This window comes from Gopherus flavomarginatus, chromosome 7 (genome assembly GCF_025201925.1).
Source record: "Gopherus flavomarginatus isolate rGopFla2 chromosome 7, rGopFla2.mat.asm, whole genome shotgun sequence".
Classification (NCBI taxonomy): Eukaryota; Metazoa; Chordata; order Testudines; family Testudinidae; genus Gopherus; species Gopherus flavomarginatus.
In genome coordinates, this window is record NC_066623.1 from 78,822,438 (window position 1) to 78,885,393 (window position 62,956).

The following is a 62,956-nucleotide window of genomic DNA, read 5'->3' on the forward strand; positions in this document are numbered from 1 at the left end:
TCAAAGCCATACAACATAAAGGCCTTTGTACATATTTTTGCCAATAGATTTTGCCATTTATACAAGTAACAAGCACTCCACCCAGTACCCTGAATGACCCTCTTGATGACTGATGTGGCCAGCTCATCTTGATTCTGAGGTAAGCTTGTGAAATCCTTTTATGGAGCACTTCATACCAACTATTTATCTAATACACCAAGTCAATGGCTCAAACTTTGATGTGATCTGCACTATGAGAGAAAGATTTTTTGTGGACACCTCCCTTCCCATTCATGAGTACACAATGTAACCACAGTAATTACATACTGAAAAATGGTATTAGGAAAATAACTAATGTATCTTTTAATTAGAGTTAGCAGCTGGAAACAAAGTTGGAGACCTAACACTAAAGTGACCAGCTAGCAGCTACCACCAAGTATGCTGTTGACCCGCCGTGGTTCACAAACCAGGGGTTTGGGAACCATTGCAATAACTCTGGAAAATACATTTCATTACCACATTGGCCGTAACAATATAATAGTATTGTTTGCACAGCCTACATCTAAGGATGTTTGGCACTTTTATTATATTTCCCTTTATTTTCAAAGGATCAAACAATGGTGACATATGCAGTCCAGACCATGAGTAGGTGTGGCTCAGCATGGGTTATTGCAACCATTCATTCAAACAGAGTACCACAGCTGGATGGAAAAAAAACAATAACAGCAACTATAACTATAGCCATAAGTCTGAGACGAGGGGCATGACAAATACAGTAAATCTATACCGTGCAAATGTGGGCCAGATTACTGGATATGTAGAAAAATCATGATCTGTACTTCTCCCAAAACAGCAACAGAGTTCTCAAAGAAAAAACTGAATGTAATTCTGTGTTTCATGTAAGAAAGAAGTGGGTGAAAATGTGTATGTCCCATAATATAGCATTCCTCAGAACTCAGCTTTGGGATCAGCTGCATTCAATTCAGGTTTGGGTTAGTGGAAAGGCATCTTACTTCTTGGATTTTAGGCCTCTGTCACCTTCATAGTTCTGTTCCTTTCCCTTGATTGTAGGCATAAAGCAACATCATTTGGGATCATTTAAAAATTCATGTTTTCTTGGCATAGAAATTAGAAATACGGTGCTTTTGATTTTAAAGAATTACACATTATAAACTTGTTCTTTAGATATTTGCATACCACCACAAACCTACTATTTGGCTAAAAAAAAAAATATTGTGGTAGAGACACAAAATGGGGAAGGTAATTTCTTTCATTGGACCAGCTTCTGTTGGTGAGAGAGAGAGAGAAGTTTTTGAGCTTACACAGAGCTCTTCTTCGTACCTCACCCACCTTGTCTCTCTAATATCCTGGAACCAATATGGCTACAACATCACTGCATAAAACAGTTTTATGCAGTGATATTGCTTTATCATCTCAGTAGTGACAAAAGGGATAATATATTATTGTATTAAAGCTGCAATCCTGTAAATTCCATAAAGTCTTTTTTTCATCCAGAGGCCTACAGCACGATAATCAATGGGTTCTTCTAAGTCTAGGGGAACATTGTGTCATTCTTTTGATAACTGTTTTTAATATCTTAAGTGTTATAAACATATTTCACCCAAAATTCAAAAGTACCCATCATGGGCCAAATCCCATTGAAGTTCAGCGGGACCATTCATATGAGGCAGGCGAGCATAATTTAGGCCTTATATACATTCTGTCCAGTAGATGACTATACAATATGGCTCTACACAACTGAAGGTTATGGACTAGTTAGCCTGTTTTGAGACCTGCTTTATTATTCATCATATGTAAATTGCATTATAAAAACAACAATCAAATATAATTAGTAAAAAAGAAGCTTATATAGAGTACATCATGGGTTCTGGGACCTTTACAATTTTCAAAACATATCTGCATTTTCAAGTTTCATTGTGTAATCTCATGTTCCTATTTTCAGACTATAAAAGAAAGTTTTGAGTATTTGAAAACAGGGAATTATGTTAGAAATACCCATTAAATCTGAACAAGCATGAATACAGCCAGGCACTGTCTATAGGTCAGATCCTGGACCATGTAGGTCAGAGGGAGTTTTTTTGGTTGACATCAATGGGAACAGAAGCCTACAGTAGACTGGAAATATGTGTGCACGGGAGCTGGAAGGCATAAATTTCAGTTCGAGGAGACTTAGCTAAGCTAGCTTTAAGTAAGTTAGCATGCTAAAAAAGAGAAGTATGGCTCCTGTGACATGAGACTGGCACGTGCTAGCTGCCCCAAGTATGATCCTGTCCAAGACCATATGCATGCAAAGCCGGCTTTATGACTCGCGGTACCTGATTGCAATACTCGGCAGTGGTCCAGGGCTTTGGCAGCACTAAAGGACCCCCCACCACCAAAGTCCCACAGAAGACCCCTGGAGCAGGGCTCCCTTCGGTGCAGGGCCCAATTCCAGGGAATCGGTGGGACTGGCGTAAAGTCGGCCCTGTATGTATGTACTCAGTGCGGCTATCTTGTTCTGCTGCTTGTGCTGCCATGACGACGCTTCTGTTTTTCTGAGTGCTAACTTGATCGGAGACAGCACAGGTCTATCTTGTGCTGGAATTACACCTTCCAGCTCCTGTGCAGACACACTCTGTGGCCCTGACCTTGTACTGGGAACCTTGTCGATAGACCCCTGAGCCTGCACTGAGCCTCACTGAAATCCTGAAGTCAACAGGACTCTGGTGGACACAGAGATTTGCCTGTGCAGTTCTCAGTCTAAATTAGTCATATGAAAATCAGATCCTCAACTTTTTCTCTACACAAACAAATCCTTTCTTGTTAAGGATGGAAACATCGACAAAGGTTAGAAAGGAGTGTAATACAAACCAACTGTGAACACCTAGCATTTATATACTGCCTTCTTACCTTTCAAATCAGAAATAATTAATTATTTGCATCATATTATACTGTGTAGAACATCTCCAATAAGCAGCTAATGAAATTTCATTTATAAAAATTATTTTCAATTATTGCGTAGAAAATGATAATGTGTCAATTAGGGAACCTAAAATATTATTTATAAACAAACAAAAATTAAAAACTTGCTAAAATATCTATTCAGTGTTCATTGTTTCTTTGTATTTACTCTAGAAGCGTCTCAAGATAGGAATAATCTTCATTCCTCCAAGATAAATTCCGTCCATTTTAGGATTTTCCAATTCCCACAAGCAGTGCTATTAAAAATGCCAGGTTTCCACATATATATATTAAAAATAGAACCATTTCATTTTTTATCTAGAAAGGATAAAAACATTAAAAGAGAGTTATTAAAAGAAATATAAAATTAAATTCTATTTGTACATCAGTTTTAGTAACAGTCCAAGTACGTACTAAGCAGCAGTATCAGTTTTCTATTTGTTGATAATTAAATAGAATTGATACAAGTTCAATACGCACTTGGCAACACTAGAAGGAATTTAGAGGAGTCACTCTGAAGAAGACAGGGAAAAGAGAAAAGAGCAGAAGCAGTATGTCTAATTGAAAATGTTTGAGGGTGTTAAGTACAAGTAACCAGACTGTAATTATCCAAATTAGAATTTGAACAGGGTACTGGGGTTAGAAACTCTACACTTGCAAAAAGTTTCAGGCAACGTTTTGGGATCACATCACAGTTTGCCTCTCATCTGAAAGAGAGCACCTCCAGCAACAGTGTTCCCAGCTCTCATCATTGTCACTTATTCAGTGCCACTTCACTGCCATCAATTGAAAACTCAACCCAAAGAGAAAGTTAAGAGGTGACCTGATCACAGTCTATAAGTGCCTACATGAAGAAGATTTACGATAGCAGAGTGCTCTTTAGTCTAGTAGACAAGATATAACAAGATGCAATGGTTGAAATGTAAAGCTTGACACATTAAGACTGAAAATAAGCTGCAAATTTGTAAAAGTGATTGTAATTAATCAATGGAACAACTTACCAAGTGATGTGAAGGATTCTACATCACTTGAAGTCTTTAAATCAAGATTGGAGGTCTTCTGAAAATATGCACTAAGGGCCTGATGTAGGAGGCTAAACTAGGTGATCATAATTCAGGCCTTAAAAAAATAAATCTATGAATTAATCTTCCTGCAGTACCCTGGGTTTTATGTGGTGGTTTCCCATTTGAGTATTGACTCAGCCTTACTCCAGTTAACTCAAGAGACCTGACAAGATCACATCCCAAAGTGACACAAAACGTATTTTCAGAAGTATGAAAAATAAAACATTTTACACCTCATTAATGTTTTAAAATGTGTGATATCAACATTACCTTTCTATGTGAATCTTCATATTTCTCTGAAAAATATAACCAAGAAAATTATGAGTCTTCATTTTGCTTCTTGCCTTTGCTAAAAGAAAAACATTTCTTCATATGAACTTTTACCTTTCTTTTTCAACCAAGCATTTACATCAAGCATTATGTACACTAATGCCTCCCATCCTACAAATCCTCCCATAGTTTTGACCATCCATCGGCTGGGAGAGGGGTCAAGCATCTGCAGTCCCAGAAATATGACAGCAACTAAAGAGCAACAAAACAAAGCAACACACACTTGATATAAAACCATTGATCATTATGGATTCCATTCACAATTTCAATAGACATTTTCATTTTTTAAGTGTGATTGTTTAATCTGGAAATACTATTCAGAAGCTTGGAAAGCAGCATTAATAATGGTGATGTAATCCACTAGTAGTGTATTTTACAGATCCTCTGCGCCCAATCTACAGAGGATATGAATCAGGTACAGCTCAAGCTGTGGAAACTCCTGCCCCCGCCCCCCATTTAATTCCCTGTGTGTCAGCCAAGATGATATGCGGTGAAAGCAGATAGTTAGCTCCTGACTTCAGTGCTTTGATCCTATGGGGACTGGGTAAGTGAAAGCCACAAGTGGAGTGGCAGGGCACTGCACTTGGAAGAAAGAGAGAAGAGCTGATAGGAGTCTCTTCTTCATTCAGGAAAGCACTGAACCGCTTGCTAAAGACCATCCCTATTCAGGATATGTACTTAACTTTAAAGGCTTGATTGAAACTTAAACATGTGCTTAAAGTTAAGTTTGTGCTTAAGTGCTTTCCTGAATCAGGGCCGGACAGCAAAGGAGTTGTGGATTCTGTTCTCTTAAAGCAGCACCAGCAGTGGGAGCAGCAGTACCTGGAGTCCTCCCCCCAAGGACATCAGCAGTAGAGGCGACTCCTCTCTTAGACTGCATCTGTCTGGCCAAGTTGGCACTTTTGGCTTGACAATTTGGATATGGTGCCACCAGCATTGCTGATGTCAGCAGAAAACAAAAGCTGACTGGCTTGGGAAGAAGAACCAGAGATGAAGAGAGGAACAAAAATGGAAACTGACCAAAAAGAAATGCTGTCTCAGCAAGCCTGCACTCACCACCCTAGTCCATGTGTTTGGATGCCTAAAGCACTTGCAGTTATGCTCAAGCCCCTTAAGTGCTCTCAGTGCAGCATGTGAAGCCTGGGCATGGGGAGTTGGATGAGTGCTTATTCACCATTTCAGGAGTGCCCAGAGGCCCCCCTGCCAGACACAGATAATAATGACTCTTCTATCTCCAGTTTATGGCATTCCCTACCACTCCTGACTCCCCATAATGGCCCTGTGAGGATGACATCTACTGGTTACTGTTGGAGTACGTCTATACTACGGGATAATTCCGATTTTACATAAACCGGTTTTATAAAACAGATTGTATAAAGTCGAGTGCACGTGGCCATACTAAGCACATTAATTCGACGGTGTGCGTCCATGGTCTGAGGCTAGCGTCAATTTCCGGAGTGTTGCACTGTGGGTAGCTAGTCCGTAGCTATCCCATAGTTCCCGCAGTCTCCCCCACCCCTTAGAATTCTGGGTTGAGAGCCCAGTGGCTGACGGGGCAAAAATCATTGTCGCGGGTGGTTCTGGGTAAATGTCGTCACTCATTCCTTCCTCCGGAAAAGCAACGGTAGACAATCATTTCGCGGCCTTTTTCCCTGGATTGGTCTGGCAGACGCCATAGCATGGCAACCATGGAGCCCGTTCAGCTTTTTTAAAAAATTTTTTACAGTCACCATATGTGTACTGGATGCCGCGGACAGAGGCGATACTCCAGCACTACACAGCAGCATTCATTTGCTTTTGCATGATAGTAGAGATGGTTACCAGTCATTCTGTACTGTCTGCTGCCAGGGTAATTTGGCAATGAGATGACGGTTATCTGTCCTTCTGTGCTGTCTGCTGCTATCATGGGTGCCTCTGGCTGGGGGCGCAAAAGCAAAACTGGGAATGACTCCCCAAGTCAATCCCTCCTTTATGGTTTCTAAAAATAAAGTCAGTCCTGCCTAGAATTTGGTGCAAGTGTACTAGAGAACCAGTGTATCAGAGAGTACAGCTGCTCCATGTCAGATCCCGCAGGAATGATGAGTTACATGCCATTCACGGGGGGTGCCCCTGCAACAACTCCACTCGTTGCTCCCCTCCTCCCCCAACCTTCCTGGGCTACCGTGTCAGTGTCCCCCCCATTTGTGTCATGACGTTATAAAGAATGCAGGAATAAGAAACAGTGACTTGTTAGTGAGATAAAATGAGGGGGAGGCAGCCTCCCCGTGCTATGACAGTCCAGGCAGGACATTAAGCGGTGCAGAGAGGAGCCCAGCATCCCGCTGCTATGATAGTCCAAGCAGTACAGAATCTTTTCTTTACACAGGAAAGGGAGGGGGCTGATGGAGCTCAGCCCCCCATGGCTATGATGAAGACGGTTACCAGCTGTTCTGTACCATCTACTGGGAATGACCAGGAACCATTCCTATTTTTACCCAGGCACCCCTGAGGCCAGCCAGAGGTATTCAGCAGTTATCAAGCATGTACCGTCTGCCACCAGGGAGGGGAGAGGAGCGGATACTACTCTTCACTGCTGCAGCATCGCGTCTACCACCAGCATTCAGTAGACAGAGTGACATTGAAAAAAGTCAAGAAACGATTTCTTTCCATTTTCTTTCACGTGGGGGGGGAGGGAGTAAATTGACGAGCTATTCCCTGAACCACGCCGGACAATGTGTTTGAACCTACAGGCATTGGGAGCTCAGCCAAGAATGCAAATACTTTTCGGAGACTGCTGTGGACTGTGGGATAGCGGAAGTCCTCAGTACCCCCTCCCTCCCTCCATGAACATCCGTTTGAGTCTCTGGCTTCCCGTTACGCTTGTCACGCAGCACTGTGTAGCCTGGAGATTTTTTTTTCAAACGCTTTGGCATTTCATCTTCTGTAATGGAGCTCTGATAGAACAGATTTGTTTCCCCATACAGCGATCAGATTCAGTATCTCCCATACGGTCCATGCTGGAGCTCTTCTTGGATTTGGGACTGCATTGCCACCTGTGCTGATTAGAGCTCCACGCTGGGCAAACAGGAAATGAAAATCAAAATTTCGCGGGGCTTTTCCTGTTTACCTGGCCACTGCATCGGAGTTGAGATTGCTGTTCAGAGTGGTCACAGTGCACTGTGGGATGTCACCCGGAGGCCAATACCGTCGATTTGCGGCCACTCTAACCCTAATCCGATATGGTAATACCGATTTTAGCGCTACTCCTCTCGTTGGGGAGGAGTACAGAAACCGATATAAAGAGCCCTTTATATCAATATAAAGGGCCTCGTAGTGTGGATGGGTACAGCATTAAATCGGTTTAACGCTGCTAAAATCGGTTTAAACGCGTAGTGTAGACCAGGCCTTAGAAAAGTAACCACTTCCATATTTAAAAGCATCAATATGCTCCAGTTTCATGCCAGTGCAAATTTTGGTAAAACACAAGTTCAATTAATGTTCTAAAAACGTTTAAGGTGTTATAGTTTCTTTACTTTTGCTGTGCTTTTTGTGCTTAAAAATGCATGACTCAAGTTGAATCGGTGCATTGTTGCCTGTACATTCAAAATATAATTAAGGCAAATAAAATAGAGAATGTTAAGAATTAACTTTAGATGACACAAGAACCCACATTAATTATAATCCATAATTATAATCATCATCATATTTTTCACTATTATTGCACTTTACATCGGAAGACCTTTCAATGCTAATTACATTTATATACTTGTGAAGGAAGGGTTTGATATAGAACTTATTGTCTTTCAATTGACCTCAGTGGACTCTGAATCTGGCTCTTTGTAACATTTAAAGAAATTTGCAATGGGGCAATTACGAACAGAGAAATTAAGATGTTTGCTCAAGGTAACACAGCAGATTGGTGGGAGAGCTGGGAATAGAATGCAGAAATCATTGAAGTTCTAGTTTAAGTTCTTCATGTCCCCATTCTCCTCTCCAGACAGGATTCTTTGGTCAGACTGCATCTCCCCTGATGCACCAGAATCTCTCATCTGGATGCATCAGTGGAGTCCCATGTCTGTGGTGTACCAAGAGAGATGTAGTCAAGTTTGGGAGCTTGGCTGAAAGAGGAAAATAGAGACATTAGGTAACTGAACTACAACTCTGATGAGAACTGCGGTAGCATTTCTCAATTGAATTATTTCATATTTTAGCAAAACTGACAACTGAAAACTTTCAAAGTGTTTAAATGAAAAAATTTCTGTAGCAAGCAGATACTTTTCACAAAAAAGTAGTTTAATCAAAAAACCAATTTTCTGTCAAACACAGTTTTGATGAATTTTTTTCAACCAGTCCTTATCCTGACTCCCAGACCTGCCTCCTCTGAAAAATTGATCAATAAGATGAATAATATTAAAAATGGAATTGTAAACTCAGTTCAGTAGTTCTAATCTGAATATATGGGCACTCCAAAGGGGAATCTGTAGTAGTTATAAGAACATTATTTAAATATTAAAACAACAACTTACCAGCCAAGACTTTTATGACAAAAGCATTTAGAGCATGAAACCAGTTAAAAATAAATCTCCTGTTGGTACAATAGAAATGATGTGTTAAATATTATTGTTCTTTTATGTGACAGTAGTGTGATGTAGTAAAATTTTACTTCACAATGAAAAACACAGACAGTGAATAATATGCCAAACTAGTTTTTCAAAACTCTTAAGAGATAATAAATCCCTCAGGGAAACACTGTAGGTTCTTAAGGGTGTTAGATGCCTTTAGATCATTTTTCAACTGAATGCCAGGAAAGAAATGGCAGGTGGCTCTCATAGGAGGGATTTCCCTGTAGAGAATTGCAAAACACTCCCCAAATTTCAAGAGTGTCTCTGAATATGGAGTTTTGGCTCTGACTCATCTGTAGTAAAAACATGTATTATTAAGAGTGAACTGGAAGAGACCACATGCAATGGAGTGAGATGTCAATTTTTTGTAAGTGAAAATACAAGACCTGATGAATCTGAACTATCATTCCAATTTGTGGTTTGAAGTGAACGAGACAATCAACACACTTGAGTCAACATCTTTTATGGATAATAAATAAGGTGCTGCAGATCCTAAAACTGAGAAGGCTCACAGAGCTCTTTGGTCTAAATGAAAACTAATATGACCTTGTATCCAAAGGTAGGTACACCCATGACTACTTTAGCTACCACCCATTAGCATTGCTTAAAACAGTGACTTCAAAATCTTGGGTAAGCCGCTTTCCTAACATCCAGAAGCAATCATCAGTCATGCAATAGCTTGTTAATTCTGCATAGGTTGGATTTATCAGAAGAAGGCCATGGGCAGATCATGTGCACCAGTTTGTTGAAGTACACCACTTGTTCTAGGGAGATGCCACTGTAGTAGCAATCTGAGTTTAGGGGTTATGTTGCCATAGCTCTTATCTTATCATGTAGAAGGGTAAGGGAGAGTCAGACCCACCTTAATCCTCTGTTATATTGAGACTCAGGCCACACTGGAGTGGGGGGGGCAGGGCGAGCCTTCTGATATTGATAAGAAAGCAGGCATGGAGGAGCGGAATGGTACACAGAATAGGACAAGCCACACTCAGCAGATGGTGTGGTGGAGAGGAAGATCATCCTCAAATAGGGGGAAGTATCTTATTGCCCCCACAGACCATGGGCAGAGCAGGGAAGGATATTTTTAATTGGACTGGTTTTCTTTCCCTTCTTCTTAATATAGAAAGAAGGCTGGTAAGACTTAGTATTTGTTTCTGCTGCTTGGCTTTTAGGGTTATTTTGTTTGTTTACCATGTGCTAAGTCTAGCTTGCCTCCCTAGTTTGCCGGAGGAGCTCCAGGCTGTATATGCAGGGCCGGCTCCAGGCACCAGCATTCCAAGCTGGTGCTTAGGGCGGCAATCTTCAAGGGGCGGCAGTTCCTGTTGTTTTTCCCCCAAGCAGCACGCTGAATTGCCGCCGTGGACAGTGGGGGCAGTCAGTGTGCCCTTAGGGTGGCACGTTCGTTTCCACGGTGGCGGCAATTTGGCAGCAGCTTCTATATTTAGCTGTCTGCGGCAGCTTCCGCTAAACATAGAAGCTGCCATTGAATTGCTGCCGCTGCAGAAATATGCCAGCCGCTCTAAAGGCGCATGGACTGCCCCTGCCACCCGTGGCGGCAATTCGGTGCGCTGCTTGGGGAGGCGAAAACTGTAGAGCCGGTCCTGTGTATATGGAAAGGGTTGGGTTGTTGCATCTTTAACAAAGTCTCTCTTTCTCCAGAATAGTAAATTAGTCATTGAGTTCTGTAGGTCTTCATAAAATCAAACAATAAGAGTTTTAAATAGTCTCAATGAAAATCCCTTCCTTCTCTCATTGACTCTTGTGATAGCACCATTCCACTAGTTCTCCATTCAGTATTCCAGCATAGACAGGATCTGAATTTCTAATAGCAAGAGTAACAGAAAACACCCACCAAACCCCAAGCATACAAAATTCTTATGTAGGCCACCTTTAAAAGTGGGGGGAAGCCATAGTGGCTACACTTATTTCTATTTTGTTGCAAAGAAACCCTGCATAAATCCCAGAAGAGAGCAGCTGGATTCAAAGGATTGTCTCCGCATGCCGTTGCACATTTCTTTGCTCCAGCTAACTTCTAGCAAATCATCACTTCATGATTTGGCTTAAAAATCCTACATACAATATGTGCTCCAACTTGATAGATCTACAGTATAACAACTTTGTAAGTCTTTTTAATAAATGACTCAGGTTTAAAAGTCCATTCTGTTGGATCACTTAGATGTACATACCTTTTACTTTGAGGAGAAGGCCGAAAAAGCGCTATCCCTGGTTGTAAGAAAGAAAGAATCATGATAATGCATCCGATGACAGCATGGGCTTCTGCATGCTGTGGAAGAGAACAGCACATAGCATTGATGTCTGGGATTTGGTTTCTGAATCGCTGCTCTTAAAGATGCTTCCTACAGTTTAGGGACAAATCATGCTCTCAGTTATACCAGAATAAACCTGGAATGACTCCACTGAAGTCAAATAAGTCACTCCAGATTTATTCTGGTCAAAATGGAAGTAGAATCCTTAAATTTCACTGTAAATCCATCAAAGGGCCAGTGTATAGTAATGAATCTTTAAATATATTTTTCCTTGCAGAAATCTATAGTTTTAGTTTCACATTATGTAAAGTATTGAAATAGGTTCCACTCTCCCCCACAAAGATGGGGAAACAAAGCAGACTGATAATGTAAGTAAGAAAAATAAAATAATAATCAGAACCTCTTCTCCTAACCCTTTTCCTCCAAACTTTAGGTAATACTGGTTATGCTGAGCAGCATTTTTTGTGAAAGGAAAACTGTGTTTTGATAGGAAAAAATAAAAATAGGGTCATGTGTTATAGTATGTTACATGCTGAGATAAGAAAAACATTACAGACGGGGAATTAGGTAAGTAGCTATATGGCCCTGATCCTGTAAAGAGATCTGCACGTGCACACCTTTATTCCCACTGCAGTCCCATTGCCATCAGTAGCACTCTGCTCAGGAGTAAGGAGTGAAGTAATCCCTTTGCAGGATCAGCACCTGTAATTGCAACATGAATTATACAACCTGGATTCCAGATCTGAAGCTTCTCAAGGTTGTGAGAAGTTCTGATTCAGGGTAATTACATAGATAGCCCCTTCACAGATGTGACGTTTGGACACAAACTTTCTAAAAGTTTCAGGGCTTGAGAGGGCTTGGCTCTAAGCCTCTGAGTCAGGCTGATCTCTGACAAGAATAAGATAAGCAGTTTTTCATGATAGAGAAAGAAGGCATATATATAACTGAGATGTGAAACAAACAAGGAGAGATAAGAGGTGAAATGTTGAAGACAGAACAGATAGAGAAATTACTTCATCAGCTACTCAGTACATCATAATGGCAAGAAATAAATAAAAGGGATCATAGAATCATAGGGTTAGAAGATACCACCAGGTCATCTAGTCTAACCCCTTGCCAAAATGCAGGATGTGTTGTGTCTAGAATATGAATGACATGATGAGAGATTATATTGCATATGAACAATTTTCTTAAATTAGCAAAAGGGCATAACGATCTAACAGCAGTGGGTTGTACACTGGAAGGTCTTTAGTAAAACACTCAGTTCTGTATTTACATTTGAAGGCACCAAAATGAGAAGGAAATGTTTTCTATAATGTGTTAACCAAGAAAGTTGGTGGGGAGAAACTGGGTAAAACTTACATTAGCCCATCCCATTACTGCTACAAAGGCCAGTACGAAAGCAGTTATTGTTTCTGCGACCGTTATCACCATCAGAGACAAATGAATCTAAGTAAAAACAGATTACAGGCTATTAAACTCATCCATAATATATATTAATGTGTTTACTGTTTTGTTGCAATAGTACAAGTTGAAGAATTTTTATGTTAGTATACAACTGAAACAGTTCACAGTTTGTTAGATATTGGAAATTTGTAAGATGTTGTAAACCTGTTAACCTTGATTAATGACGAAGTTGATTAAGGTTCACTTAAAGTGGTGAAGAATATTATTCTACTTTTGCCTTTGATTATCCGTTGATTCATGCAGCTTCATAAATCTGTGTGTCTTGTCTGAACATAGAATTTCTTTCATTTCTTTTAATGGCACCACCAGAAGACAGTGTACTGGTTAGCATTTGACAACTAGCTTCTTTATAAACAGTTTGCAAACTGTCTATTTGCAGGTCAATGAATTAACTCCTTTTATTGTCAATATCTGAATTTCTAGAAAACTCTCCCATACAGCAGGTCACATGATTAAGTAGCAGAAATGGAATTCTTGGGTTCACCAGCCTATCCCAAACTATCAAAATATCTGTAACTAGTATACTTCTTATCAAACCAAGGGCTTACATTCAGTTAAGCAATAATTTCAGAAATCTACATAAGGCAAAAGGAGAGAATTTTGCCTCTGAGGAGGAAGTAAAGACACCAAAAATGGTCAGCCCTACTTTCTATGGAGACTTCCATTACGAGCAAAGCGGAAAAGAGAAAATAAAATGCTATGCCATGGAGTATGTTACATTCAAAACTAAGGTCAACATTTTCATATCAATGGGAGCTGTGGAAGATCAATTTTGAACCTCTGAAAATTGGGTCAGTGATTATGCGATAGATCCATAGCTGGTGTAAATTGTAGCAACTCCTTTGATTACAGTGGAGTGCTAATAATTTTCACCAGCTGAAGAACTGCCCCAAGATGTCCAACTTTGGGTACCAAAGGGCTCCACAGATTGTATACCCTTATGCCGAAGTCACTGGGACCATCTGGGTTGGTGCTTTCCTGGGTGAGTAAGGGTTGTACAATCTAGCCCCAAATTAGATCATTTTGCTTTAAGTGATCTCTGTGAAACTAAAAACTGTAGAAACCAAACAGCTTAGTCCAGCTGGTGAGAAGATAATTCCTAGCTGCTGGGAGACATGGAGGAATGGGGTACAGTTCAGCTACTATGGTACTCTTTGTAAATTTAATATATTCTCGGTCTCCATCTGCTGGTAGCACTATGTAACATCATCATCCTTGGTTAGCATATCGGGTTCTGAGGCAATTCAGTCTACTCAGCAAAAAACATAGTTAACGACACTATACATCAGGGGCGGGCAAACTTTTTGGCCTGAGGGCCGCATCGGGTTTTGGAAATTGTATGGAGGGCCGGTTAAAGGAGGCTGTGCCTCCCCCAACAGCCAGGCGTGGCCCGACTCCTGCCCCTTATCTCGCTCCCCACGCTTCTTGCCCCCTGATGGCGCCCCCCCCGGAACCCCTGCCTCATCCACCCCCCCACTCCCTGTCCCCTGACTGCCCCTGGAACACCCACCCCTGACTGCGCCCTGCAGCCCCATCCAACCCTCCCCCCTGGGACCACTTCCCCCATTCAACTCCCCTGGTCCCTGCTCTCTGACCACCCTGACCCATATCCACACTCCAAACTCCTCTGCCCTCTATCCAACCCCCCCCCTGCTCCCTGCCCCCTTACTGTGCTGCCTGGTGCACCGGTGGCTGGCGGTGCTACAGCCACACCACCTGGTTGGAGCCAGCCACACCACAGCGCAGCACAGAGCACTGGGTTAGGCTGGGCTCTCCAGCTGTGCTGCCTGGCCGCCCAGAGCATTGTGCTGGTGGTGCGGCAGGCTGAGGTTGCAGGGGAGGGGAAACAGCGGGGGAGGAGCCAGGGGCTAGTCTCCCGGGCCAGGAGTTCAGGGGCTGGGCAGGAGAGTCCCGTGGGCACACCGTAGTTTGCCCACCTCTGCTATACAATGTTCAAATTATCATCTTCATTTTCCTGTTCATACCATGTCATACATATATACCCCAAGCAATGCACTGGGCACCTTTATGGTTTCAAGATGTGTATGGTTTTCTAACCAGAGAAACACTTTTTGACTGCTATGTCAACTGCACAAAAATAAGTGTATTTCTGTCTGAACCATTTTCCAAAAAAGGGAAAAATCTGGCTCCAATACACAGTAATAGCACATAGAATGGGAGTGTCAAATTCATTATACAAAGAAGGCTGACTCATGTTTAACTGTGCTCCACAGCAAGAGCGTACAAATTTAGGGTGATATATTGGTTTTGACTCATGGCAGATCTCCCACTGATGACAACTGACCAATTGGGTGTGCAATCGCTCAATTTCTATGACAATCATGGTAACTACATGTCCAAATTAGGCATGAGATGGCATGGCTACATTTGAAAAGCATAGCCCTTAAGTGCCATTATTAAGCTTCAGAATCAACATAAGTTAAATAAATATGGCAGTTCATGCCTCTCTTAGCTGCCATTTCAGGCTGACTAGAACAGCACTACATTGTTCTGCATTGGAAAGGCTATCTTGTCAACCACATGGGCTTGGGCTGGGACTTCCATAGATTCTTTTGAAAATCCTAGGCTAGGAATTTTTTTTTTTTAATGAAAGCTTCCATTCTCAGGAATCTGAATCTACAATGAACATCAAATAAATATATTAAATGGTGAAGAGTCTGAACAACACCCCTGGTATTAAGAGATCCTCCAGGCTAACAGCTTCTTGTGAATCATGTAAGTAAATGCATCACTCTGAACACTCCAGGCAGCACAGTCACTGTGTATTAATTTTACTACACAGAGGTCTATTGCACTGAGGAGGATACTTTCAATGAGACTTCCCACAGAACTGTGTGATAATCTTTTGATAGCAGTACCTTCCATTGAACAGTTGTGAATAGCTATAACTTAGACACATGGAATACAAAAGAACTTATAACAATTTAGCTAATAACTGTGGTTGAACCACTAAATTAAGGCAATAAATTCAGAGCTTGTTCTTAACTTCCATGCTTGTGATGAGGCATTACAAGTCATGTGGTGTCTAAGATGACCCTCTTTAATTTCTTTAGGTAATAGTGTAGAAATTCAAACAAAGTTTTCATTAACTGTGATTATTTTACAACCTCTTAGAGCCAAACTTGGCACCACTGCAGGAAGGGGAGGCAAAGGTGGTTGTAAGCTACCCGTTATACCTTCTCTGACCCTGAGAGCATATGGGTGCAAAAATGGATCCCCAGCAAAAATTAGAGCAGCCACAGAGATGCTAGAGTGCACTGTCATCCAGCTCTACCCCCTCACACTATTGACATGCCTCTTCCTTACCCTACAAAAAGAGGAGAGCAAGAGGTATAAACTGGCATTCTTTACATCATGCAAGAACTTTCCTGTGTTGGCCTTTTATTTCCTAAGTGTATTGATCTCATTTTCTCCTTCTTGTTGTTAACCAAAACAATGTCATTCATATGATTGTGAAGTTCTGTAGTATTCAACATTGTTTAAATACTCTATTCAAACATTAGAACTGGTCAAATGATTCATAATGAATCATATTTGCTACACATCTAGTCTCTTTGTAGGGTAGTGAATCATTCTATTTTGTTTTGGGTGCTACCAACCCTGTTTTTTGTTAATCTAGTCATTGTTCATAACCATTTACTGAATATAAAAGCTCCAGATGTTTTTTCTAATAAATGGGATGACCTATGCATCTTGTGAATGTGTGTGTACACATACTTCCCTTTGATCGGTTATTGTTTAGAAATGGCTTCTCCATTTCCACTGCAAAATCATAGAAGAAATAGAGAAAACAATCTTACCAAAGTTTTTCTTTTCACTCATTCACCCATTGTATCATTTCATTTTGCCAGTGATGCTGTTATAGTCATTGATAAAAACAACGAGGTGTCCTTGTGGCACCTTAGACAAATTTATTTGGGCATAAGCTTTCGTGGGCTAGAACCCACTTCATCAGATGAATGAAGTGGGTTCTAGCCCACGAAAGCTTATGCTCAAATAAATTTGTCTAATTCATTCAGATGAATGAAGTGAAAAATACATCTGAAACTAGTAATTGATAGTTTTTGTTGCATTTATTTACATACCTGAAACCAAATATCTTTGCCAAGGAGAGTTTTTCTGATAGTATTCTTCAAATACCTAGCAAATATCATTCCTATACTTCCTGTGGTCATCCAGGCTATCAGCATCAGGGCCCCTTATGAAAAACCAAGACAAAGAATAGATGATATGTTCAAATTCTAAACAGTAATTTCAATCTACCCCTAATTTAAAAAAAATCAAAATCACACCTTCAGGCAGTACTAAGCAAGCAGAAAACATAGGCAAGCGTATTTGTGTTTGCAAAAAAATAATGCTGCACTTCAAGCTTGATCCTACAAGGTGCTGAGCACTCTGGCCACAATCCAGCAAAGCACTCAGGGTACGTCTACACTATGGGATTATTCTGATTTTACATAAACCGGTTTTGTAAAACAAATTGTATAATGTCGAGTGCACGCGGCCGCACTAAGCACATTAATTCGATGGTGTGCGTCCATGTACTGACGCTAGCGTCAATTTCTGGAGCGTTGCACTGTGGGTAGCTATCCCGTAGCTATCCCATAGTTGCTGCAGTCTCCCCCGCCCATTGGAATTCTGGGTTGAGACCCCAATGCATGATGGTGCAAAAATAGTGTTGCGGGTGATTCTGGGTAAATGTCGTCACTCATTCCTTCCTCCATGAAAGCAACGGCAGACAATCATTTCACGCCCTTTCCCCCTGGATTGGTCTGGCAGACGCCATAGCATGGCAACCATGGAGCCCGTTTTGCCTTTTGTCACTGTCACCGTATGTGTACTGGATGCCGCTGACAGAGGCGGTACTGCAGCGCTACACAGCAGCATTCATTTGCCTTTGCAAGATAGCAGAGATGGTTATCAGTTGTTCTGTACTGTCTGCCATGCCACTGTAAATTGGCGATGAGATGACGGTTATCAGTCGTGCTGTACCGTCTGCTGCTGTCATGGGTGCTCCTGGCTGAGGTTGGCCGGGGGTGCAAAGACAAAAATGGGAATGACCCCCCAGGTCTAAAAATAGAGTCGGTCCTGCCTAGAATACAGGGCAAGTGTGCTAGAGAACCAGTGTACTAGAGAGCACAGCCGCTCCATGTCAGATCCCGCAGAAATGATGAGCTGCATGTCACTCTAAGGGGTGCCCCTGCAACAACCTCACCCGTTGCTTCCCTGCTCCCCCAACCCTCCTGGGCTACCGTGGCAGTGTTCCCCCATTTGTGTGATGAAGTAATAAAGAATGCAGGAATAAGAAACACTGACTTGTTAGTGAGATAAAATGAGAGGGAGGCAGCCTCCAGCTGCTATAATAGTCCAGGCAGGACATTAAACAGTGCAGGGGAGAGGAGCCCAGCATCCTGCTGCTATGATAGTCCAGGTAGTACAGAATCTTTTCTTTAGACATGAAAGGAGGGGGCTGATGGAGCTCAGCTCCCAGTTGCTATGATGAAGATGGTTACCAGCTGTTCTGTACCATCTACTGGGAATGACCAGGAGTCATTCCTATTTTCATCCAGGCGCCCCCGGCCAACCTCACCTGAGGCCAGCCAGGAGCACTCACGGGCTGCTGCTGCTGATGGATAGCAGTCATATTGTACCATCTGCCACTGTGGAGGGGAGGGGAGGGGAGATGGTGCTGCTGTTCAGTGCCGCACCTTCGCGTCTACCAGCAGCATGCAGTAGACATAGGGTGACATTGAAAAAAGTCAAGAAACAATTTCTTTCCCTTTTCTTTCACGTGGTGGGGGGAGGGAGTAAATTGACGAGCTATACCCTGAACCACCCCAGACAATGTGTTTGACCCTACAGGCATTTGGAGCTCAGCCAATAATGCAAATGCTTTTCGGAGACTGCGGGGACTGTGGGATAGCTGGAGTCCTCAGTACCCTTCCCTCCCTCCATGAGCATCCATTTGATTCTTTGGCTTTCCGTTACGCTTGTCAGGCAGCCCTATGCTGAGTCCCTGCTGTGGCCTCTGTCTGGAGATTTTTTTTCAAATGCTTTGGCATTTCATCTTCTGGAACGGAGCTCTGATAGAACAGATTTGCCTCCCCATACACCGATCAGATCCAGTATCTCCCTTACGGTCCATGCTGGAGCTCTTTTTGGATTTGGGACTGCGTCACCACCTGTGCTGATCAGAGCTCCATGCTAGGCAAACAGGAAATGAAATTCAAAAGTTCGCGGGCTTTTCCTGTCTACCTGGCCACCGCATCCGAGTTTAGATTGCTTTCCAGAGCAGTCACAACGGTGCACTGTGGGATATCGCCCAGAGGCCAATACCGTCGATTTGCGGCCACACTAACCCTAATCCGATATGGTAATACTGATTTCAGTGCTACTCCTTTCGTCGGGGGGGAATACAGAAACTGGTTTAAAGAGCCCTTTATATCGATATAAAGGGCCTCGTTGTGTGGATGGGTGCAGCGTTAAATCAGTTTAACGCTGCTAAAATCGGTATAAACATGTAGTGTAGACCAGGCCACAAGAACACGCTTAACTAGAAGCATGTAGGTAATTCCATTGACTTCAATGAGACTGATCAAGTTTTTCAAGTGCTTTGTTGGATAGAGGCCAGACTACTCAGGTCTTTCCAGGATTGATCCCTAAAGGATTCTCTCTTTTATTGTAATTAAGCTAGTGTGCTAACATTCTCTCTCGCTCTTTCTTTCAAACTAAATAATAAACACTTGTTTTTAATTGCTAAGAGGGAAGTTCCATATTTCTCTTTCTTCAAGCAATAACATGACAGTATTATGAAGGCTGTTAGAGAGAGGTGTGTAACAGAACAATTTTATTTTAAATGTTAATAATATTCCTTTAACACTGAAACTCTCACACTAAGGATTGTCTACATAAACAATTAGACTTCAGAAAGCTGTGGTTTGACTCTAGCCCTCACTAACCTGCTACAGTGTAACTCTGTGTACCCTGGTGATGCACGTTAACAATTTGTTAGAGCACTTTGATCTAGTCTTCTTTGAAACAGGACTAAACCAAAGCACATAAGCAGACTGTTAGTTCACATCAGCAGTGTGCACACAAACAGTTGCACTGCAGCAGGCTAGTGCAGCTAATGTCTCACCCCAGCTTAGAGTGAACTAAACATTCGCATAGACAAGCCCGAGGTCAGAGGCAGATAAAAATGAGGCTTTACAAATTGTCAAAAACTCTAGTTCTTTTAGGCTGCACTTGTAGCCAAATGGCTTATTTTGAAAGGTGGAAACACGATTGCTCTCTAGAAATCAGAGACAGGTATAAAACTTATCAGAAATTGCAGCCCTTGAAAAGCTCATACAAATAATGGCAAGAACTCAAAAAGTTGCAGGATTGGTGCACTTTCCTTTAGTTACAGACTTCGCTATGTAATTGTATTTCATATACAAATCTTTACTCCTGGGGGAACTCTGCGTCACTGCGCAATGCAGATTTTTTCAGAAATTAACATTGTGTGTGCGGAATTTCCTTTCCCCCATAGAAATAGGTTGCAGTGCTGCTGGCTGTCACTAGGGGACCCAGCAGACCCCCCCAGCTCACACACAGAAGACAGTGCCGGGGGGGGGGGGGGAGGGAGCTAGAGGGTTCCTGGCAGCTGCAGTTCACAGCACACCCTGAGGGAAGGAGACTGGAGTGTGTAGGAAACTCTGTGCAAGCCTGGTACCGAGCATCAGGCTGTTTCTCCCTCTGGATCCCTGGGCTCTGGAGGGTGGTGGTGAGGACAGTGAGTGTCTGGGCTGGGAGGGGGGGCATGGCTGGGCTCTGAGGGGCGAGAGGGTACGGGTATCTGGCCTGGGAGCCCCCACAGCTGGGCTCTGGATGGGGAGGGCCCAATTTGGCTGCAGGACCGGCTTTAGGATGTGCAGGGCCCAATTCGAAAGCGCTGCCACAGAAATGCCGCCGAAGATAGCGATGGCAATGCAGCGGCAGCTCAATCGGTTACCGCTGTTTCCGGAGGCACTTCGGCGGAGGGTCCTTCCTCAGCAGCAGTTGTCTTCCGGGGCCTTACCTTGTGGGGCCCCTCTTCTGGACGCTGTGGGGCCCTCTTAGGCGCAGGGCCCGATTCACAGGAATTGGGGGAATCAGCCTAAAGCCGGCCCTGTTCAGGTGTATTGGCTGGGGGAGAGGGGGTGTCCCATGGCTGGGCTCTGGAGGGGAGGAGTTGTCGGTGTCTGACCCCCTAGATGGGCTCTAGGGGTGGGGGTGGGGTCAAGGGGGCAGAGAAACAGGAGTTGTCATAGGGGTTTCTTTAACTCGCTACTCCCGGGGGAATTTTTGTGTGTTTCTGTATTGTTACAGACATACTTGTTGATACGTATTTTGAAATAATTTACCAAGATAAATATTATGTAGCATTATTTTGAGAAATAAAATTTGCAGAATTTTAAATTTTTTTGGCACAGAACTTTTAATTTTTGGTGCAGAATGACCCCAGGAGTAACAAGCGTAGTTGATAAATGAGTCACTTACTGAGTCATTATACATTTCTAACCTCTCTCTCTCAGTTCTTTTCTCTAATCCTGTTTCTGAGCCTGAGTCTCTGTAGGGGGATCTCTCTCCTCTCCCTGGTACTCTCTTGTTTTCTAAGCCTCTCTCTTTATAGCCATCTTCTTTCCTACACTAGACACACACAGCCGTGATTTTTAACTTGACCATGTCACAAAATGTGTCTCTTTGTTACTCTGTAAAAATGAAGAGAGATTTAATAACAAAAATCTAGGTGACTAATATGACCAGGTATATTATCATGAAAGAACCATGTAATTTTCCTGAATGTTAATCCAGCTGTACAGTTAATGTCTAGAACTGTGCCATTCCTAGGAAACAGTTAGATATCCTTTGTTGTAAATTGTTATTGTCAATATTAACATATTGAAAATATTCTGTACAGAGAAATCCCAGTTGTCAAGATCAAAGCTCTCTGTGAAGCATAAACCAGAAAAAGCAAATTTTCAAACATCAGGATTTTAGATATTCCAAAATCTATTTCTATTCTGTATCTTTTAGTTAAAGATTAATCTTCTTTTTAGCTTTAATGATTGCAACTGATCTTGAAACAGACTGGAAGTGTATTATATACACCCTTTAAAAACTACTGTGCTCTATATTACAAAATACTTCTCCTGGAACTAAAACAATCATATTATTTTCAAAAGATCACACAAGATAGATAAGATTATGAATGAGAGCTGGAAAATTAAAGGTAATCTGTTGTGTGGTAGAAAATAAATTTTTAAATTTTCTAGTTCACTGTAAAATAACTCATAATTGATACAGGAGGATTATCAACTGTATAATATGAATTCTCGTCTCTAAGTTTCTTGTATGAGTTTCTGCTCAACTTTATTTTATTATTATTTAGCCTTTTTTTACTGTGTCAGCTACAGAAGATAATTACTTCACATTATATAGACACAGACCTTCAATAAAGCCATGCTGATTTACATCTGCAGAGGATCTGGTTCACTACATATGTGTGTGTGTGAAGTTTATACCCCCCCACCCCAAAACATGTGGAGATAAATACCCATGTGATAAATTAGAGAATCACATGATCAGTTGCAGACCAATAAAATAAATAAATGCATCGTGCACCTTTGGCTTCCTCTCCTTTCCCCTTCCTTCCAACTCAGTAATCTGCCTACTCTAGGACTTATTCTAGTAGTCCAATCCATTGAGCAACTTTAAAAAATGGCAGCTATTTGATGTCCTCCTTCTCCCAAATGTTGAATTTCCCCCTCCCACCCCTCTAAGATGGGTAAAATTTAGTGCAGTACCAGTGACCGATTTTCTATACATAAAAAAAATGACTTTAAAGTCCAATATGATTTGAATCTGCAGGACTAGAAATAGAATCCTTATTTCATAAGAAATGGATGCGAATGTGAGCATATCTATAAAAACCATACACTTTCCCCCTTATCAGGAAGTAATGGATAGTTGATTCACCCAATTACTTTCTTTAAAATATTCTTACCATGAGCCTTAATAATAGAAGGTGTAGAACTGGTGCTACCAACTGCTTCATAACTTGAAATGTTCACTTTCTGAGGAGTGATAAAAGGTGTCGTAGGATGCTTCTGTATCTTTCCTGAAAACATTAAGCAACCGTTATTCAAGCTATTGGGGTCTTTAAAACAAATAAAGAAATAAAAAAAAAAAGATTATTCATTGGCCAAGAGTGAGCAGTAAAGTATTGAAATTGCCACAATACATGCTAGCACAACCCAGGAACCAAGAACGTGTGGCACAACAGCAGCTTAATATTTTTGTTTTGGCACGTCTCCTACAATAGCTACCTCAAGATGAAGCTTTTTGTTTCAGGTTTAGATTTTCTTTTGAATGTTTGTCCACAGAATGCTAGGAGAGCCAGAAATCAGTTTCACGTCAACGGGTTCACCTCAGATGTGCTACTTCCAAATAATAATTATTATTCAGACACTTACCATCATCTCTGGCATTTGCACAACATGCTGTCAGAATTATTAAAACATTTTATCACTTGTTCTTTGCATATAGAGCACTTAGACCAACATTTACAAACTTGGATGCTTAAAGTTAGGCTTCTAAATCCATATTTATGGAATTAAACAAATAGCTTAATTTACAGAGGTGCTGCGCCCCTGAAAATACCATTGTAGACTAGGGCACTGGCCACCCTGCAGGATCAGACTTCAAATTCATATGCAAACTAACGTACTTCGGACTGCATTTAATGTTGATTTAGGGTGGCCAAATAAATGTCTATAGTGATCTTTTGGATTCACTGAGTCACAGTTTCTACCGCAAATGCAATGTCATTTGTTTTAATTTGTCACTGTTTCTTGGGGTTTAACTACAAAATTACTTTTTATTTTAATACAAAAATTAGAGATTTAATAGGACTACAGGAAGGTGAAAGGATCCATGTTGGCTGATTCACTTGCAGAGTTGGAATCTTAGGGCGCATCTACATGGTAGGGTAATGTGCACTACAGGGTTGTGATTTCTGAAGCGCACCAATGTGTTGGGCATTAATTTGTCCACATAGTCTCTGCTGGTGTACACTGAATGGTCCCTATGGCACTTTGTGTTTCAAACAGCACTATGTTAAAGTGCATAAGGAAACTTTCAGTGCACACCAGAAGGGTCTACACAGACAAGTGAGTGTGCAACACGTTAGTATGCTTTAGAAATCACACCCCCTGAAGTGCACATCACTGCACCAAATAGACAAGTGCACAGTGGCAAAGCTTAGACTGTAACAAACCTTTCCCCAGTCCTCAGCACAAATATTTTAACAGGCTGTATTAATCATGATGGGAATAGAATGAGCCAAATCCTGGGCCATGCCAGAGCTGAATTTAGCACAGCTCGGGAAGGTGGGCACAAATGGTGCCATAAAGCCTCCTTTACACCCCCTATTTCTGTCCTGTTCTGGTGCTCTTTTAAGTAACACCTACCTGTGCAGGGTCGCAAAGGGGCGTTCTATTATCTGCACTAATAGAAGTGCAGGGCTCCTTTCCCCAGCCATGACTCCTATATGCCAAGGGATAAAGAGGAAGGGAGCTTAGAGTTACTATGGGAGCTCTAACCCACCTGGGGATTTTCCTGTACCCAAGAGGATTGCTGAGTGGAGCCAGCTAAGCCAGCCTTCCAATTGCTTTGCATTGCCTGAGTGGCACAAAGTTGCTAGAGTGTAGGACAGAGTTGGGACAATATTTCTTTGTATTTTTGTACATATTTTAACTCAATAGCATGACCCAGTATGTATGGCCATGGAATGAGACTCGAGAGTCCTGGGTTCTATTCCTAGCTCTGCCACTGATTTGCTGCGTGGCCTTTGGTAAGCTACCAACTTCTACTTCCTCTCCCACCCTTTGTCTTGTTTATTTAGACTTAGGGTGACCAGACAGCAAATGTGAAAAATGGGGACGGGGGTGGGGGATAATAGGAGCCTATATAAGAAAAAGGCCCCAAAATCAGGACTGTCCTTATAAAATCAGGACATCTGCTCATCCTATTTAGACTGTAAGCTTTTTGGTGCAGAGACTGTCTGTACAATGCCTATCACCATGGGAGCCTCATCTTGGAGGTGGCCTCTTTGTGTTGCTTTTACACAAGCAATAATAATAATAAAAAAAAACACGGAACGAAAAATATTCTTTCCAATAGCATAAGATTCACATTTATCAAGCTGCTGCCATCACATCAGCATGTTATCTTCTCAGACCAAAAAAGATCTGTTATCCTGATCACATTTCAAAGCTCTCATTCTCAGTGCCTCCTCTCCTCCACAAAATATGTGTGTGTGTGTGTGTGTGCGCGCACGCGCACACATATGTATGTATATATGCACACACCTCTGCAATTGTTAGTCTTCCATTTGGACCTTGCATGATAAGGTAACACTCACCAGCTGACGATGGTCCCTGGGCCAGAAATATGAAGTACAAATTGCTGGCAGCTTTTGACTGAGTCGATATGGGATTTCTTGAAATGAAAGAGCAGTTGATGATTCCGTTGTTAAAGGAAGTCATTATGGTCTGAACATTACCCTAAAACAGAATATCTGTAATTATTATTACATAGAACGTTCATCACACAGCAACAAACAAACAGTATTCTTGCCAGCAAGTTAAAGACGTATGGGCTGGATGAATGGACTATAAGGTGGATAGAAAGCTGGCTAGATCATCGGGCTCAATTGGTAGTGATCAATTGCTCCATGGGTTCCTAGCCAATGGGAACTGCGGGAATTGGCGTGGGCTGCAGGGACGTGCTGGCCACTGCTTCCCGCAGCTCCCATTGGCTGGGAATGGTGAACCGTGGCAAGTGGGAGCTGCAGGTGGCCATACCTGTGGATGGTCAATGTAAACACACTGTCTCGTGGCCCACTAGCAGATTACCCTGACGGGCCATGTGCGGCCCATGGGCAGCCCACCACTGGCTTAAGGTCTCATTCCCCTGGACACTCATATCAATGTAAATTAGGAGTAACTAGAATGAAGTCAGTGGGGTCAACTAGAGTACAGTTAATAGTAGATATTCATAACTGATATACAAAAGCACAAAATCTCTGATGTAGCATATTCCAGAAAATAAATTGATTATTCCTTTGCTAATAATTTTTTTCTGATACAAGTACTAAAAAAGTAAAACCAACATGTATATACTTGTCTTAAATTTTTTTTTAATGTACTTTTTTCCCACTCTGCTGCAGGAGGTATAAACAACATGATTCTGTTTACTAGGCTTACATTTTTGATTGGTTAAATGTTTAGCAGCATATTACTTGATTTAAGTTTTACTGCATAAATCAATGGCTGATCCACCTTTTTTCTCTCCTGTCTATCTTGGTCTCTGTCTAGATATTAGTCTTTGCTAATACCAACTCAGAGCAGAGCCAGGAGAAAAGCTAATATGGATGAAAATATGCAGATGGTCCAAATCAATTTTAAGGCATAAACTCTGTTCACAGCAAAGTTACACTGCTAGCTTTTGATACAATAGTTCACAGTTTGGTGATCTTATCATCCTGTCTGGAATTCAGCACTGATACTGTAGCTCAGCCACAACTCTGGAATAAAAAGCATGCAACAGTAAAAAATACTAAACAGTGTTATTCTGCACATGCATACAACATAATGTGGAATTAAATTACCAGGCTCAAAATGTCGGGACTAGTTCGTCCAGTTGAAAAGGCATGTTGAACTTCTATTTGTCCTGTTGCATTCTTACCACAGATATAAATGTCATCATTCCCCTGGAAAAGCACAGATTTGCCCATGTCAGTGGTGATTGAGTAAAGCTGCATGCAGATCTTACAAAGGAAAATCTCACACAAACTTTGACTGGAGTTTCAGGTGTACCAAGACTATGGAACTGAGCACCATAATAGTAATAAAATCAAAACTCAACTGATATTTGAGGGTACCGCTACATTAGAGACAATTGGCATATTGTCCAGTAACTTTGCACCTTAAATATAATCTTCCATTCAATTTCTTGCAAAGGAGCAATAGTTAGAGCATGCGTATAGCACGTGCCACTCTCATGATACAAACCTTTTTTCCACTGTCGCTCTAAAGAAGCCACTGCAACAACAATCTCCTTTTACAAATAACCTTTCATTCCAATCTAAGGCACCTATGCTTTAAAAGATCTCTGTAACTAAAGTAAGTCAGTGTGCCTGGAGGAACTACATCATCAGCTTTTCATTTTGGGGAAAAAATGCCTAAAAGATGTTTTTATATTTTTTCCACCACTTTTCACACATCTGTGTTAAAAATGCAATTTATTGATCAAGGCCAGATTTAACACCATGAGAGCTTAAAGTTAGGTTACTAAATCCATATGTTGGTACTTGTATAAATGGCCAAGCACTCAATGAATTCAATGGGAGGCAGCTCAGAACTTCTGAAAATTTGTCTACTCAGAACATGATTCAGCAAAACACTTGAGCATGTTAACTTAAGTGCTTTGCTAAATTGGAATCTTATTTAGGTGCGTAGCTTTAGACTTCTATTTTTGAAATCTTGTCCTGCAGCTGTTTGAGTTGCAGATGTCCATAACACTACACTTTAATAAAAAAAGGAAAAAAAAAAAAGATTACTGAGATGTATCACTTAAAGGATGTAGAGCTACATAAAACACGACAAGCACAATGGTAATCCAGTTCCCTAATGGTAAAATATGAGTTATGTTTAAAGGCCAAATTCTGTATTGACTCAGACTGATACCCCATTCAAATAGACTTCAGAGTGTAAGTGCTGAACTGGGTGATAGAAAAAATATCAAGAAAAATGAAATCTCATAAACAATGCAAATTAACTGGAATTTGAATCTGGGTTGCACAGAACTGTAATATTATACCAGTGTTTGTTATTCAGGTAATGTGCTATGGTGCTTCATGATTTCTTAGAATTTTGAAATATTATAGATGATAACTTCCTAACTCAAAAAAAGTGATGCATCCAACATGGGGGAATTCTGTACTAGACCTTATAATGACACATAAAGCGGAACAGATCACAGAATTAAAAATTAATGGTATCATAGGTACAAATGATCATAAGTTGATCACATTAATAATGTGTAAAAAGAATAAAGTACAGACCAATAATATATATATTTGGTACTTTAAAAAGGCCAATTTCACAAAGTTGAAAGCAATTATGGGCCAAATCAGCTAGGAGGAAGAATGTTATCAGAAAAAGGTAAATGATAATTGGGAATTATGTGGGTTAGAGGGGAAGTGAAAGCAGCTATAAGATCTAAAACAAATGGAAGAAAGGGGAAGTTGATAGTAATGAATATAAATCAGAAGCAAGGAATTACACAACACTGAAAAGAGAAACAAAGGGACACAAAGAAATATGTAGCCATTAGAGTTAAGGATAATAAGGTATTTTGTAAGTGAATTAGGAACAAAAAGAATCCTAACAACGATATTTTCCCATTGCTAGATGGAAATGGTAGAATTATCATTAGTAATGCAGAAAAGATAGAAGTATTCAATAAGTATTTCTGTTCTGTATTTGGGGAAAGAATAGAGGAGGCAGTTATATTAGATGATGATGATGATGATGATGATGATGATGATGATGATGATAACAATAACACTCTTTCCATTCCATTGAGGATGCTAACAGCAGCTACTAAAGTTATACATTTTAAAATCAGCATGCCCAGATAACTCGCACCCAAGAGTTTTAAAAGAGATGGCTGAGAACCTTGCTGGACCATTTTACTGTTGATTTTCAATAAGTCTTGGATCACTGGGAAGTTCCAGAAGACTGGACAAAAGCTGATGTTGTGCCAATATTTAAAAAGTATAAATAGTATACCCCAGTAATTATAGGTCTATCAGTCTGACACAATCCAATGGCTGGAAGTTGAAGACTGGAAATAAAGTGTAAATTTTAGGTTAATTAACCACTGGAACAATTTACCAAGTGTCATGGCGGATTCTTCATCATTGACATCTTTTAAATCAAGATGGAATGTTTTTCTAAATGATATGCTCTAGGAATTAATTTAAGGAAGTTCTATGGCCTGTGTTATAGAGAGTGTTAGAAGAGATGATCAGGTAGGTCCATTTTGGCCTTGAAATCTGTGAATAATCAACACTCATACTAGCTTTCCTAAACATAGTGGAACTCTCCTGCTCTACAGGTCTCCCCTTTCTCTCCACTGTAATCACTGAATAGTTTCTTGTCAAGTTTCCACAGTCTGCAAAACAGAACTTTGTTCTTGTTCCAATAGTGTATTCAGTGATAGTATCTTACCATTTGTGTATCATCAGAAAACCCAATGGCTATATATCCATCAGAAAGGCCGCTCATTTCAAATTTAAAAGCGTCACCACCTAGTGACTCAGAAGACATGAAATAACAATTTGGATCATCCAGATTACACCCAGTGGGACTGATGAAACAAAACTTCTGTGTTCCACAGCCTTCACGTCCAGAGGTCTGTAATTTACGACAGCATGAAAAACTATTAGACAGTAAGTTAATTTACCAATATAAATTAGGCAATATTATCTAAATGAAGCCACAGTCTCCTATTTACCAAACCAAAACCTCACTTTCAACTCTTCAGCTGTTAGGAGAAAGAAAATAGATGGATCTATATGTAGAACTGTTGCCACCTTAAAGAACATTAAATACTAACATATCTCCCTATGCTTAGAATAGGGAGTAACTGTGTATGTCAAATAATTTGTTATTGTAACTCTGGGGAGATGCTGGCTTCTGAATTGCCAGCAAGTCTGCAGCTGTTTAGAACATTTTCCTCTTTTTTATCCTCTTCTTCTTCCTTGCCACTTCCTTATTCAGGGTTGGCGTGACCATATTTACTGGACAAGCTCCATATGTTTTATGGAAATATACTTATGAGTGTGAATATAATGTAACTGGAATATGCTTTATGCAAAAGGTATCTTGTAAGGTATCATTACAAAGCTTATAATCTACCGAGTGTGTTCATCCTATTGGTAATTATGTATCATTCTTGTATCTGAAGCTAGAAATATGAAGTATAACTCTGAAGTTCTATTGTAATTATGTAAAGTGCGGGCCATTAATGGTAGTTTGGAAGCTTGATAGCTCCCATTGACTAGGACAACTGGTTATAAATGGCTCTGTTTACTTGCAAACCTCCCTGGATATGTGAGGGCCAGCCCTGGAAGAATGAGATCTCACAGGATATGTGACCAGGTCACAGGATACCAGAAACCATCTTAAACCTGGTCCTTTTCCATTTAAAAGGAGGGGCAGGGATCCAGAGAAACAAAGGGTTCCTGCCTTGGGCCTGTCATAAACCCCTGTTAAGGGTTAATGCCTCTTTTACCTGTAAAGGGTTAAAAAGTTCACCTCGCCTAGCTAACACCTGACCAGAGGAACCAATGGGGGAACAAGATGTTTCAAAAGGAAGGAGGGAAGTTTTCCCTTTGTTTAGAGTTTCAGATTCAGCCGGAGTGAAAAAGATCAAGGAACCAGCCTCTTATCAGAGTAGTAAGTTTTAGAAAGGGATAAATAGGTTTATGTTTATTTTCTTTGTAACTTGTCTTGGTATCATTAAGGGAATTATCAAAAAATTGGGTGTTTGGGTATTTTTTCTTTGTGTAACTAAATTTGTGCCGGGGAACATCCTCTGTGTTTTGAATCTGTTGTCTGTGAGAGTAGCTGGTATGCTAATCTCTCCCAGAGGGTTTTCTTTCACTTTTCTTTTCTTTAATTAAAAGCCTTTTTTTCTTAATACCTGACTAATTTTTTCCTTGTTCTTTTTTTTTTGATTCAAAGGGATTGGATCTGGACTCACCAGGGATTGGTGGGGGGAAAAGAGGGGGGAGGGTTAATTTCTCCTTGTTTTAAGATCCAAGGGGTTTGGATCAGTGTTCACCAGGGAACTGGTAAAGTCCTTCAAGGCAACCCAGGGAGGGGAAAGTTTTGGGCTCCAGATACTGAAATTCTGGATGGTGGCAGTGTTACTAGATCTAAGCTTGTAATTAAGCTTAGAAGTGTCCATGCAGGTCCCCACATCTGTACCCTAAAGTTCAAAGTGGGGAAGCAACCTTAACAGGGCCAAAGCTATAAAAGGGGGTAGAGCAGAACAAGGGGGGCCGCCAGTCATGAGAAACCCCCTAGTGACCACCTGAGCTGTAACTAACAAGGCCTGTATGGGGTAAAGGACTGGGCCCAGAAAAGAAAGGGGTCTAGTCTGTGAAAGAAGCTTATTGGACCATGTCTGAGGGTGGGATTTACCTGTAACAAGTTTCTTAATGTATTTGTCTTAGACTTGCCTGTTTTTGCTTTATTTTGCTTGTGACTTACTTTGTTCTGTCTGTTATTACTTGAACCATTTAAATTCTACTTTTTATACTTAGTAAAATAACTTGTTTATTAATTAACCCAGAGCAAGTGATTAATATCTGGGGGAGCAAACAGCTGCACATATCTCTCTATCAGTGCTATAGAGGGTGGACAATTTATGAGTTTACCCTGTATAAGCTTTATACAGAGTAAAACGGATTTATTTGGGGTTGGATCACATTGCAAACTGAGTGCCTGGGTGCTAGAGATAGGTCACCTGCTGAGCAGTTTTTAGTTAAAGTCTTCAGTTTTGGGTGCAAGGACCAGACCTGGATCTGTGTTGCAGCAGGCTAGCATGTCTGGCTCAACAAGGCAGGTTTCCGAAGTCCCAAGCTGGCAGGGGAAACAGGCTCGGAGGTAACTTCAGCACGACAGGTGACAGTCCCAAGGGAGTCTCTGTGCTGAATCCGTCACACAACTATATCTTCCTATGCTTAGAACAGGGAGTAACTGTGTATCTCAGATATTTTGTTGTTGTAACTCTGGGGCGATGCTGGCTTTTGGATTGCCTGCAACTCTGCAGCTGTTTGGAACATTTTCCTCTTTTTTATCCTCTTCTTCCTTACCACTTCCTCATTCAGGGTTGATGTGACCATATCTATTAGACAAGCTTTCCAGGTTGGCTGTTCAAGCCTGACACCCTTGGTTTGAAACTGGAGTTTCCCTGCTCCTAGATGAGCTGCCTACTGAACTCCACTTGCCCCAGCAATACTTGTTTTCAGGCAGTCTTCATTTGCCTTGATGTCTTCATCATGGGGCCTCTGTGGCACTTTATAAAGGTAATCATGGCACCAGCTACCCCACCACACCCTGTTCAGAGATGCTGCCAGTTGCTCTGCAACTGCTTATTGGATATTTGCAGCTGTCCTGCATCTACAGGATGTTCCCCTAACTGCTACTTGGGGACATGTCTGATGGGAGATGATTGCTCCTTCACAGGTTCCTACATTCTAGCCGTAACCCATAAATTCTTGTCTAAAAATTATTTGTTTTAACACATTAGAAGTGGTTTTGATACACCTTTTAGTTCATGCCATAGATTTCAGTCTTGGCAAGGGGCAGACATGGGTCAGAAGCAGGCTGTCACAGCCTGCCAAAGAGCAATGGAGGCTCAAGAGCACCTCCATGCCCAACACCTGCAGGATGGAAGGGGTTCCTGAAATAGAAGGCAGAGCCTACAGACCAGCTGCTAAGCCAGGCTCCATCTTCTGGAACCCATCTACCTCCTGCCCTGGAAGAGGGGATGGTTCTAGTCCTTCTTTAAAGGAGGAAGGCTAATGGTTCCAGGAGAGATGGTTCCTTGCCTCCCTTCCTTAATTTTTATTTCTTATTTTAAAAAGCATAAACATAAAAAGTTGTTAAATGGTAATGTGAATATTCAGGTTAGTTCTATTTGTCTGTTGTTCTTTAGGGCCTACAGTATTGCCAATCCCAAATATTCAAAATCATGAGTCAGGCTCATCAAAAATCATGAGATTGGCTTTAAAATTACATGATTACATAAAAATGACAGATTTGGAGTTCTTTTTATTTTCCTTCTCCTTTTTGAGTCTTTAGGGTGCACTGGGATCACATTTCTCCCCAGCCAAAAGAGCTAGAAGCTTACTTTTTCTTTAAGAATGAAGGCTGAAATCATCAGAGCTGGGGCTTTAAAGAAAATAATTATCATGAGACTTATGAAAAAATCATGAGAGTTGGCAACACTGGGCCTAGAACACCACCTCCAACATAATTGCCCTCCATTACTAGAGTATGAAGATGGCTCTTAGCCACACATTACAGCTCTGTGTGGCTTCCATGTATAAACAACACTGATGCCATATGACTCATTTAGCATCCTGCAGGGGCCTCCTTTCTGCTCCCTAACACTGTGTGATGCTGCTGCTGACTCCTGACTGCATATAGTATTCACTTGCATTGTGTGTGTGATATTACTCACACCAACAACTGCTACACTTTTCTTAGAGTCTTTTCCTCCTGCTTTGGCACGTGGGTGCAGGTGTTCCCAATCCCTGCCCATCATTCCTTCATTATGCTCCCCAAAACAACTTAATGAAACTGTTCTAGAGCCAACCTGCCATTTTAAACACACTTTTGTTTTGTTTAGGAAACTAAGTTCTAAAACAACAAATGGGAAATTTCAACCATAAATTCCACTATTGATCATGGGATCGTACAGATGATCCCAAATCCTCCCAGTACACTCCACCCACCTACTCTGGGGTTTCTACCCTGAAACCACAGCCAGATCAGATGTGAGAGAATTTTAAAAAAAAGCGTGCTGACTTGTTCTATGACATGCACTCACTGACTAATTAACAAATCTAATCTAGTGGGACCCCACCCATGTGTGGTTTTCACATTCACTTTGTTTTTTAAATACTGTAAAGTGGAGGAAAAGGAGCGTTTGCTCACACACCACCCCAACCCCCCCAAAAGGTCTTTTTAAAATTGCCCATAAACTATATAACAAAGGAAGATACAATTAGAGAAGTACAGCAGACATAGGTGCGAGAAGTAGGAGTGCTGCAGCACCTCTAGGTTTTGCGCCCAGTGTCCCGGCTACTGGCCCTGAACCCGACACTGGCTGTGCACCCCTGCCACCCAGGGTTCAAGTCGCTGGCCCCGCTGCTGTGCGGGGGCTCCACAGCTGGCCTTGGATCCTGCTTGGCCGCATGCCCCGGGGTCCCGCTCAGATGCTGGTCCTACATCCAGGGGCTCCGCTGCTGGCTCCAGGGTCCCAGCCACCAGCCTCATGCCCGGGGCTCCACACACCGCCACCAGCTGTGGCTCCAGCCTCGCCATCTTATCCCTATCCATGTCTCCGCTCCTGGCCCCAGCTCTAGGGGGCAGTGAGGGTTGCAGACAGGTGTAAGAGAGGTGCAGCTCAGCATCCCTACTCCAAAAACTGCTCCAGCACCACTGACAGCAGGTGCTCTACAAGCACACTTCCCCCAAGACTCTTGATATAAACTGTCTCTCATTCCTATACACATACAGCTGGCAGGCTGTTCCCTCTCTCTTTCTCTGTCAGGGTGCAGTGTGTAAAATAAACGACACTGCACATGATGGTACCAAGACTGGTGGCTGACTGTGTTGTTATCATGTGCTCATTTGTGAGTCCCAATATGGACACTGAGGTAAGTCCCTCCGCTTGAAGCGTTTCACAAAGGAAGGGTCTGGGTTGGGTTCTCAGCAGTGTTCTCCTCCTCTCCTGTTGTGGCCCCAGGGTCTTCCCATCAGGATGTGCTTCTGGGGAAGCCAGTTTCTATTCACTTGGACGTGCTTCTGGGGAAGTCAATTTCTATTCACTTAGATGAATGATAGTCTCTCCTCATTGCCTGTGGAGAGTCGTGTACTTGTCAGAGACTATACTGCCCGGTGCACTAAAGAGGTGCTCCAAATGCCGGCATATTGGTGGATAGGAGAGGTGGGCAACAGAGAGCTGATGCAATGCTGGTCGCACATCCCTCTTCAACTGCCAGCACTGAAGCGTGTCTGAGCATTCTGGTGGGGATGACACTGTGGCCTATGCTTTGGAGATCCACAAGCAATGACTTTAGCCACCATGCTTCCCAGGTGATTTTTAAAGTAGGTTATGGTTGCCACAGCATCCCTGTTATCTGAGAGGAAGGAAGCCATGGTGCTTTCAATCAGGGGTTGAGACATATTGCCATCAAATAGTGCTTCTTCTCCTTGATGGCTTGGAGATGGCAATTACCTAGAAGAGTAGACAGCACGACTCCCTAGTGCTTTTGCTCTGTTGATGGAAGAGGGTCTCCATGTGTCAATTCTCTCTCCAGCAGGCACAGCAATGGAATTTCTTGACTGATTCCCACCTCATTCTCTCTGACCAGCTTTATAGCCTCACGAAAATGCCATTGGATGTTGATTAGCTTCTACAGCAGTCAGCGGAAGGGTGACAAGTGCAGGCTGGTGTCTGTCTATGCTTATGTGGTCCCATGGATGTACAACACTTGCACAGCTTCTCAGTGCTTAAAAGTTGGGGGAGGTCACCAGGGGTCAGTCCCTCAGCCAAAAATAAATAGGTAAACACAAATTGAGCCAGGCCACTTGAAGCACTGTCTTACCAAAACTGCTGCTCCCAGATTGTGATGACTCCCCACTTTTAGCACGGCTTTTCTCTCGGCCCATACAGACATTCCAGCATCTAAAAGATGGAGTTCCATCTGGTCACCATCTCCTGCTTCATCTGGTGGCCTGGCAGAAAGAGTGAGCCTGTGGCTGTGTAAGGTTGTGTCACACTTCCCAGAATTGGTGGATGTGGCTGCAGATCTTCCTGGTTGTTGACAGCAATGCCTGGACTGGGCATCCCCTTTCAGAAATTCCCTTACAAACCAGACTGAGGCAGAGAGCAAGGCAAGGAACAAGCTGGAAACCACAATTATGCATTGCCTTTGTGATATTTAATTTACTGTTTGTTTCCACACCTTCAGCAGAGACAGCCAGGGGCCTTAGCCACTCCTCTGAGAGAACATACAGGTTCTCCATGTCCCTGCAAGTGTGTGGCTGTTCAAAATCACCCCCTTACAGTGAGGTATGCTGCTGACTGAGGGCATACCTGTTGCCTGTGCTGCTGCTGCTTCTGCTAACGTAATCAGTTGCCTGAACACCGGTCCACATATCAATGGTGAGATGCAACGCCCTACCTTCAGAATTACCCAGGACATGCTGCACTAAAAAAAGGCAATGGAGACAGATAACTTGAAGCTTTACAATTCAGATGGTGTGACTATATGGTCACACTAGGTCCTGTATATTTGATTGCCTTCTGAGGATTAGATATAGAGCAGAGACAGAAGAGCCTTTAGCAGGGCCCACTAATCTAGTTCCGTGTTGAATGGATGGCATTGGTAGAAATAGACTGGAGGTTCCGCACATCAGCGCTGAGTATTAAGGCAGCAGTTTAAAGAACAGACCCTCCAAATTACTTTCCCTGGAAACACCATCAGTGCCACTCCTAGGCAGGTGGACTGTGACAGCGACAGAAATCTGAGGGAATGCCATGAGTGTAGACAGGAGGGTTTCTGTACATGAAGAGCTAATTTAATTGGTTTGAGATAGGTCTGGTTCAGACAGAGGCTATACAATCTTTCCCCATGTGGCTCTATCAAATCGCCTCAATCCTGGCCTACAACATCTTTGCTATTCCCCTTCTCGGCCTCTCTTAAATTAAGACCGACAATTGCAGATTTTGCCCAAGAGGCAACTGCTACAATAGTTATATTTACAATCAAGTAAAACTACCATCACTATCATAAAGGTATTTAAAATGGACTAAAAGCAAATTAAACATCTAAGTTTATATTTAGTTTACAGTATTTGATTAGAAAACATAATAATCATGGAAGGAGTTTAGCTCTAATAAAACCTCTCACCAAAAGTTTCCTGGAAAAATTGTCCCAAATTCATTCATATGATTCACTGTTATGTATATTTGTGAAACAATATATTCACAATCATGTCAAAATGAAACAACTTACTGAGTCAACAGAGGAGCTGGAAGACACAAGAGTTTGACTTCTGACATCAGCCCAGAAAACACTCACATTCTGAACAACAGTTGCTCTGGAAACAAAACAAAATGAATACCACAAACATCGTTTTGAAGCATTATTTGGGGAAATGTTCTGATAAGGCACCAGTAATGTTTCTAGATATATGATAGACATCTTGCTGGCAGTAATCAATACTGACTTTTTCAAATAGATAGAGGCATTTACCTTCAGAGATGGAAGTGGGATTTAATTTTAAGGGTGTCCATTGTTTGGGAAAACATTGTTCAGTAACTACTTATGATAAGACAAAACTAAAAATGAAACCTCATCTTGACAGCATATCTTAAAAGTATTAAAAATGAAACATAAAGGCCAGGAGGTACTAAAAATGATGGGCAAATCTCAAATCACTGTCAGTACAATATTGCTAAGGGTAAGTTCTTTGCAAAATGTAACAGATTTTATTCCTTCTGCAAATTAATTTCTTTATGAAATGTTAGTATATTAGGAATCAAAAATGTACCTGAATTGTACATTTCCTGTGCCTGATGGTGCTACCCAAATTGCGGTTACATTTTGCTTGCTGTTGCGATTTGTGTGACTCATTGAAGAATTCTGCAATTAAAAACCCAGGCAAATGCTCAAATGAAAGAAAGTAATGCACTTTTTCCCCTGAAATATCATGAGGCCCTCCTCTCATTGAAGCAGTGATCCAGGATATTAACTGGTTCAAGCTGGCTGACTTTTAGAGCTTCCACTCATCCTTTCATTCTGAGCCAACTATTCCCTTTGAACAATACAGCATTCTTCCCATAGGGTGACCAGACAGCAAGTCAGTGGGGGACGGAGGCAGGGCCGTCCTTAGGCATAGGCAACATAGGCAGCTGCGTAGGGTACCTGAAAATTTGGGGCACCACTGGGTCTTAGTGTCCACCCTCTTGTTTTCCTATCCCTGTTTTGACCCTTTCTGCAGGCTCCCACAGATGGCTGCTCTAGCCTGGTGAGTCTTCCTTGGGAGGGAATCTAGTAGTTAAAAGTGAAAAAACCTCCAGCCTGCCAGACCTATTAGCACAACATTGAAACTGTTAAAGAGACATTCAAGGGGTAATGAAGCCATTTAACAGGCACTTGCCAACCCCAAGGTATATACTGACAGGTTTCAGAGTGGTAGTCCTGTTAGTCTGTATCAGCAAAAACAAGGACGAGTCCTTGTGTCACCTCAAAGACTAACAAATTATTTGGGCATAAGCTTTTGTGGACTAGAACCCATTTCATCAGATGTCCACGAAAGCTTATGCCCAAATAAATTTTTATACTGTCAGTTTCTGACTTTACTGACAAAAACAGTTGTGCATTAATGTAATATTTAAACAGAACATGTCAGTCTACAGGACCTTAGTTTAAAATTTGCTTTAAAAATATTTCATTAGTGAGCTGGTGAAGATTATAAAATCACATTTCTAAAAAATGCTTGCATAGAGTTTTAGATGCACAATCATCTTTAGCCTTAAATGTGTGGATCTTCACACATAGTTTTTTAAATAAATCCTTCAAAAGACTTCCCTTATCTAAAATACACATTTTAATTACTACAGTAAAAAAAAAAAGTGCTTCCAAGTCTTCCTGTCCTTTCTGTCCATCCTTCACCACCTCTCCCCCCACTCCCCACTGAACAGAGCCCTTAAAGGGACAACAGTCCTTCCCTTCCAGATAGCTGGACAAGGAGTTCCTTTCTTTACTTCTGACTATCCGACAAACTAGTTTTAAAAGAACCTTCCAGCAAAATCAGTACCTTAGTAAGACAAAATCCTTGTTATACCTAAAAATCTTTGGAAACATTTTTTTTTAAAGTTGGTGAAATTTCATAACCATGTCTCTTGTTATGGAGATCACACAAAGTAAATTACTGTTCCCTTTTTCTAAAAACAATGAACATTGTTATGAACACACTAAATCTCTCTGATTAATTTAAAAGAATGTCTTTGTTTCAGTGAGTTAAATATGTAGTAATCTGGAATGCTGGCTTAAGATTTGAGTACATTTAAAATATAAATTCAACTTAGAAATACTGATGAAGAAAATGTAAAACAGAGAAGAGCTGCATCATGTATTCCATTATATGTAATGTTGTATTCAGCAGGACAGCTGACTCACCCTTACTATGAAGTTTTTGCAAATAAATCTCTGACAAACTTCAGGGCATATCAAAAAACCTGTGACTGACATTTTTTATTCCCAAATTTTAGTGCTTTTAATTAGGTACTTTCTTCATGTCCATTTTGCATGAGGGAGAGGGCATGGAAGTCTCTGCGGGGAACTGTGACTCTCTGCCACCATGAGGCAGGCTGGACACCTCATTATCCTTTGCTGTCAAGTCCCTCCTCCCCCTCCCCCACCCCCACCAGGCTGTGAGCTTGGGCTGCCATCCGGCATAGGGGCACCAGTTTAATAATACTGCCTAAGGCCCCATAAATCCTAAGGACGGCCCTGGGCAGAGGGGAGGAAATAGGAGCCTATATAAGAAAAATACCCCAAAATCGGGACTGTCCCTATAAAATCAGGTCATCTGGTCACCCTATCTTCCCGGTCATCACCAGCAGCAAAGATAATTCCAATTACCCTGGAAATGAGAGGGCAGGCAGTTTCCTCTGACATCATTATATTTCTGAGTGACCAGCAGCTATTGCGCTGGAAATAAAAATACAAAGTCCCCTGTCCAGTGGCTAGAGGGGCAAAAATCCTACAGTGGGTCCCAAACATTTACAGGTGAGTCTCATCTTACGTGGGGGTTCCATTCTGCGGTTAGCGAAACCGCGTATAGTCAAAATTACATTGAGTTGAATGGCAGGCGGAATTGCCCGCACTACAGGTACAGTATTAAAATTGTTATTTTTCTCTTTTTTTTGTTTTTGCCAACCGTGTGAAGCTGAAATCACGCATGTTAAATGCACCTAAGATGCGACAGACCTGTACCTCCTCCCTTGACAGCAAAAACATCTAACCCAAACTGCCTTCTCCTTGAAGATAATCCTTAAACTCTTTCAATTGCCTTTACCTGGTAGCTAAGTTCAAAGAAGCACTTTGAATCTGAATGGCCGCCATAGTCCTAGAAAACAAGACTAGCTACCTACTTAGTAATTGTGCTTTTTCAAAGAAATAGGAAATAACATGCATGATTTTAATAGGCAATTGTTTACATTCACTCTGAAACATGTCAAAAATAATACTCCACTTGGTTCTCTGGGCCCAGATGATTTGCAAAGTTGGCTGTTAGAACAAACTAGGCACATTTGAAGCAGAAATCACTGAGGCACAAATCTGGATCCCCAAGATGCAGTTCTCAGGGCTTGTCTATACATGGAGTAATTATTCCTGAAAAACTCCATGGGTCAAGTTTTTTCAACAATGACAAAAGGCTTTTCAAAGGCAAATACCAAAAGAATTTTTTGATTAAATAAAAAAAAAATAGTTTTGTTTAAAATCTAATAATTTTTTACTTTGGTTTCATTTTCAACCCTCCCTCCATCAGTTTTTTTGTTAGTTTGTTTTCTCCCCGTCCCCCTTGTTCCTCTTATAGGGGAAACAAGAAAGGGGGAGAGGGAATCAAGAAAGAGGAGTGGGGGGCACTCAAACCCAGAAACTTTTCTGCTTTTCAAAAACTGATTTCTGTTCTAAAATTTTGAAATATTTTGAAAACGCTTAAAAAGTATTTCCCACAAAAACTGTTAGCTTTGCCAACCAGCCCTTTTTGTTATTACTTTCACAGACATTAGTTTACCTCACAGAAAAACTAGCATACATCTTTTATTTTTAAAGTGATTTTAGCATAATTAAACACTTTTTAGAAAACATGAAGCTGCCTCCAGATCACATTTAGTGTCACCTCTAATGCAAAAAGAAAATATTTATCATGTTTTTTACACAATGCAAGGCAAATAACTTATGAATTTAACAAACTAGTTTAAAATGTGATCACATACCTCAACTTGGTTACACAAAAGACCTTGTGTGTTTGGATCTATGATTTGAAAAGTACCAACAATACCATCTCCACTAACTGCTCGGGCCTGCAGTAAAAATCCTTTAAAAGTGGAACTGTCAATTCCTTGTAGAGTCACTGAGGAAAAAAAGATATGGAAGTTACTTAAAACAGTCAATTTAAATATTAGCTACTTGTCACTCACTCTCTTTCATGTCATTGTCTAATAATGATGATGCCTGGAAGAAGAGCTCTGTGTAAACTCAAAAGCGTGTCTCTCTCACCAACAGAAATTGATCCAAAGATATTACCTCACCAGCCTCGTCTTTCTAATATCCTGGGGCTGACATGGCTACAACAACAATGCATACAACATAAGAAAGTGAAAGTAATAACCACTTATAGCATCGTTCAGCTTCATAACACCTTTCTAAGAAATAGTATGGCTTGCTTCCACACCTCTTACCAGACAGGCAGATGGTTTGATTCTAGCTGAATTGTGTATTGTTTGTGAAAATGTGTATTGCATTCTGAACATATGAACCTTGATAATGATGGAAATAAGAATTGAAGACTGAGGATTGGATTCCTTAATTCTGTATTATTAGCTACATACAACACCAGATTTCCTGCAAACAGAATGTTTGTAATTTTGTGATCCACAAATACAAATAACTATATATAAGGGCCAAGAGAGAGCTATGTGCTTTTACACCTAAAGACCATGAAAGGCACATTTTAAACCTATCTAAAACCAAAAGCAATAAAATAGGACACATGGCTAAATCAAACAGAGATTAACTAGAAGCTTGCAGGAGGTTGTTCCCCTGCTCAGTCTTGTTTTATGCTGTTGGAATTCTGAAGGCTAGACTACTGGGGGAGAGCATGAGACACTGTAAAAACAACAGTGGTATTCTGGTTCTGCACAGCACAATGTAATATCACTGAAATGGCCACAGTCAGTGAGCTGAAATAACAAGCCTCTTTGATAATTCTTTAAAAAAATTTACATTCATTTAAATCCTATTCAAACACTCCAAATTATTCAAAGTTCTAATTTACCCGTGATCTTGTTTCCTGGGTCAAATGAAGAGCTGGATATGGAGATCCTGTAAGGTGCTGCTGTAGTTTGTGAAACAACGTTACCATGACTAGGTAACATGGAATCACAAGCTGCATTGATTTTTCCATTTGGGAAACCAAGGACTCTTGCAGAAAACACCGCACAAAAAAAAAAGAGACAGTAAACCCAGTCTTCCATCTGTAGGGAAGAAGTAAACAATTAAAAAAAACCCCACAGATACTTGCTGAAAATCTATTTGCACACCAATAGTCGCACTGCAATCCATAGGAATTTTGCATGTGCATGACATGTAGGGAGGGTCTGGTTCACTTGCTTTTAATGGAAGTCATTAAGAGTTTCATATTAAGCAAAAAACCCAACTTAACATTTTATCAATTGTTCACTCCTAGGTGGCTTCAGACTTAAATAGGACATACTTAAATAGGACAAACCTGGAAATACTTCCATCTCACAAGATGTGATTTATATAGGACAATATTTTTAAACAATTAAAAATCATTATTCTAGAAAGGAATACAATTACAATAATAATACAAATATAAACTTATTGAAGCAAGACCTTTACACCAGCTAGATATTTCATTTCCAAAGTAGGCTTGGTAACACGCTTCAGTCTATAGCCACATTCTCAAACAACCACTGAATACTATAATTGGTCCATCAGTTTGGTCAGAAACATTTTACAGAAAAAAACAACCAACCAATATTCTGTAAGCAGTCCTAAGTGAAGCGGTTTTAAAGGAAAAAGGACACACTTGTAGTTAAATCAGCCCCACCGGGGGAGCAGATACATTACTGGATGTTTTGTTAGCAGCTTAATTCCAATGCAGATCACAGTGTCTTTAAAAAGACTGGTTTCAATGGTAACCGTGTTCATCTGTATCAGCAAAAGAATGAGGAGTCCTTGTGGCACCTTAGAGACTAACAAATTTATTTGGGCATAAAGCTTTCGTGGGCTAGAACCCACTTCATCAGATGTATGATGTAAAAAAATACAGGAGCAGGTATAAATACATGGAAGGATGGGGGTGCCATTAATTTCACACCATCTGGGGCTCATTCACCTGCACATCTACCAATGTGACATATGCCATCATGTGCCAGCAATGCTCCTCTCCCATGTACTTTGGCCAAACCAGACAGTCTCTACACAAAAGAATAAATGGACACAAATCTGACATCAGGAATCATAACATTAAAAAACCAGTAGGAGAACACTTCAAACTCTCAGGACACTCAATAACAGATCTCAAAGTGGTAATTCTTCAACAAAAAAAACTTCAAAAACAGACTCCAACGTGAAGCTGCAGAACTGGAATAAAGACTGGGAGTGGTTGGTCATTACAAAACCTAAACTTAATTTCCCCAATACTAAGTTTTCTCTACTGTTACTAGGATGACCAGATGAGAGGGAGAAAATCTCGGGACATTGGGGGGGTGGTGTCTGTCGATGGAGGAAAAAAAAATAGGCCGAGTGCTGCTGGCAGAGCGAAATATCGGGACAAATTGCGTCCCGACCAAAGATCGGTTGGGACGTGGAACAAAACACCTAAATATTGGGAGTCTGGTCACCCTGTTTCTCGCACCTTCTTGTCAACTGTCTGTAATGAGCCATTCTCTTACCACTTCAAAAGCTATTTTTCCTCTCTTGGTATCCTGCTGTTAATTGATTTATCTCATTAGACTGACCTAACACTTGGTAAAGCATCCCCACCCTTTCATGTATTTATAACTGCTCCTTTATTTTTTACTTCATACATCCGATGAAGTGGGTTTTAGCCCATGAAAGCTTATGCCCAAATAAATTTGTTAGTCTCTAAGGTGCCACAAGGACTCCTCATTTTTTTTAAAAAAGACTGTTTCCTTCCCTTTTCGATTTTGGGAAGAGAAAAGAGAAAATTGAATTAAAAAATAAAATCTTCTCACAGTGCTAAGTAGTTTAAATTGTATGTGCATGTGTTCTCTGCAAAACAAACATTGGCTGCAGTATTTTATTCATGGTTCAAGGAAGCAGAAATTTTAAAACAAAGGTGCAATATGCCTGTCGAGCATGTTGTTGTACACTAAAACAACAGATAGCATGACCAGTTGCTGAAGAGTAATATAGGATTACTCTTCAACCTTCCCTTCACAGACCTGCATATTGTTACCGCAGTCCTGAAATTCCCAATCCAAGTATTGTCCCAGTGTCTGAAATTATTAGAGAATGTAAAACAGTATTTGTACTTAATTTAAAAATATAAACGATTTATTAAATGTTCTTTTCTGTAAGGCTCCATTTCTCTAGGATACTGTCCATTACAATTTAAATGGGCTATTTACCTTATGATGGCACTTGTATAAGAACAGTTTGTCAAATTTTGTCTCCCTTGCTTTTCTTCCCACTATGTCTCTCCTGACAGCCTAATATCTCCATTCTCAAATGTATTTCACTAGCTCTAGATTTCCTTATACTTCCTCTTCACAAAAAGATTAGAAGAAAGTATTCTGACATTCCTCCCAGGTTCCCAAATACCAGAGTCCTGTCAATTTCACCTCCATTCTAGATTCAACCTGCAAATTATAACTCTCTCTCAGGTGCCAATTTCTCAGTAAAGCTTCTCCAGACTAGAATGTCAACTTACATGCTCTTTAGAACTGCTTTTCATTAGAAAATGTGAATTTTTCTGGGTTAAAACATTCTTAATGACAATACTCCACAAGTTCCTTTTTGATTTCATGATTTCTCAGTTCAGCCTAGCTAATCTTGCAACAAAGTTTGTAAGATACACATTTGTAATATACTCCACTACAATCCTAAACAGTTGCTAGATAGGACACAAATACAGCTCATCACACACACATCATACACAACTTAGACAAGGCTTCACTCCTTGAGACTAAAGCAGTCATCACAAACTCAGGTCAATTATAGGGTGGAGGGGACAAAGAGTCAACTTCAACAATGACCTTCATCCCATGACCTACATTTACATTGCTATGTCTCAGAATAATTACTGAAACAACACAATAAACTAGAGGATCTCAACGTGTCACTTCTGCAGGCTGAGCTTATTGCACAAACCAGGGCCTCCTTGCACATCCCACAAGCTGCATCCACAACTCTCCCATCCCCCCAGGGACTCCCTGCAGCTCCCCTATGTCAGATGCTCTGTTTCATCTCCCATTCTTCCCTCAGCCCCTACCAGGGTCCCCCATTTTTGCCTGTATGCTAGTGGCTCAGTGTGCACACCCACAATTCCTTTGGTGCCCTCTCCCGAATCCAAAAGAAGGAATTTTATGTTCCTTCCCACCTTCTCTCCCCATGCCAGGGGCTCTGTGTGGCTCCCGTTACCTCTTCTGTGTATGAAGGTCCCCATTTCCTCTTACCATGAGTATTTGTCTGGGAGATAAGTCATTCAAGGTGTCAACATGCTAAACTCTATTGGATGATGAACAGAGATATTGTTATGCTGGAAGGTATTAATAGGTGCATTCACGCAGTTGTCTATCTGTAGACAATTTCAGGGGTGCCTGAAGCTGTGGCTGTGCTAAACAGATGGCAGAAGCTTCATATGCCCGCCCTCCGCATTTTGCCTCATTCAGTTTTCCAGTCTTCTTCAAAGTCAACAGAATTGTACACACTGATGCATAGAACATTCCCTGAAATTTTGCAGTTGATCAAATGCAGTGTTCAGAAGTTATTGCAATTACAGACAGACAGAGAAATGCCAACAAGCTGAACATAAGCCAATAATTAAGCCTTATAGGTGTGCATGCCTAAATATACTTCAAACTGATTACGATCTGTGTTTTCATAAAACATTTTTGTAGTATGTATATTCTTAGCAATAATATAAATATTTAACTTGCTATATGTCTAGACTTGGAAGGATTAGAATTTTATTGGTAAATGTCAGGAAACATCAATTTCACCATACATACACACAGTGATGAAAAAACATTTCCATCAGTAATAATCAAAATGTACATATAGATAAAGTAATGCTGCTTGAGAACTTACTAGAGTTTGATTTAAGGATATTTACTTTGTATATCTTGATATGGAATGTTGACAAGTTACTTTACTAGTTATAAAGCTTTCTCTTTTTGAATCTCAATGTCTACTGTTAACTATTGTGTGAACCCCATAATTTTGCACAATTGTGAAAATTTTAAATCAATAAAAATTAAAAATTGCTCAAAAATAAACATTATTTATAATTTTGACTGATAATATCAAAAATTGAATTCTGCCAACCCCATATATTTCCTTGTGCTTTTGGTCTGTTTCCTTTTCCCCTGCACTTTTCCTTTCCTTTGTTTGTATTTCTTTGGTAGCTTTTCCTACATCAGTGTCTATATTTCTGCTTTCTAGTTTATCTATTTTTAAAAATTGTTTCTTTCCCTACCATCAATGTCTTCAGAAAATGTTTGCCCCATTCAGTATCTCTCTATTTGTCGGATTTTCTTCTCTTCTTTCCCCCTCTTGAGTTTCACTCATCTCATTTCACTTCTTTTTCCAACCAACAAGCCAGAGGCCCCCTTTAGGGGGAAAAGGAGCCTTTAGCCCCTTCCAGAGTTTTGTACCTGACGTCTGCTCACAGCATACACCCTAGCCCCAGCCAGAGCTCTTAACTACAACACAGCTTGAGTGTGATAAGTGATGAGCTCTGTGCTGCTCCCAGCTTCTGCCTTTGGGACAGGGAGTTTGTTTATGAACAGGTTTCACATTAGTAGCGGTGTTAGTCTGTATCAGCAAAAAGAACAGGAGTACTTGTGACACCTTAGAGACTAACAAATTTATCTGAGCATAAGCTTTCATGGGCTACAGCCCACTAACAAATTTATTTGAGCATAAGCTTTTGTGGGCTAAAACCCACTTCATCAGATGAAGTGAGTTTAAGCTTATGCTCAAATAAATTTGTTAGTCTCTGTCACAGGGTCCCATGCAGGCCCTCCCACTTTTGGGCCTGCACCCTGTGTTTCGGCTGGTATAATAAAGAGTGTTCACTCCTTCTTTTGTTGGATCACCCAACAGTTAATGCCCCACAGACCCTCCCCAGGATATTCTAGCCCTTGAGGCTTCCTTGTTGGTAAGGAGACAGAGATACTGCCCTCCTGTCTCCTCCCAGCCTAGCCCGCTCCTACTCCAGCCCAGCTGTCACCACTTAGCTCAGTATGTTTCTCTGAGCCAGCCCTCGTTAGGGCTTGCAGCTGGGTTCCCTGCTGAGTACCTGCATCTCTACACCTGGCCTCCTGGCCAGAGCACAGACTGCAGCCAGCATTTTGGTAGGGCTTTAAAGGGGGTTTTTACCCCTACCCTGCCACAGTTTCTAAGGTGCCACAAGTACTCCTCAGTCTTTTTGTTTATAAACAGAGGCAGAGTGATTAAGATAAAAAAAAAAGCTTGCCATTAAATTAAATTAAGGATCATTAGATGATCCTGAAAGCATTGCCAGGCACTCCAGTTAAAAGGTAGGAAACAAAGGGTAAGAATAAATGGTGAGAATGGAGAGAGGTAAATAGTGGTGTTCCCGAAGAGTCTATACTGGCACCAGTGCTGTTCAACATATTCATAAATACGATGACCATATTTCTCTATCTTGAATACCGCACACCAGGTAAAATTACTCATATTCAAGCAAGTTCAACAGCAATCAATCAGAACTATGCAATGTTCAAATTAATATCAAGTTGACTGAGCCCCTGTTTAAAAGAAATACAGAGTGTGATGTTCCCCTAGTGTTATCTGGACCGGTGATCTGCCTTACCCTGCTCTGCTGTGAGAACCCCCACTCCTGGGATGTTCATGCAGAGCTTCGAGCACATAAGCTGCTCCCAGCTACATGAGTGAGCACTTTTGGACAGCTGCTGCTTGGAGCAACCGAATGGCACTAGCCAATATCTTCAGTACCAGACATCCTAGGAACCTCTGTCTTGCAGCGTCCAGTTATGCCCACTGGATGCTGCAAGCTTATATGAGTTCGTCAATTTAACAAAGAAATTGATATGTTCCAGGCTTGTTATCTCAAGGGGAGTCTCTGACACACTTCAAACCAAATGCACTGCTGCAAGTATAAAACAAACAAATTTATTAACTACAAAAGATAAATTTTAAGTGATTATAGGTCAAAGCACAACCAGTCACACGGTTAAATGAAATAAAGGCAAAACACATTCTTAACACTTTCAGTGCCCTTACAACTTAGATGCACCTCACCACAGGCTGGCTGGTTGCCCTTCAGTCAGGGTCTCCCCTTTGATCAGCGCTTCAGTCACTTGGTGGTGATATCTGTAGATGGAAGAGAGAGAGAGCATGGCAAATTCTCTCCCTTTTATCATGTTCTGTCTTCCCTCTTGGCTTTGCCCCCACCCCTTCAGAGTCAGGTGAGCATTACCTCATTGTAGTCCCAAACTGACCAACGGAAGGCGAGTGACTCACTCAAGAGTCTAACAGATCTTTTGTTGCTGTCTAGGGGCTTGTCTACATCAGAAAGTTGCAGCGCTGGTGAGGGGGTTACAGCGCTGCAACTTAGGAGGTGTACACGTCTGCAGGGCACCACCAGCGCTGCAACTCCCTGTTTGCAGCGCTGGCCGTACTCCCGTTTTGTCTCGGGTGTAGAGGATCCAGCGCTGGTGATCCAGCGCTGGTAATCAAGTATAGGCACTTACCAGCGCTCTTCTTGACCTCCGTGGAATAAGCAGGTATCCCAGCATACCTGAGGAAGCCTCTGGTAATCAAGCTGGTCTCCTTCCCCGGCTTGCTCTCGCGTTCCCCAAACCCCGAGCAAGCAGGTCTCCTTCCCTGAGGTTTGCTGGGTGGTTCGGGGAACGCGAGAGCAAACCGCGGCGAAGCTGGTCTCCTTTCCCGGTTTGCTCTCTCGTTCCCCGAACCCCCGAGCAAGCAGGTCTCCTTCCCTGCGGTTTGCAGGGTGGTTCGGGGAACGCGAGAGCAAACCGGGAAAGGAGACCAGCTTCGCCGCGGTTTGCTCTCGCGTTCCCCGAACAAGCAGGTCTCCTTCCCTGCGGTTTGCAGGGTGGTTCGGGGAATGCGAGAGCAAACCGCGGCGAAGCTGGTCTCCTTTCCCGGTTTGCTCTCGCGTTCCCCGAACCCCCCTTGAAGCCGCCCAACAGCGCTGCAGTGTGGCCACATCTAACACCACTTGCAGCGCTGGTTGCTGTAAGTGTGGCCACTCTGCAGCGCTGGCCCTATACAGCTGTACTAATACAGCTGTAACAACCAGCGCTGCAAAATTTTAGATTTAGGCCATGTCTACATCTAAAATTTTGCAGCGCTGGTTGTTACAGCTGTATTAGTACAGCTGTATAGGGCCAGCGCTGCAGAGTGGCCACACTTACAGCAACCAGCGCTGCAAGTGGTGTTAGATGTGGCCACACTGCAGCGCTGTTGGGCGGCTTCAAGGGGTTTTGGGGAAGGCGAGAGCAAACCGGGGAAGGAGACCAGCTTCGCCGCGGTTTGCTCTCGCGTTCCGCGAACCACCCTGCAAACCGCAGGGAAGGAGACCTGCTTGCTCGGGGGTTCGGCGAACGCGAGAGCAAACCGGGGAAGGAGACCAGCTTCGCCGCGGTTTGCTCTCGCGTTCCGCGAACCACCCTGCAAACCGCAGGGAAGGAGACCTGCTTGCTCGGGGGTTCGGCGAACGCGAGAGCAAACCGGGGAAGGAGACCAGCTTCGCCGCGGTTTGCTCTCGCGTTCCGCGAACCACCCTGCAAACCGCAGGGAAGGAGACCTGCTTGCTCGGGGGTTCGGCGAACGCGAGAGCAAACCGGGGAAGGAGACCAGCTTCGCTGCGGTTTGCTCTCGCGTTCCGCGAACCACCGTGCAAACCGCAGGGAAGGAGACCTGCTTGTTCGGGGAACGCGAGAGCAAACCGCGGCGAAGCTGGTCTCCTTCCCCGGTTTGCTCTCGCGTTCGCCGAACCCCCGAGCAAGCAGGTCTCCTTCCCTGCGGTTTGCAGGGTGGTTCGCGGAACGCGAGAGCAAACCGCGGCGAAGCTGGTCTCCTTCCCCGGTTTGCTCTCGCCTTCCCGGAACCACCCAGCAAACCTCAGGGAAGGAGACCTGCTTGCTCGGGGTTCGGGGAATGCGAGAGCAAACCGGGGAAGGAGACCAGCTTGATTACCAGAGGCTTCCTCAGGTATGCTGGGATACCTGCTTATTCCACGGAGGTCAAGAAAAGCGCTGGTAAGTGACTATACTTGATTACCAGCGCTGGATCCTCTACACCCGAGACAAAACGGGAGTACGGCCAGCGCTGCAAACAGGGAGTTGCAGCGCTGGTGGTGCCCTGCAGATGTGTACACCTCCTAAGTTGCAGCGCTGTAACTCCCTCACCAGCGCTGCAACTTTCTGATGTAGACAAGCCCGTAGACATGGCCTAGGTCAATGTCTTTTGTTCCTGTGAGGCTGGGCTGGGTTTGTCCCATACATTCCCTGATGAGGTGTGAACTGCCTCTCTGCTCCTGCAGAGTTTCGCCTGGGCTTGTTTTAAGCCATGAAGACACATTTTCAGCCTCATTATTTACATAAATTACAACCTATAGCATTACTATAACAGTGCATCATGAGCCTTCCGAAGACACCCGACATGACAAACTTTGCATTGGATACCACACAATCATATTATAAGAATGAACATGGAGGTGAAAGGTATTCCCCTAAAGTACAGAGTGTCACACTGAGTAGTTGGATTCTTTTTATTTACCTTATCTTTTTATCTTTAAGGTTTTAGGGTTCACACAAGGAGGGGTGACCAGGGCTGGTGCCCTAGACGAAACTTCCACCTTGCGCTCCCCTTTCCCCAGCCCTCTCCCCAGAGCATCGCTTATTATAAACTTTCAAAAATGAATACTGCATAATGTGGCATTGTTCATTAGAATTAATACACATTCTGCTTGAACATTTATTAATTTCATTATTTAGTCTACATATCTATCTTCCATGAGGTTGCATCAACTGAAAACAAAAAAAATGAAATTTAATTCCTATCAGTTCTTTTTCTTGTTCACTGTTAAAAGTAAAGAATAGAGAATACATGTCAATTACTAACTATGAGTCACTATTTGAATTTTATCAACCATTTGATGTAAACATCGAGTAAGAGATCAGGATGACTTTCCCTTAAAATTAAGCACTGTTGATTGTAATCCGAAATACATCCTTTTTAGTCATGGATACTTCCTTCATTCTTTCATATCAAAATCTACTACATTTTATTCTACTTTTAGAATATCCAATTATTATTATTAATAAAATTTATAAAATTAGAATGGTGGATACTCCATCATAAAACAACTGACAATATCAATATGACAAATTTCAACAACCTACACACGCATATTCGCACATGATAAACACATACACTCAAATATTTAACATACACACACAATTGACACAAAGTCTTAGCGAAATGATGCAGCAGCAATTGCCAGAGTCTTAGTTCTGAAACAACTAAACAAAAATAGTTAGCCTCAGCCAACAACCTCTGAAAACTAGTAAACTTAGCATTATAAACAGCCTGTCAGAACGGGTAACGGCTGCAAGCAATGAGAAAAATGATGTCATTGCCACTTTGTACCGTAGTGATGCAGTACACTTGTGCTCGCAACGCAGAGCTAGCGTAGATAGGGTTACCATATTTGGATACAATGTGGTTGTCAGACAGGGAGGATTTGGCCCATGAAACAATAACTGTATTAAGATGCAGCCTGTGAAAAAGTTTGAGACCTTGACTTAAATTTCTTTGGTGACATGATGTAATATTCAGTATTGCTAACCTCGAACATTCAGAATTCATGAGCTGGGCCCTTACAAAATCACTTGATATCTGACCTATCAGTCCTCATTCTCAAAGGAATGCCACAAAACACTTTTCAAAAGATAAGCCTTGGAGCTTGAATCCAAAACATTGCTCGACATTAAAAATCATGATCTTCATAAAGATACAGGATTTATGGCTAATTACAATAACCTGAAACGCATTAATCTCCCCTTTTGTCCTGGGATTACAAGGAAGTTAATGGGCTACTTGAATGGTCCCCTTGAATATGTGCTAACTACTTGTGCTAAACTATCTGTTAGATCTAGTGTTTAGCTGTGACACTGTTAGTAACTTTTCAGACCTGAAGAACTCTGTGTAGCTCGAAAACTTGTCCCTCTCATTAACAGAAGTTGGTCCAATAAAACATATCACCTCCTCCACTTTGTCTCTTTTAAATAATGTGACAGCACAAGGGATTGTATAAAATCATGTGTCCCTGTAGCTAAACCCCATCATCCTGGTCCTTTTCAAGTGTTCATAGTAATAAGTTCAATAACAGATTTGCAGACCTTTGACATCTCTACTTAAAAATGACCTGACAACTTTCCAGCAACTGCTGAAGTGTTTTGAAAATGTTCTTTATAAACTAGGCCCCTCCCATATGTTTTCATATTGTAAAGTTTGTCTTTAAGTTTAAACTAATATTTACTGAAACTTCTGTCTCTACTTGACATTGACTCCGCTTATGCATAATATGTGTTTTTTACTTTACTAATCACTTCCTTATGTGAGAAGTGTGAAAAACCAACAGTCCAACTTTCCCGGCTCCCTGAACAGCGGGGCCCGAAGCAACTCCCCCCCCACCCCCGCTCTGGCTGCTACTGCGCAGGGGAAGCGCCCGGCTGGGAGCGCATGGGCTAGAGAGTGCCAGGAGCCGGGAAAGTTGGAGCCCGGGGAAGAGGCAGGGGTGCGCTCAGATACCGCCCGCCGCCTCTGTCCCCTGCAGATCGCCGGAGCCCTCCGGGAGGGGTAGCGGCAGCGGCTCACATGCCCAGGAGCCACAGAACCCAAGCATGGTGAGGGGGGAACAGGAGAGTGCACCTGCCTGGGCTACGGCCCGGCGCCTCCCCCCCCAGGGCTTCTGCAGCGGATGCGTGAGGGCAGCGGCCCCCGTGCACCCCCCAGCTTGCCCCTCGCAGTGATCGGGCTCTGCAGCTCCTGGGAGTGTGAGCCGCTGCCCCTCCTGGAGCAGGCTCAGGGCCCCGCGCCCCGGCGGCAGTGACAGCTCACATGCCCGGGAGCTGCAGAGCCCGAGCACGGCGAGGCAAGAGCCGGGGGGGCACACGGGGGCTGCCGCCCAAAGGCATCTGCTGCAGCCTGCAGGAACTGGAGGGAGAGGAGGGTGGGCCGCAGCCTGGCCAGGACGGGAAGGGGGCACAGCTGCTCCCCACTAGTGGCTTCACCACTTTTGCAGGGCGCTGCCCCCCCTGCGCTGCGCCGGCTCCTCCATGGCTGGGGCTTGCCGCTTTTTGGCGCCCCCAACCACTTGGCACCCTAGGCGACTGCCTAGTTCGCCTAGTGGTTGCAGCGGCCCCGGGGGCAGCGCGCGCGCACACGCACACACACACACACACACACACACACACACACCCTACCTCTCTCTCTCTCTCACATGGGGTGCCTGTGTGAATGACTGACCCTCCCCTCTCCACCCTCCATGCCTGGCTGGGCCTCTGAGATGGACCTACCTCTCCTGTGTTCCCAAGGCAACATGGGGGGGGGGAATGCAAGATCACATGCCCCCTCCCCAGATTTCTGTCAGGGTTCAAACCAGAATGTGGCCAGCAGCATCCTTTTCGCACTGTGTGGGAGGGAAGGAACACGAGCTGCTTCCAGCTGCAGGGGAGGAGAAGGGGAAAGAGATGACCTGGTAGGGTGACCAGATGTCCTGATTTTATTGAGACTGGCCTGATATTTGCTTATTTGTCCCATGTCCTGACCTACCTTAGGTTGGGATGCGAATTGTCCTGATATTTTGCCTCCGCTCCAGGCTGGAGCACAGGTTTATGCCCCACCTTTGCCCTGACTCCGCCCCCTTTTCCCCCCATTGGATCCCTTCCCAAATCCCTACCCTGGCCCTGCCCCCGCCCCCAGCCCATCCCCTCACTGCCCCATTGGATCCCTTCCGAAATCCCCGCCCTGACCCCGCCTCTTTCCCAAGCACGTGGCATTCCTCCTCCCCGCTCCCTCCCAGGCTTGTGCTGATCAGCTGTATGGTGGTGCAAGCGCTGGAGGGAGGGGGGAGGTGGAGATGGAGTGGAGGCAAGTTGGTGGGGGCAGTGTGTGTTGCACCAGTGGCTGTTTTTTGGTTTGTTTTTTTTTTTTGCTGGAGGGAGCGGGGAGGTGGAGACGGAGCAGAGGCAAGCTGGGGGGGGGGGGGCGCAAAGCATGGAACTCATTTTTTTGTTGTTTTTGCTCCCCCCTACTTCCTGATATTTCACCTGTGTGATCTGGTCACCCTATGATCTGGCCTGTATCTTTGCAGAGCTCATCTCCTCCCCCCCATCCCGCCCAGACAGTGTAGAATGACAGCTAACACCTCCAGGCTGCTGCTGGTCATCTCCTGTCCCCCAGCTATGGCATGGGCAAGAAAGGGTTATGCCCTAAGGATGCATTGTGCACCAGGGCTCAGGGAACCTGCCTGCAGGGGCTTCAGTGAACCAGGCCAGAGATGGCTCAGGAGGTGAGGGTGCCTAGGGGATGGAGCAGCCCCACGATCCCTGGGGAGCAGGACCCAGGGTTGGTGGAGGGGGCGGGTGAAGAGGGTGCTAAGCCCCTACCCCAGGGCCTGCTGTGGAGCTTGCAAGTTTGGGGCATGAACAGGCTGGAAATCGACCCTCCCCATCAGTCACTCCAGATCTTACCTGAGGGGCAAGGAGGCTTTCCCATGCCAGCACTATGTGAGGCTTTGGTACATGCAGGGCTCGCCTCCTCCTGGCCAGCACCCCAGGACGCAGGGTCTTGGGCTTTCCTGGGGTGTAAGCCCAGCCAGAGGCAGTAGGGGAAGGAAGGAGCATGCCAGCTAGGCTGTTGGTGAGCTGAGCACTCCAACCAGGGGCCGGTTCTCCGCACAGCACTGGGGGTGGAATGTGCCCCACCTGAGGGGGAGGGAGAATATGGAGGAACAGCAGGGCTGGTAGGGGGAAAGGGCAAAACAGAGAGGACAGCGAGAAGGGGAGCATGTAAAGGGCCGATGAGTGGGCAGCAGAGGCGACATGTAACTGGCCCACTGCCTGGAGCCTGCCTGCACTCATCAGCCACCGGAGCTCACAGCACACAGCCAGTGCTGGCTGGAAACAGGAAGGTGGGTGGGGCCCTGCTGGCCAACAGCCGGCACCTGCAGGGGCTGCGCTGACAGACCAGCATGGGGGAGTCGCCAACCATATGCGGTACATCTTCGCCCCACCACTAGCCTTGCACATCCCATCAGCATCCACTGGATCCCCTCCCATTGCTAGTGGGCTGGTGAGCAGGGATCCAGACAGCAGCAGGATGCTCCAGTACTGATGAGGGGAGACAGAAAATATGGTACAATTTGCCTGTTTTTAAGAAAGTCAGGACACCTGCAGGATGGCTTAAATAAAGTTCAGTCCCTTTAAAAATGGGACATCTGGTCACCCTATTCATAAATGATCTGGAAAAAGGGGTAAACTGCGAACTGACAAAATTTGCAGATACAAAATTATTCAAAATAGTTTAATCCAAAACTGACTGCAAAGAGTTACAAAGGGATCTCACAAAACGGGGTGACTGGGCAACACAATGGGAGATGAAATTCAATGTTGAGAAATGCAAAGGAATGCACATTGGAAACTATAATCCCAACTATATATACAAAATGACAGGGTCTAAATTAGCTGTTACCAATCAAGAAAGAGATCTTGGAGTCATTGTGGATAGTTCTCTGAAAACATCTGCTCAATGTGCAGCGGCAATCAAAAAAGCTAACAGAATATTGGGAATCACTAGAAAAGGGATAGATAATAAGACAGAAAATATCATATATTGCCTCTATATAAATCCATGGTACACCAACATATCAAACACTGCATGCAGATTTGGTCACTTCATCTCAAAAAAGTTATATTGGATTTGGAAAAGGTACAGAGAAGGGCAACACAAATGATTAGGGTTATGGAACACCTTCTATATGAGGAAAGATTAAAAAGACTGGGACTTTTCAGCTTGGAAAAGAGATGACTAAGGAGGGGGATATGATAGAGGTCTATAAAATCATGAATGGCGTGGAAAAATTGAATAGGGAAATGTTGTTTACTTCTTCACATAACCCAATGAAATTAATAGGCTGCAGATTTAAAACAAACAAAAAAATTTCTTCACAGTCAACCTGTGGAACTCTTTGCCAGGGGATGTTGTGCAGGTGAAAACTATAACAGGGTTCCAATAAGAACTGGATAAGTTCATGGAGGATAGGTCTATCAATGGCTATCAGCCAGGGTGGGCAGGGACGAAAAACCATGTTTTGTGTGTCCCTAGCCTCTGTTTGCCAGAAGCTGGGAGTGGGCGACAGGGGATGAATCATTTGATGATTACCTGCTCTGTTCTTTCCCTCTGAAGCATCTAGTATTGGCCACTGTTGGAAGACAGGATACTGGGCTAGATGGACCATTGGTCTTACCCAGTGTGGCCATTATGATGTTCTTATATAGAATCCACATTTATCTGCCTCTCCCCCCGCCCCCAACTGTAACCCACGAGACCCCACTCCTCTACCAGAGCTGAGATAGACCCCAGGAGTCCTGATGGGGTCTCTCTCTCCATAAAATTAACAACAAAGTAAGAATATACATTAACATTTTAAACCTAACCAGTGTCCCTTAGGTGACTTGCCACAAGATGTCAGAACATGGTAGTATTAGAGGTAAGTGGGTCTATTATTTATTTAATTTTCTTTCTTTTATATAGGAATTAGATACAGTGCTCCTGTCAGCTAATTGCTAAGTTATCTGCAAAAAAAAAAAAAAACAAAAAACAAAAACCCTAGAGTTTTCAAGTGCCTAAATATCCCCTGGAATCACAGTTAAAGTCTCTCTCCCCCCAAATCTGAAATGGTGTCCCTGCCACAAGCCCTCTCCACTTTCACCTTTCAAAAGAAACAGAGTCATGCATGGATTTGCAAAACTGCAAGTGACCCATGAACAGACAGCATCAAAACAGCTCTTAGGGTCAATCCAACAACAACCAAAGCTGTTCAGGAGCCCAGTTTTCCCCTTTCCATATTACTCCCACAGTGATTTTCCCACTTGCTATCAGCGAGTTTGCTTGTTTGTTCTGTTGTGTACTTGAACTTGCCTTGTGTGACATCCTGGTTACTAAAGTGAATATAAAAGTTATAATTAGCTTGAAGCACCTGTACCTTACACCCAAGTAGTGTTTTAAAATTAATCTTTTTTTCCTCTCCATTAGAGGTGGACTTTGCCACATTGATAAAAGTTTATTCCTTTTATCTCTGATGCACACAACTGCACTTTGATACAAACTTCTGGAGACTCAACTAACCCATCCACACACTTAAATTTTAATTTAGTGCGCACGGGCCTGATCCTGACTTAGTGGGCACACTCAAGTCCCACTAAAGTCAACAGGTAAGGAGCACCCTCACCTTCCAAGAGCCACTCAGGATCTCCCAGGAGAGAGCTCTCAAGCATTCAAAGAAAAAGCCCCCAAGCTCTGAATCTGGCAGCACAACACAAGACAAACTCAGCTCCCCATCCTCGAGGTTTAAACAAGACAAGCTGCACCTGCTTTCCTCACAGACCCGAAATGCGTCTCCGGCTGACAAGCAGGTAACCCGCTACTGCTGCCCAAACACACAACGGGTACTCAGACCTACACCGGTTCATGGGCTTGCGTTCAAACCGGCCGCTCTGGATGCGAATCCAGATGTGTGGACCGCTACCCATTCAGATCCCTGTTCCCTTCAGCAGCCCTCAGACAGCACCACTGTGAGGGATGGACAGAAAGCCCCCACTGGGTCCTTAGCCGCCCCCCATGGTGCTGGACCGGCACTAACCGTCGGGGTTGCTACCAGCCCCCCTCCTGCCCGGGGCTGGCCCCGCGCACCGCGTCTCTTACCCCTGCCCGGCTGCGTCTCTCCCCTCGGCTGCCGCGAGCTGCAGACTGGCACCGCCCGTCTGGGGAGCACAGACGAGGGGCCCAGGGCGGCGGGAGCTCCCCGAGCGACAGGTGCGGCAGGAGCCGCATTCCAGCCGGAGAGGCAGTGCCCCGCCCGGCCTTGAGGCGCGCCGCTGGTACTTCGCCAGCAGCCGGCCCCGTGCAGCTCGTGGCGAAGGGTGCAGAGCATCGCGCCTTGCCCCAGCCCAGGGGAGGCGGGAACACCGGGCTGCTGGCGCAGCGTCACCCCGCAGGCAGGGCCGGCTCTAGCCATTTCGCCGCCCCAAGCACGGCGGCGGGGGGCGCTCTGCCGCTCCCGGTCTCGCTGCTCCGGTGGACTTCCCGCAGGCGCCCCGGCGGAGGGTCCGCTGGTCCCGCGGCTCCGGTGCACTTCTCGCAGGCGTGCCTGCGGATGCCCCACCGGAGCCGCGGGACCACCGGACCCTCCGCAGGGATGCCTACGGGAGGTCCACCGGAGCCGCCGGCCGCCCACCCAGCAACCGGCAGAGCGCCCCCCGCGGTGTGCCGCCCCAAGCACGCGATTGGCGTGCTGGGGTCTGGAGCCGGCCCTGCGGAGGGCAGGGGAAGATCCCTCCCTTTCGGCCAGACAACGGGGCCGGGTATAGAAGGGAAGGGAAGGGAAGGGAAGGGATGCCCTGCACCAGTGCAACACAAACAAAAGGGAAAACGCCTTACGCTAACCTTGCGTCACAGTACAGTGCGCAACCTCGACGATAGAGGAGAGGAACCAATGATTATAAAGGTCATTTCTTTGAACTTGTTAAAATGTGTTATTATTTACATGGATAGAATTGCTCAATACTAAACCTAGCCATTATTCTGATACTTATTACAAACTTAGCAGGAGCTGGCCTATGCAGAAATGATCTTTGCTCTGATCCCAGTTCCCCTCTTTCCTCCATCTGAGCCAAGTACTATTAAGATAATAGGCAAACACTTTGAAATAGCATAGTTGATTAATAGTGTTAGGCCTGAATAAAGATATAGCAGACAAAACCAGGTATGCCAACCTGACCAAAGTCAGGCTAACACAGGTTTTTGGGTAATTCCCAAGTGAAAAACACTGAAAAGCAGCAGCATGTCTCACAAGCACTGGGAAACAGTGAGATAAGGGAGAAGCTGCATTCCTGGCATAGTACCAGATGTGCTGTGTTAGGGAAGCTCCTTCAAAGAACTGATAAGAGCCCTAGTTTCCCAGCCTCCTTGTTTTCACTCCCTGGTTTTGTTGTTTGTTTTTAACTCCCCTACATTTCTAACTTTAGGCATGCGTGTATACTAAAGGTGTCTAGTTTCTAGTTGTTAAAAAAAAGGGGGTGGGTTGCTCCAGTGAATAATTTATGACGCCGGAACTGTCTATATAGGCTTATACTAAGATATAAAGAGCAGGCTGGTTCTCTCGGGAGACGAGCTGCTCTCTATTGATGCGTGCACTTGTCAATAAAGAGCTTTTGATCGGACCATGCTGGTGTTGCCTGTCTCTCTCGCAGTCAGACGACGAACTTTGCCATGTGGGGGTTAGAGTCCCTGACAGTAGCTATGTGAGAACTATGCCAGATTTTTTTTTCAGGCACCTATTTTCAGATTGCTAGACACCTGCAAAAGGTTTAGGAGTGCTGTTGCTAGTCAAGATATAGCCTACACTAACACGAGCTGGATAGACAGTTGGCTGATGGAAGATATTTAAAAGGGTAAGCATTCCACTAGAACATGACAATTTTGTGAAAACCTGATGGGAACTAGACAAGGTTTCCCTGAACTTCTGCTTGGAGTCTGGGGTAGTACAGGGAGAGACTCAGAAACGTTTCAGAAAGGTCAAAAAGGGGCATTTTTCCAAAACAAAATTTTGAGATTTCATTGCAATATAGTACTGTTTCTGAAATATCAGAATTTCCCAAGGAACAAGAATTCCAGTTTCTGTCTGCTCCATTAGTGACACTTCGTAAATTAGAAAGGCAAACTCAGTTTGCTTAAAGCAATTGCTTCAGTACAGTTAGAGAGGACTGGAAAAAAAAAATCACCTTTATGAATTCACAACGAGGGGGAAGAGTCCAAATAAACATGAGATAGAGGCTGGCTCTACGTAAGTCAAAACTATACAATATGACATTTCCCTTATCAAGACATGCAGGGGAATAAAATCTATTCCCATGTCTGTGTTTCAATGCGAAGGCCACAATTTTAGGGTGTAACACCCCTTCCTTTGCTCCCCCCACCCCACAAAAAAAACCCTGCAGCCATTACCCACTACCTGTAAAATGTGGGTAATGATACCTGTACTTTGAGATCTACTATTACATATAGGTAGGTCCACTGTGCTGTTAAAAGTCTCCATGTCAAATAACCAATCTTCAGGGTTGGCCTTTGAGCCTAACGCCAAAAATTGAGCTCAACACTACAACGTTTTGGTGGCTGAGCAACAGCACTGGAGAGGCGGTGGGAGGGAGAAATCAGACTCTGAACTCAGAGAGGTATGTTGGCAAAAATCCCTATGTTGGCACAGCTTATAGCAACAGGAATCATTTTGCTGGCATAACTTGTGGCAGTTGGAGAGATGGTTTAACTACACCAGCCAAATAATTCCTGCTGCTGGTATATGCTGAATCTACACTAAAAGGGTTGACGACACTATAGTTATACCGAAAACTAGTGATTGGTCAGACCTACAGCATCTTAGAAACAGCTCAAACGATGCCTCAATTATTCAAGTGGGAGAGTGGGGCAACCACCACAACAGAATGGCTGCTGCCTCCCCTGAGGGCATAATAATTAAGAATGGGGCAGCCGTAGGGCCCTACCAAATTCACAGCCGTGAAAAACATCACAATGAAATCTAGTCTTTTGGGTACTTTTATCCTATACTATACAGATTTCACTGAGGGAGACCAGTGCTTCTCAAATTGGGGGTACTGACCCAAAAGGGAGTTGCAGGAGGGCCACAAGGTTATTTTAGTGGGTCATGGTCTTGCCATCCTTACTACTGTGCCGACTTCAGAGTTGGACGGCACACCATACCATGCTACCCTTACTTGTGCGCTGCTGCTGGCAATGGCTCTGCCTTCAGAGCTGCACTCCTGGCCTGCAGCTGCCACACTCCAGCTGTTCAGCTCTGAAGGCAGTGTCACTGCCAGCAGCAGCACAGGAGTATGCGCTCCCCCCTCTCAATAACCTTGTGACCTTCCCCCACTCCTTTTTGTGTCAGGACCCATATAATTACAACACTGACATTTCAGATTTAAATAGGTGAATTCATGAAACTGACCATTTTAAAAATCCTTTGACTGTGAAATTGACCAAAATGGACCCTGAAGTTGGCAGGGCTCTAGGCATATCAACTCTTCCCTCCCTCTTCCAACAGCCTCTTCATAGGAGGTCTTTCCCCTGCTGATCCAGCTGAAATGAGGGGAGAATGTATAGTCAAATGAAAGAGGGTTAAGTAAACCAGGTCACAGAAATAGTTTTCATAAAATCATCAACAACAAGACCTTGAAAACTTTTCACTGAAACATCAAAAAGCTGGTTGAAGCCGCCCAGCAAATTCAATTTGACTAGCTTTAACAGTAACAGGAATGTCACATTAACATTTAATTTTTGGTGTTTTATAAGTAAGATTTTGATGGACAGATTACTGAGTTCAACACCACCACAATAGCATCCAGTGCTTACTACAAGAAAAGACCTCACTATTTATAGGGAGACGAGAACATATTAAGGCCTGCACAGGGGTTCTGTGGGAAACTGTTTTTTTGACCTTTTTGCAGGATCGGAGGCTTAGCTGAGTAGAATTACTTTTGCAGCGCTGAGTGTTTTCAAGATTCCAGTCATCCATTCATAAGTGATCCCATTCTTACATGAAGTTATTCCTTGCATGTGTCCTCTGTTTAGACTGCAAAGTGGTATTATTTATGAAACACTATTTTCCAACAGATATACTGTAGGTCTGTAGTGAATGCAATAATAAAAAAGTTGTAATATGAAACTGTCAGCACATCGGAATGAGGTGAGGCTGCCATAACCTTATTCTTATCCCTATTACTCTTGCCTTTCCAGCATGCTTGTATTTTGACTTTACAATGTATCCATTTACATTGTCTCACTGCAAAGGTACACAATAAAATATTAATTTTAATTGATCGGTTTCTATTAAGACAGATTTTCACAAGATAGGGATCTTAAGATGTTCTCTCGGAGAGAAAGCACAGCGAACTACATCTATTGCGTAGTCAGTGGATGTGGAGATACACAAAACATATACAAATGTTTCATCATGGAAAACAAAGTACTAACCCCGGTTTGTGTTTATGGTATAAGTGTGTAACTGCATGAGCATTTAAAGTGAACTACAGAGTGGCATATTTCACATTGCTTACTAACAGAACATGTAAACAAAAAAGATCTCTAGTGTTTCTAGCTGATTACAAAACAAATTAGGTATCTATTTCTTTTGGAGAGGCAGAAAAAAAAAAAGTAAAGTACTCTCAAAGCTTTTGCCATGCCATACAATTTTTCCATCATTAAGGACCAAAGAATATTATTTTTAATATTTGGTTCTAAATATTGTCGCTTACATATTATGTATACTGTAAGCCACTCTCAATCATTACCTATATATTCAAATGTGCAATAAAAAGTTATCTGCCCTTATGAGTAGTATGCCCAAACTTTAGTCAATACAAAAAACTTACACATACAATCAATTGTACACATTGTCCTTTGCTTGAAGGGCATGCAGTAGATATTTTTCATATTACATATTCATATTTCAACCTAAATTCAAATTGTAAGTATTTAATTGTAGTGATTACTGATATTTACAAATAACTGGCACTTTCCAATATTTAGTGTTTCATTTATACATGCGCTGTTTATCTGTAAATACATTGTATATCAGGAGTTATTCACTTATATACCAAGAAAGTAATTAATTTTGTATTTCTCTTTCTCCTTTTTCCCTCTTTGCCCCCTACACCCTTCAACAAAATACTCCCCTGCCCCCCAAAAAATAAAGAGAGGTAAATACTCTCGGAAGCAAATGGTCATTTGTGCTATCTTCCAGAACTGTGAAATATATTAAAGAAACCAATGCACAGCATCTAGCAGGACACAGTTCACAGGTTGGGAAATATTCAAGAAAGGAAGTACATTTACTGGACAATGCCTAAAGGCGATACAATTAAGTCTGCATAGATAGCTCCAAAACACATAGATTAATTAAAAAAAAAAAAAAAAAAAAAAAAAAAAAAAAAAAAAAAAAGAGGACAAAACTCTCTTGATATTTAGTTTGTCAGAAACCAAAACTGT

The 62,956-nt window shown here is 42.8% G+C and overlaps 1 protein-coding gene across 2 annotated transcripts; it reads right to left on the reverse strand.

Moving 5' to 3' along the window:
- Positions 1 to 1,778: 1,778 nt before the first annotated feature.
- LOC127054771 (putative ferric-chelate reductase 1) lies at positions 1,779 to 57,822 on the reverse strand. 2 transcript variants are annotated; one of them, XM_050960956.1, is made up of 17 exons: positions 57,599 to 57,680; positions 47,882 to 47,953; positions 41,658 to 41,856; positions 40,597 to 40,733; positions 37,140 to 37,231; positions 36,602 to 36,686; positions 29,010 to 29,195; positions 26,384 to 26,485; positions 25,136 to 25,277; positions 22,718 to 22,831; positions 16,776 to 16,888; positions 12,565 to 12,651; positions 11,122 to 11,219; positions 8,840 to 8,898; positions 4,389 to 4,526; positions 4,275 to 4,300; positions 1,779 to 3,258 (listed from the first exon to the last, which is right to left on the reverse strand). In XM_050960956.1, the coding sequence occupies exons 3-17, from the start codon at positions 41,854 to 41,856 to the stop codon at positions 3,169 to 3,171; spliced, it is 1,668 nt and encodes a 555-aa protein (XP_050816913.1). In that variant the 5' UTR covers positions 47,882 to 47,953; positions 57,599 to 57,680; the 3' UTR covers positions 1,779 to 3,168. The 2 variants fall into 2 exon arrangements, with proteins under 2 accessions (XP_050816913.1, XP_050816912.1); XM_050960955.1 differs by lacking the exon at positions 47,882 to 47,953 and having other exon boundaries at positions 57,599 to 57,822.
- Positions 57,823 to 62,956: the final 5,134 nt, after the last annotated feature.

What these genes read in the sequence shown, in the direction of transcription:
- LOC127054771 (XM_050960955.1), bottom strand. Translation starts at nt 57,727, where the DNA reads ATGCGGCTCCTGCCGCACCTGTCGCTCGGGGAGCTCCCGCCGCCCTGG. An exon ending in TGTCATAAAAGTCTTGGCTG is followed by an intron (nt 4,527 to 8,839) that starts GTAAGTTGTTGT and finishes GTTGCTCTTTAG; the next exon opens with TTGCTGTCATATTTCTGGGA. An exon ending in TGCTTGGTTGAAAAAGAAAG is followed by an intron (nt 4,301 to 4,388) that starts GTAAAAGTTCAT and finishes TATATTTTTCAG; the next exon opens with AGAAATATGAAGATTCACAT.